The following is a 72,089-nucleotide window of genomic DNA, read 5'->3' as shown; positions in this document are numbered from 1 at the left end:
TCTCCTTCCATCTGTAGATCACACAGGACAGCCCTACCCATGTACAAAAAAATGAAATCAAAATCTACTACATAGCGAAAAATCACTATCACAAATTTAACGTGACTGAATGATCCTTCACCCATAAAACTAAAATATACAATGCAAACTTAGTCAATAAAGTTCCCCAAAGTAGAAGTATGCATACAAGAAACAAATTATAAGTGACACGTAGTTCTAATCAATCACGCTATCATAAGATTAATTTACAAGCTACCAAATGGGGCAGAAATGGTTGCTACAACTTTTTGCATATCAAGAAATGTGTTACTGCGGCGTCCTGGCTACACAGTATAAAAAGAAACGAAAAATGAAATCCTGGTTAAGGGTCAGTAAGAAAGTTTAAGCAATTTCTGTGGGCCTGACACAGGACCTACGCTATGGAATGATGTTGCTATAAAATAGCACTGCAAGGTCATTAGCCATATAGACATAGTCACGAAATACCATATGCAAACTCATAATCGTCCCTAGCAATAAACAGAGTTATAATCAGACAAAACCAGCAGCACAACAATAACACCATCACAGTGAGAACAATAGTCTTAGTTTTTGCAACATGTTATATTTATTGTTGGTGGGTCGCCCAACAGAGGCTAGGTTGGAGGGAATTATAAAGATCTGAGTATAACAGATTTTTATTTGCTCTAATTATTGGACACAACACACAAGCAGTCAAGAGAGAGCAAAGTTTCCAAAAATGTCTGGATTAAAGTCACACAAAATGACGCTAATGCTCTGGGGAGGTACCAAATTATGAAGACTGCCTGTAGAGAACGCAACAAGTCATCTTCATCTGGGTAGCTTGAATTTTCAACGTTAATGAGACAAATCACAAAATTCACTGGTGTCCTAAACGATAGCAACAAACCGCTATTTCTACTTCCTGTGTGTAATTCACGATATAATCATACAAATTGTCAACAGATGTCCGTGCGATCGTGTCCTGCACGGAAGATGGCATTTCGGTCAAAGGGCAATCCTGGCAACAATGATGTCAGGGCACTTATCAAACGGGGTAGTGTTTGCCGCGGAGTCCCACATCCACAATCGCTGTGTACACGGTCACAGACTGTGCACTATGGCACAGAGAGGATGCCTGACAGACACTCTGCGGTGGAGGGCCATAGGAAGCATGAAAGTAGGACAGTTGCAAATTGTTGTGGCTCGATGGCTTGATGTGAATCGTTTTGTTATTTCTCGGCTATTGCGACTGTTTACAGAGACCGAAACTGTATCCCTGCCCACTATGTTTGATATCAGAAAGAGAAGACCGTTACTTGACTGTAAGGGCACGAGGATACCGCCTTAAGTACTGCACGGTACTTGAGATCTGACCTGGACGAGTTGTATCGACGCAAAAGGTATGCAGAGTGGCCTTTATTGTCGGGTACCTGTTGTACGTATGTCTCTGACGCGTATTCCCGGAAGGGAACGTCTAGAGTGGAGTCGTCAACATGCCACCTGGACGGTTGAACAATGGGCCAATGTTCTTTTCACAAATGAGTCCCGATTTAGTCTGGAGAGTGATCCTCGACAGAGTCGCATCTGGAGAGAAAGTGGAACACGATTTTCGGACGCAAACATTGTGGAAAGAGACCGGTATCGAGGAGGACCCCTAATGGTGTGGGCAGGGATTATGTTGACTACTTGAACACCTCTTCATGAAATTGTACAGGTGAATAAGCAAGGCTTAACTGTTGTCATGGATCGTGACGAGATCTTGGGATATCATGCGCGGTTGTTCTGAGATGCTGTGGGCCCGGACTTCGCAATGATGGACGATAATTCTCGACCTCATAGAGCACGGGTATTTGATGTTTTCTTGGAAACGGAAGATATTGCACGCATAGTGGGGCCCACTCGCCCACCCAATTTGAATGCCACAGAGCACGTCTGGGATGCACTAGGGAGACGAGTTGCATCACGTTATCATGCATGGACCACTCTCCAATACCTGCGAGCAGCTCTTCAGGAAGAGTGGACACTGTTGGCTCAGCATGAAATAGATGACATCATGCACATGAAGCCTGTTTTGCTGCCAGAAGTGGTCACGTCCCATGCTGAGCACATTAACCGGTTGTCAGCATGTGTGTGCAAGTCCATTAAGGTGGAACAAAAACGAAGAACATGTTTGTCTACCTTTATGCATATTGTAGTTGATTACGTTCTATATTCTTTACATTGTTTCTAATTTACTATCACCTGTTGACACTGTTTTGTAGCAAAATAAACGCAACCTTGCAAAATTTCCATTTGTTGCTTTAATTTTGGACACCAGTGTATAATCAAATGGGCAACTGAATTTGCATGCCAGAACAAGTATGTAGCAAACTGCTCAGAGTATGGAACGCGTTACCACAGTTTGCGAAACTTACATTTCCCCAAAATCAGCAAAGCATGTGCCCATCTGCACCAGACGGCGGCTTGTAGACCAAAATGGCACGGTAGCTGGAACACGAATACCACGAAACTTAACATCTCCCTCCTCAGCTCTCTACTTTCAAAATCTCTACATGGCCGCTCGGTGTAGCCGCGCCATGTCACGGTACTCGCGGCTCCACCCTTCGGAGGTTCGAGTGCTCTCTCAGGCACGGTTGTGTGTGTTGTCCTCAGTGTAAGTTATTTTAAGTTAAATTAAGTAGTGTGTAAGCCTAGGAACCGATGACCTCAGCAGTTTGGTCCCATAAGAACTTACCACAAATTTCCAATTTCCAAACTCTACATGCTGGAGACAACTCAGTGCTGCTGCCAATGTGATGAACGAGAATTTAGCTCATTTGATGAAAAAACAGGGGAATACAACATGAACTTCCCATCTTTGGCGTACAAAATGCACATTAACAAACACTAAGTTGCTCCTGGCCCATAAAAGCGTCTCTTTGATTGGTCGGCTTCTTCGCGCTAAGCATGGTGGCAGGGCGACTCCATTCGATTGGATGACCAAATTTTATGACAAAGGCAATTGTCTTTCTTACCCATCCGAGCGGTGCCGCGTCGTCTCGACCTTTTATGTTCGTGCAGAAAATTATTCTCTGGGGATGGCAGTGGCGGCATGGCGCCCATTGTCTTGCACTAAGTGAGGAATCATGTTTGCCCATAAAAAACGAAGCAGGCTGCAGCCTGATTTCTGAGGAAGCTGTCCATCTCTGTGGGGAGGCTCGCCTGTCCTAATGGGGTCCATAGACTGCCTTCTGCCGTCAACACGACCCTGAGAACACACTGGGAGTGCACCTGCCCAACGTGAAAAGTGCATAGCCTTCCTCCTAAGCCCAAATGTCCACTGCTCTTAATAAAATAACCACCAAATAGACTTGACTTATTTATATCTTATTCTACTTTGTACTTGATCTGGATAATATGCCAACAGCGAAAACTAACCTAATTTAATGTTCATCCATCTTTGACATTCCAAACACCCTAATCCTGCCAGAGACTGAGACATATATCCTGAGCACTGGACAAAGGGTTGTATACTACTCCTTGCAAAAATGGTTCAAATGGCTCTGAGCACTATGGGACTTAACTTCTGAGGTCATCAGTCCCCTAGAACTTAGAACTACTTAAAACTAACTAACCTAAGAACATCCCACACATCCATGCCCGAGGCAGGATTCGAACCTGCGACCATAGCGGTCGTGCGGTTCCAGACTGTAGCGCCTAGAACCGTTCGGCCACCCCGGCTGGCTTACTCCTTGCAGTGAAACAGTCTGCGAGATATTTGGAGAAGGTAAGGGATACGTAATTGCTTCATACTATTCAAAATCAGTATTAGTGAAAGGTGAAAAGCCATTACTTCATCCTCATAGTTATCAAATTAGTCTTGGACATTTCCAGTAGTGTAAGTGGGGAGAGTTCCCAACTGGAAAGGATACTTACACAATTAAATACCCGCTACACTCTCGCAACGGTAGTTAATAAAAAAACACTGTGGCCCTATCGAAGAAATGGGATACTCCATGCGCCAGGCGAGCGCGATCTGCCCGCGACCATACGATATGCTCACAATCAAATGCGATAATATCGGTGTTTTGCCCGTCCTGCAGTCGTCTGTCACACTGGCCTGAGAACATTTTCCATAGTGACATCAGTGCTCTCTGCATAATGCAGCAGGTATGACTTTCTCAGTTACTCGTGAATGTGTTGACACATGCAGGATTTCGAAATGATCTTATTAGGCTGAAGAGCAGGTCATGTCGTGAATGCGAAAATGTATGTGTGTAATCTTATGGTACTTAACTGCTAAGGTCATCAGTCCCTAAGGTTACACAGTACTTAACCTAAATTATCGTAAGGACAAACACACACACCCATGTTCGAGGGAGGACTCGAATCTCCGCCGGGACCAGCCGCACAGTCCATGACTGCAGCGCCTCAGACCGCTCGCCTAATCCCGCGCGGCTGTCGTGAATGCAGTTCTTGGCTTAAATGCTTTGTAAGGCTGGAACATTCTAAATGTTTATTGAAAAGTAGTTCAAAGAACCTGCCGTTATGCCTAAAAATAATTTTTGGCGTGACTTTTAACATTTTACATTCACTATAGTTGAATGCAAATCTTCCCCACGTTGCCGAGTTGAAGTATACTGTATGTTACTGCCTAGCTGTAATCATGATAGTCATGTGAAAAAGTAATACAAATAACACAATGATGATGGGACGCGATTTGAAACTCGTAACAGAGGTTTCAGTGAGGTTATAAAACTATGGCATAACATTTACACGTCTTGCCATTGGTATTAACGGTAAAAAACCGAAGTTCTCTGCAGTTTTTTTGTTGCCTTATCTTCCGTATCGAAAGTTTGGTCACACCGCGGTCTGTAGTGAATGAATGTAACGAGCTGACAAGCAGTAATCAACTCTTGTGAATAGCGCAGCTGACAGTGCCGTGTTGGTTTCACACCGAACCGTTCTCGCAGTACCCTTCAATATACCCTTCAATACTTGTAGTTCATAGACTGGAAAAAAAGACCTAAGTTGTGAATCATGATACTAATTGTGCAACAGGGAGGGCATATTAATAACAAGGGCGACAGCATGCTTAACACTATACTTGATTAATCTCGTCTTGCAAATGTCATACTGCTGATTTGGCTCACTTAGTGTGCTTCGCTTATGTTCAAGCTAGCACATATGACTGGCCTGGCACTAGAGCTGTTCATGTTATTTATACTGAGATGACAAAATTCATGGGATACCTCCTAATATCGAGTCGGATCTCATTTTGTTCGGCGTAGTACAGCAACTCGACGTGGCATGGACTCAACAAGTCGCTGAAAGTCCCCTGCAGAAATATTGAGCCTGCTGCCCCTATAGCCATCCATAACTGGAGACAGTTGCCAGTGCAAAATTTTGTGCACGAACTGACCTCTCCATGATGTCCAATAAACGATCGATGGGTTTCATGTCGGGCGATTTGGGTGGCCGAATCATTGGCTCAAATTGTCCAGAAAGTTCTTCAAACCAATCTCGAACAATTGTGGCCCAGTGACATGGCACATTGTCATCCATAAAAATTGCATCGTCGTTTGGGAACATTAAGTCCATGAATGGCTGCAAATAGTCTCCAAGTAGCCAAACATAACCATTTCCAGTCAACGTTGGGTCATGGTTGGACCAGACGACCCAGTCCATTCCATATAAACACAGCCTATACCATTATGGAGCCACCAACAGCTTGAACAGTGCTTGTTGATCATTTGGACCACTTCCATCAGCTCTTACCAACTGAATTGGCTTCCCACTCGTACAGGGTCCAATCGATAGGGAACTAGCCTAATTTCGCCACACTGTCTAACGGATACGTTCGTCTCTCCCACATTGATTTCTGCGGTTATTTCAGTCAGAGTTATTTGTCTGTTAAGCGCTGACAACTTTATACAATCGCCGCTACTCTCGGTCGTTAAAGTGAAGGCCGTTGGCCACTGCGTTATCCATGGCGAGAGTATATTGGCTGAAACTTGGCATTCTAGTCACATTCTTGACACTGTGGATCTCGGAATATTGAATTCCCTAACGACTTTCGAAATGGAATGCCCCAGCGCCTAGCTCGAACTACCATTCCGCTTTCAAAGTCTGTTAGTTCCGATCGTACGGCCGTAATTACTTCGGAAACCTTCTCACATAAATCACTTGAGTACAAATGAGAGCTCCGCCAATGCACTGCCCTTTTATACCTTATGTACACGATACTACCGCCACCTGTATACGTGCATTTCGCTTCCCATGACTTACGCCACCTCAGTGTATGGGAATAAGATATGTGTCGATTCCAACATGATGTTTGCAAATTATAGGCACCTATGAAGGAAATTCACGTAAACCATTTAAGATTGTATGGACTGCATGGATTACGTTTAAAAGTAGCTGGATTATTTCAGAAACGATAAGGATACCATTTAGTCCCAGACTATCCATGTCAGCTTTTCATGAATTTTGGCAAAGCGTTCAGAATGCAATTAAGTAGAAACAGAGGATTCCGAAGATATATCTAATTTGTGAGTGGAGTGAGGATTCCTTCGCATGGAGGATGTAACATGTTACTTCGGTTTGCTAACCATCGACAGAAATAGAAGGAACTTCGGGTACACCCCAGGGAAGTGTGTAGGGACTCTTGCTATTCATGCACATTAATAACAGGCGGACAATTTTAATAGTGACGTCAAGACTTTCTATTACTGATTCACCCCTCTACATCGAACTACTGCCTGGAAAAAACTGTAATTCAGGTAGATCTTTATAAGATTTTACAGTGGTAGAAAGATTGGCAACTTGCTTTATATTATTTTGTGTACTTTATAAAACGAAAAAACCGACTGTGCTTTGAGTACAGTATCAATGTTAGTAAATTAGTTAGTTAGTTCATTGCTCCATGGAGCACTTGCACGATAAATCATAATGATGTGGAACGAGTAATTTTACGCATACCTCACAACTTAATTTTTGGACAAGGCTACATGCTGAACATTTACAATTTTTTTTTTTTTTTTTTTTTTTTTTTTTTTTTTTTTTTAAATCTGCTGATTTGAATGTGTAATTCCTGTCCACCATCTTTTACACATTACAGTAACAGAAATTCTTCTACAGAATAGAAGTTGTCAAGGAGAAACGTTGATAGTTTCCAAATTTTACTTTGCTGTCTGTCAGACGTTTTATATCACTTGGTAAGTTATAAAAAAAAATTGTAGCAGCATTTTGCACCCCTTTTCTTGCTAAAGACAATCTTAATGTGGAGTAATGAATAGTATTTATTCCTCCTGGTATTGTAATTAGATACATCAATGTCCCTTTTGAACTGCAGTGGATTATTTACAACAAACTTGATGAGAGACTAAACATAATGTGAAGCAGTAGTCAGAATGCCCAACTCCTTAAATAGATACCCACAAGGTGATTGTGGGTGTGCACCAAAAATTACTCTCACAGCAAGTTTTTGAGTAACGAGGATTATCTTTGTTAGAGATGAGTTACCACAGAACATTATTCAATATGACATTATTGAATGAAAATCTGCGAAATAGGTCAGCTTACTGATTTGTCTCTCCCCAATATTTGCAGTGATTTTAAGTGCAAATCTGGCTGAAGTAAGTTGTTGTAGCAGTTCCAAAATGTGTGTTTTCGTTTAAATTCTCATCAATAAGAAACCCAAGAATGATTCACGATTGGAATCAGACAAATCATACAAATACCTGATTTTAACGATTTGTGGGAATACAAAAAGCAGTGTTCGCATAGGCTACATCATAGGTAAGATAGGTGGCAGGTTTCGGTTCATTGGCAGGATACTGTGAGACCGCAGTCAGTCTAGAAAAGATTCTGCGTACAAACTACTCACGTGACTTGATCTAAAGTATTCCCCACGATTGTAGGGTCTGTGTCAAATAGGACAAATAGGCAATATTGAACATACAGGAAAAAGCACTCGTGGTGACAAGTTTCACTGAACCAAGGGAAGGTGACGAGGAAAAACTGACAAACATGAATTTTCAGGCGCTTGAAAATAGGCACCAACTATCCCACGAAAGCCTGCTTACAAGAACCACAATTAAATACCTAGGAATATACCGTACTTCAGTCCCCTTTTTTCGTTCCTGTAAAGTGTGCGAAAACAAGACTAGACTAATTACAGCGCTAGCAGAAGCATAGCATTCATTCTTTCCGTGTACACGAATTTAGCAAGACAAAACCATCACTCACTTACATAAATACAAAACGTTACACCATGAAATACCAGTCCGATATTTATTATACTTCGGGGGACAGTTCATCAAACAAGGGGATTAAATGACTAAACCATCTTTTCATTCGGAACTGATTTCTGTCGTCAACGTTAGTAATAGATGTGATCCCCACGGTCAGGAATACACTCTTGTGTTCGTTGTGCCGCGGACGCGAACAGCTCTGAATGTCAACGAGAGGAATTTCTTGCTTTGCTTGAAACAAATGCTATGTTAGTGCATGGAAATTGCTGGTTTTAATGAAAATATCCGTTCCGTCGCGTCCCAGACGTGCTTTATGGATGACGAAGCGAGAAACTGAACTCGTTAGTCAACGACCTGTACATTGCTCAGGGCGTTTGTGATGTGGGTGCGAGGTCTTGAGTTATTTTGCTGGATATGCCATGCCATTTCATACCCTGATCATAAACAGTATGGCAGCAAGGCTTAGCATTATTACTATACTACTGGTCATTAAAATTGCTACACCAAGAAGAAATGCAGATGATAAACGGGTATTCATTGGACAGATATATTATACTAGAACTGACATGTGATTACATTTTCACGCAATTTGGGTGCATAGATCCTGAGAAATCAGTACCCAGAACAACCACCTCTGGCCTTGATACGCCTGGGCATTGAGTCAAACAGAGCTTGGATGGCGTGTACAGGTACAGTTGCCTATGCAGCTTCAACACGATACCACAGTTCATCAAAGTGACTGGCGTATTGTGACGAGCCAGTTCCTCGGCCACCATTGACTAAACGCTTTCAATTGGTGAGAGATCTGGAGAATGTGCTGGCCAAGGTAGCAGTCGAACATTTTCTGGATTGGATGGGATTTTTCGGGGGAAGAGACCAAACAGCGAGGTCATCGGTCTCATCGGATTAGGGAAGGACGGGGAAGAAAATCGGCCGTGTCCTTTCAAAGGAACCACCCCGGAATTTGCCTGGAATGATTTAGGGAAATCACGGAAAACCCAAATCAGGATGGCCGAACGCGGGATTGAACCGTCGTCCTCCTGAATGCGAGTCCAGTGTCGAACATTTGCTGTATCCAAAAAGGCCCGTACAGGACCTGCAATATGTGGTCGTGCATTATCCTGCTGAAATGTAGGGTTTTGCAGGGATTGAATGAAGGGTAGAGCCACGGGTGGTAACAAATGTGAAATGTAACGTTTACTGTTCAAAGTGTCGTCAATGCGAACAAGAGGTGACCGAGACGTGTAAACAATGGCACCCCATACCATCACGCCGGGTGATACGCCAGTATGGCGATGACGAATACACGCTTCCAATGTGCGTTCACTGCGATGTCGCCAAACACGGATACGACCATCTTGATGCTGTAAAAAGAACCTGGATTCATCCGAAAAAATGACTTTTGCCATTCGTGCACCCAGGTTCGACGTTGAGTACACCATCGCAGGCGCTCCTGTCTGTGATGCAGCGTCAAGGGTAACCGCAGCCATGGTTACGAGCTGATAGTCCATGCTGCTGGAAACGTCGTCGAACTGTTCGTGCAGATGGTTGTCGTCTTGCAAACGTCCCCATCTGTTGGTTCAGGGATCGAGACGTGGCTGCAGGATCAGTTACAGCCATGCGGATGAGATGCCTGTCATCTCGACTGCTAGTGATACGAGGCCGTTGGGATCCAGCACGGCGTTCCATATTACCCTCCTGAACCCACCGATTCCATATTCTGCTAACAGCCATCGGATCTCGACCAACGCGAGCAGCAGTGTCGCGATACGATAAACCGCAATCGCGATAGGCTACAATCCGACATTTATTAAAGTCGGAAACGTGATGGTAAGCAATTCTCCTCCTTACACGAGGCATCACAACAACGATTCACCAGGCATCGCTGGTCAACTGGTTTGTACACGAGAAATCGATTGGAAACTTTCCTCATGTCAGCACGTTGTAGGTGTCGCCACCGGCGCCAACGTTGTGTGAATGTTCTGAAAAGCTAATCATTTGCATATCACAGAATCTTCTTCCTGTCGGTTAAATTTCGCATCTGTAGCACGTCATCTTCGTGGTGTAGCAATTTTAATGGTCAGTAGTGTATATAGAGGCGATTATTCAGCCTCCCTTCAGCAATTCCCTTATCAGTCCTCTTACCATATCCAGTGCCTACCAATTTCATGATTCTGAGGGTTGCAGGTGTATGGGCCTTGAGAATCGCTGCATCCTGTGAACTTTCACAAGACCATCTATGGGCACGTTGGCGCCGAAATGGTCACCACAAACAGCAGCGATTCTCATTACTGAATTCCACAGAATGCCACTTAGTGACCCATTTGACTGTGATATGGTGTTTTCTGTGATAATGTGTCAGTGGTAAAAAAGACTCCTGGCAAATCGATATCCCAATCCAGCTTTCAGTAATCTGTTCCTGACGATTTGTGGTGACCTGTAACCTCTGTCGGACTTTCAGCTGTTGTTATCCGTCTATTAATCAGAGCCATCCACAATGATCTCCCTTAGCGTAGACCTTCTGGAAGGAAATGTGCCTGCTCTTCCTGCCACAGTGTTATCTTGAATCCACTCTCGTTATCACGCTGCAGTCATTGCAGTACGGCCAACTGTCAGTGCGATCTGTCCGTTTGAAACTTCCATGTCCCTCACGCCATTGATTCAACGTTTCTCAAATACACTCTAAGAAAAAGAAGAATAAAAAACAACGATTCACCATGAAGGAATTGTTCGAATGGGATGGAAATTGCTAGATGTGATGTAAACCGCATGTACAGACAAACAAATGACTACAATCTCAGAAAAGTTAGATGATTTATTGAAGAGAAAGAGCATCACAAATTAAGAAGATTAGTAACTCGTTGGTCCACCTCTGGCCCTCGGGTTGGTATTGATTGACAGTGTTGTTGAATGTTCTTCCGAAAGATATCGTGCCAAACTCAATCCAACTGGCGTGTTAGATCGTCAAAATGCTGAGCTGGTTGGAGGGCTCTGCCCATAATGATCCAAACCTTATCAATGGGAGAGAGATCCGGCGACCTTACTGGCCGAGGTAGGGTTTAGCAAGCACGAAGACAAACAGTACAAACTCTAACCGTGTGCAGGTGGGCATTATCTAACTGAAATGTAAGCCCAGGATGGCTTGCCATAAAGGGCAACAAAACGGGGTGTGTAGTATCATCGACGTAACGTTGTGTTGTAAGGTTGCCGCGGATGACAACCAAAAGGGGTCCTCCTACGAAAAGAAATGGCACCCAGACCATCACTCCAGGCTCTCGGACAGTATGGTGGGCAACAGCAAGGTTGGTATCCCAACGCTGTCCGTAGCTTCTCCAGACATATCTTCGGTCTGGAATCTCATTGACTGGAGTAGTAGAGTAGAATTGAGCCCCAACGACCAGCGAAGACGTGTCTGATAATTCCTTCGTGGTGCACCACATTTTTTTTTTTTTTTTTTTTTTGTGTACTTTAAGATGGCGATAAGGAATACATGTACATCCTCTGCACACACTGTGTAGAGATCTCCAATTGGAAAGTTCCAGAAACGGTAGACATACCCAACAGCTACCTTGTATTCACACCATTATTTGTTGAAATGACTTGGTCTGTACTGAATATAAGCTAGCATAAGGATTGAATTTTAATTAGCATGGATATGCTGGAGTATCCGTTTGGTAGATTTCAGGTGAGGTGATTATATGCCGCAGTTATCATTTCAATTAGTATATACGTATACATCCATGCTCTGCATACCATTGTGAAGTGCATAGCAGAAGGTACTTCCCATTGTACCAGTTACTAGGCCTCTTCGTGTTCCATTTACAAATTGAGTGCGTGAAAATGAAAAGAATATATTAACGCAAATTTCCAGAGATAGGAGCTCAGGCTGTCACAATTTGGTTCGCCATAAATTGGCAACGAACAGATTTACAAGTAAATTAGACAGCTATGATTTATCATTTCATACAAGAACTGAAATTGCATCGCAAGCAAGACATAAAAATTATAAACACCTACCATTAAAACCTATAGATTTTTCGCAATATTCCTCAGGAAATTAGCAGTCACTTTACAAAGGTGGGCAACGGCCTTGCCGCAGTGGATACAAAGGTTCCCGTCAGTTCACCGGAGTTAAGGGCTGTGGGGCTTGGCCGGCACTTGGATGGGTGACCATCCGGACCGTCATGCTCTTGCCGTTTTGCGAGGTGAACTCACCCTCGTGATGCCAATTGAGGAGCTATTCGACTGAATAGTAGAGGCTCCGGTCACAGAAAAACATCATAACGATTGGGAGAGCGGTGTGCTGGCCCCACGCCCCTCCTCTCTGCATCCTCCGCTGAGGATGACACGGCGGTCGGATGGTCCCGGTGGGCCACTTGTGGCCTGAAGACGGAGTGCTTTTTATACAGGCGAATGTCTTTTGTAAACAAAAGAGAGAAGCTGATTGACGGAGACGGCATTCCATACTCAACAATATCTTCTAAAACTCCAACTTTCCACAGTCAAATTGGGGACAAGAAAACAAGATGTGGTTCACATCAGCTTCCGATTCAGAATCACACTCCCATGTATGGGAACTATAAATAATGAATGATTCCATGTAGATGGAGAGAAAAGGAGGCGTGGTCGGAGCGGAGTTGAATGATGATGAAAATTGTTGATCGACCTAAATGCGTCCTTGTTAAGTACGGCCTTGTAGGAATTCGAAGTTGTAACAGCGCATGATGAACAACTTTCGCTTGTTGGGACAATTGGTTCAAATTGCTCTGAGCACTATGGGACTCAACTGCTGTGGTCATCAGTCCCCTATAACTTAGAACTACTTAAACCTAACTAACCTAAGGACATCACACACATCCATGCCCAAGGCAGGATTCGAACCTGCGACCGTAGCAGTCGCACGGTTCCGGACTGCGCGCCTAGAACCGCGAGACCACCGCGGCCGGCTGTTGTTGGGACAGGTTCCGTATCTCTGTCCTCGGAGTATTTCGCGGCAGCATGACTGAATAAAATCTTATCGGTTTTCAAGCCGCGTCAATTCCAATAACCCAGCCCCGGCAGTCAGAAGTTGTATTCCTGACGACAATGGCAGAGCTAGCCATCGAAAACTCGAGAATTTTATTGAAACTGACACTGCTTGAAAACCGAGAATATTTTATTCACGTTCCATATCTCTTGACACTGACGTTTTCCGAGCTCTTTACCTCACTTACGTAGTATGTATTGACAATTTCAGAACAAGATAGTTCCTCTAGATGGAGCTAACTTCACTAATAAGCCAACTTCCTCATTATAGCCAATGCCAGTGTGGAAATGCACCCACAGCAAAAGGATGGTCTGCCCCCTTCGTATACTCCTGACATAGCCCAAAACCAAATTCAATATGTAAATGTTGTTTTATTCCATGTCTAATGCTGAATATTTTAAGGACCCTCTGAGAGTCAGAACGATTAATAAATAGTCTTGGGAACGGAGCTAAAGATACAAACTTCCAAAAGTGCCACCGTCTTCGCCGTAAGAATAGAAGTGCTTTTAGACTGTTTGAAGCCTTTCCGGATTTGGAGCTGAGGGTCTAAAAATGCGCTTCCAGTATACTCCTCTTGTGGAATTTTGGAGCCATCAGTATAAATACGCAGATACCCAGGCCACAGAGGACGACTAAAGTTGCAGTTGACATCAACACTAGTTGAGCTGGTCGTATGAAAATAGTACACTGTAATCTGGTAGCCTAGTGTGTCAAGATCATATTTAAATAAAGGTTAATGGGAAGGACATCGAATAAAATCCATAATAGAAGACCAGTGTCAAAGCCAAAGTTTACGTCTGTTGTAGGAGGCACCGGAACTAATGATTAGGACCACGCCTAGTGCATTGGAACAAAGATACTTGGCTTCTAGCTGAAGATACATTTTTTGACGGCAGCTGCATTACTCACTTGGGAAGAAGTCAGAATGTATCGATTAGTATTTAATAGCGACGCAATTTCGCTGTTAATTCGTCTTTGTGAGGGTTACACTAAACTACCACTGATGCATCATAAGAAAGATACTGTACTTCCGGTAGAAGATACATAATTTGACCGCCGCCATATTACTCACTTTGGGAGAGAGTTCAGCATGTATCATTAATATCTTTAGCGATATTATTAAAACGTTTATTAGTTAATATTAGGGTGTGAGGGTTACAGTGAACTTTCACGCGCGCATAGGTAGGAAGACACAGTACTCCCAGGAGAAGATACATACTTTGACCGCATCCTCATTACCCACTTGTTGAGAGGTCAGCATGTATACATTAGTATTAAATAGCGACGAAAATTCCGTGTTAAGTCGCCAATGTGTGGGTGTGAGGATTACAGTAAATTACTACTGGCCTATCGGAAGAGTGATACTTGACTCCTAGGATACGATAAATTTTTTGACTGCAGCAGCATTACCCACTTGGGGAAAAGTCAGCGTATATACTTCAGTATTTAATAGCGACGCAAAATTTTGTGTTAATTCGTCAATGCGAGGTTTCCTGTAAACTATCACTGGTGCATCGGAAGGAAGATATTTGACTCCCAGAGAAGATACATATTTTGACCACAGCCGCAATACTCATTTTTGGAGAAATCAGCATGTGTCCATTATTATTTATTAGTACGAAATTTCAGCGTCAATTCGTCAATCTGAGGGTATCAGGGTTACAGTAAACTACCACTGGCGCATCCGAAGAAAGATATATGACTCCCAGGAGAAGATACACACGTTGTTCTCAGCCACATTACTCATATGGGGAGCAGTAATCATGTATCCAGTAGTATATAATAGCAACACAATTTATGTGTGAATTCGTCTATGTGAGGGTTACAGTGAACTACCAGTGGTGCATCTGAAGAAAGAGGAGGAAAGGAGGAGTTCTTTTCATGAATCGCTACTGAGAAAATTTAGAGAAGCACCATTTGAGGCTGACTGCAGTGCAATTCTACTGCGGCCAGCATATATTTCGCAGAAAGACCACAAAGATAAGATAAAAGAGATTAGGGCTCGTACAGAGGCATATAGGCAGTCATTTTTCCCTCGTTCTGTTTGGGAGTGGAACAGGGTGAGAAGATGGAAGTTGTGGTGCGAGGAACCCTCCGCCACGCACCGTATGGTTGATTGCGCACTATGTATGTAGAAACTTGACTCGTAAGAGAAGATACAGACTTTGACAGCAGCAGCATTACAAACTTGGGAACAAGTGAGCATGTATCATTAGTATCTAATAGCGACGAAATTTCTGTATTAATTGGTCAAGGTGAGGGTGTGAGTGTTACAGTAATCTACCACTGGTGCATTGGTAGAAAGATACCTCACTCCATGGAGAGGATACATAATCTGACCGCAGTCGCATTACTCACTTGGGGAGAAGTCGGCACGCATCCATTTTTATCTAATAGCTACGCAATTTCTGTGTTAATTCTGCAACGCGAGGGTTGCAGGAAACTACCACTGGTGCATCGGAAGAAAGATACATGCCTAACGGGAGAAACCACATACTTTGACTACAGCTGCATTACACACTTGGGGAGAAGTCGGCATGTATGCATTAGTATTTAATAGCGACGGAATTTCTGTGTTAATTCGTCATTGTGAGGGTTACACTATACTACCACTGGTGAATCGGGAGAAAGATACTTGGCTCCCAGGATAAGATACATACTTTCACTATAGCAGCATTACTTACTTTTGGAGAAGTCAGCATGTATCCACTAGTATTTAATAGCGACGCAATTTCTGCATTAATTCGTCAGTGTGGGTGTATGATGGTTACAGTAAACGATCAATGGTGCATGGGAAGAATGACAGTTGACTGCCAGGAGAAGATACATGCTTTGAACGCAGCCCCATTACTCACTTGTGGAGAAATCTGTCTGTATCGATTAGTATTTAATAGCGATGCAATTTCAATGTTATTTCGCCAATGTGAGGGTGTTAGGGTTTGTCCCGTGCCCCCTGACTCCAACCGCGTGCCGATGTAGTCGACGCCGTAGAGCTGCTACTGCCACAGCTCTCGCGGCAGAGCAGAGACAAGATGCGATATAACGTCAGACCCCGCAGACTAACGGGAGAAAAAAACCTGAAAATCTTACGACATGGCGTTCCTCGCGTAGTCGTTGTATCACAATTACAAGTCCGCAGGGTTTCCACTTATGGAAACTCGTATGACTAATGACTTTTATGATTAATATTGTACTGTTAATTGCCCGGATTTGCAGTAGTTATTAATTCTTCTCTCGTTCGCATAACACACACCACTAATTGCGAGGAAATATTTTAGTTAACAGTTTTTCCTTGAGCTGTTGTCTCGTTCATATGGAATTGTTGGCCGGCCGAGTGGCCGTGCGGTTCTAGGCGCTTCAGTCCGGAGCCGCATGACTGCTGCAATCGCAGGTTCAAATCCTGCCTCGGGCATGGATGTGTGTGATGTGCTTAACTTAGTTAGGTGTAAGTAGTTCTAAGTTCTAGAGGATTGATGACCTCAGATGTTAAGTCCCATAGTGCTCAGAGCCATTTGAACCATTTTTTTTTTGGAATTGTTGTGCAGGTATGCAGCGAGATCCAGAGATAGTCTTTGATTCAGTATTTGTAAGATTGCGTCGTAATACGAAAATATTTTAAAGTTCACTTCGCAACTAATGACGTGAATATTTGCACTTCAATGAAATAGTCTTTCATGAGTAGTCTTTGAGTTAGTCATTTATCTAACTATTTAATGATGTAGTCCACACCGGGTCTTTAACTGGTAACGAACAGTTTATTGTTATTTTGTCACTAAATACTTAAAACTCCCGCACCACACGCACACGGAATAGTTCAGTTAAGTCAGTTCGATTGAGTTATAGATTCTTGGCAATTACCACATCTCAACACTTAACCTTAATTGTTTTATATTCATGATGTCGTGTACTTGGGTCTTATTCAAGACTAATTGCGTGTATTCTTTCATAGAATGTTCACTTCTCCTTAAGTCAAGCCCAATGTTCACTAATTCCGATATTAGATTTCAATTAATTCGTAGTGCACGGTTAAATGAGTCTATCTGTTCCTGTCTCAGTTCATAAAATCAGTTTCTTCAGCCGTGAATCCCGTCACGCAACAAACACTTCTAAACTCGAAAACAATCTCAATAAATCAGATCAGAACTGCTCTCGTACATCTGCACTGGATGAGTTCTAGCAAGCGACTTCTTCTGTGGAAGAGCATTGCAGGCGCATTGAATTCCTTCGTTGCGCTTACAACTCTCTTCCACATAAAAGTTATCTCTGATGACATTACTTTGGACTTCACTTTTGAGATATTAATTTCATATTTGTCACATGGATATTTGTCCAATGCTGAAATACGAAGTTTCTTCTTCCTCTCGCGCATACAAATATGCTCAGTGGTGTACAATGTAGTTGTTGACAAAACTCGTTCATGCTAGCTCATCGGCAAAGATGTTGTAACTGCCAAGATAACTTTCCCTACTTCATGTTCTTTATTTATTGACTTTAAGGTGGTCTTTGGGGCGTTACAGGTTATAGCAACCGACACTGGTGCATCCATAAATGCACACTTGCCTCCCAGGACGAGATACATACTTTGACTCCAGCCGTGTTACTCACTTGGGGAGAAATCAGCATGTATCCACTAGCTTTTTATAGCGACGAATTTAGTTGGTAATTCGTCAATGTGAGACGGGCAGGGTTAAACTACCACTGGTGCATCGAAGAAAGATACTAGGCTCCGAGGAGAAGATACATACTTTGAACACACCCGCATTTCTCCCTTGGGGAGAAGTAAGCATGTATCAATTAGTATTTAATGGCGACTCTTTTTCTGTGTTAATTCATCAAAGTGTCCGTGTGAGGGTTATAATTCAGTAACGCTGGGGCATCGCAAGAAGATAGTTTACTCCCAGGAGGAGATACATACATTACTCACTTGGCGTGAAGACGGTGTGAATCCATTAGTATTTAATAGTGACGCAATTTCAGTGTTATTTCGCCAATGTGAGGGTGTGATGATTACAGCAAACCACCACTGGTGCATCGAAAAATTCACACTTCTCTCCCACGACGAGATATATAATTTGACCACAGCCGTGTTACCCACTTGGGGAGAAGTCAGCATGTATCCAATAATATTAATAGCGACTCTATTTCACTGTTAACTCCCAGGAGGACGTAGAGTCTTAGCCCACAGCCGCGTTAATAACTTGCGGTTAAGTCAGCATGTATGCAACAGCAACGCACGTTCTGTGTTAAAGCGTCAGTGTGAGAGTGTGAGGGTTACTGTAACCTACTACTGGTGCATGGGAAGGAATTGAGTCCAAGGAGAAGATACATACTTTGACCACAGCCGCAATACCTACTTCGGAAGAAAGATACATGACTACCAAGAGAAGATACATACTTTGACTGCAGCTGCTTTACACACTTGGGAAGAAGTCAGCATGTATACATTAGTACTTAATAGCGACGCAATTTCAGTGTTAATTCGTCAATGTGAGGGTTACAGTAAGCAATACTGGTGCATCACAAGAAAGACACTTGACCTCCAGGAGTAGATACATACTTTGACTGCAGCAACATTACTCACTTTGGTCAAGTCAGTATGTATCCATTAGTATTTAATAGCGATGTGAATCTGTGTTAACTCGTCAATGTTAAGGTGTGAGGGTTACAGTGAACCATCTCTGGTAAATTGGAAGACGCCCAGGAAAAGATCCATATGTTGACTGTAGCCGCATAGCTCACTTGGATAAAAGTCGTCATGGAGCATTTATTACCTCATAACGCCGCAATTTTGTGTTAAACCGTCAATGAGAGTAGTACATAAACTAGCAGTTATGTAACTGACAAAAGAAACATGGCGCAGACGAGAAGATCTACACGTTGACAATAACAGCTCTACACTCTTGGTTATGAGACGGATCGCTAGGTATTTAATAGCTACGCAATTTCTGAGATAAATCGTCAATGTGACGGTCCGAGGGATACGTTAAACTAGCAGTGGTGCATCCGAAAAATGATACTTAACTCGCAAGAGAAGATACATTCGTTGACCGTACACAAGTTGCTGGCATGGGGAGAAGTTGGAAGGTATACTTTAGTATTTAATAGCGATACAATTTCTGTGTTAATTCGTCAATGTGAGGGTGTGAGGGTAACAGTAAACTACCACTGGTACATAGGAAGAAAGATACTCCACTCCTAGGAGAAGGTACATACTTTGACTGCAGCCGCATTATTCACTTATGGAGAAGTCAGTATATATCCATTAGTACACAATAGCGACGCAATTTCTTTGTTAATTTGTCAATGTTGGTGATACATTAACTAGCAGTGGTGTAACTGACAAAAGACAAATGACTCAGAAGAGAAGCTCCACACTTTGACCATTACAGCTCTACGCTCTTGGTTATGAGACAACATGGATCCCACGGTATTTAACAGCTACACAATTTCTGAGGTAAATCTTCAATTTGATGGAGCGAGGGATACGTTAAACTAGCAGTGGTGCCTCCGAATATAGATACTTGACCCACAAGAGAAGATACATTTATTGACCGTAGACAAGTTACTCGCTTGGGGAGAAGTCGTGAGGAATCCTTTAGTATTCGATAGCGACGCAATTTCTATGTTAAATCGACAATGTTAGGGTATGAGGGATATAATAAACTGGCAGTTGTGCATCGGAAGAAAGGTACTTGACTTCAAGGAGAACATACATACTTTGACTGCAGCAGCATTACTCACATTTGGAGAGGTCAGCATGTATCCATTACTATTATTAGCGACGCAATATCTGTGTTAATTCGTCAATATGAGGGAGTGAGAGTTACACTAAACTACCACTGGTGCTTGGAAGAAAGACACTTGACTCCCACGAGAAGATCCATGCATTGACCGTAACCGCATTACTCGCTTGGATTTAAGTCGTCATGGAGCATTTATCATTTAATAGCGCTGCAATTTTGTGTTAAATCCTCAAAGTCAGGAATACACAAACTAGCAGTGGTGCAACTGACAAAACACACATGACACCCACGAGAAGATCCATATGTGGACCATAGCGGCTCTACACTCTTTGTTATAAGACCACATGGATCCCTCCATATCTAATAGCGACGCAATTTCTGAGTTAGATCGTCAATGAGATGGTGCGTGGAATACGGTTAACTACCAGTGGTGCATCCGAAAAAATATACTTGACTCTGAAGGGAACAACCATTCGTTGACCGTTGTCACGTTACCCACTTGGGGAGAAGTCGTGAGGTATCCTATAGTATTTAATAGCGACGATATTTCTGTGTTAAATCGTCAATGTTAGGGTGCGAGGGATACAGTAAAATGGCAGTGGTGCATCGGAAAAAAGATACTTGACACCAAGAAGAAAATACATAAATTGACCACAGCCATGGAACTTCGTTCGGGGGAACAACTTGGTTTGGGGGGAAGTCAGCATCGATCCATTAGTGTATATCAGCAACGCAATTACTGTGTTAATTCGTGGATGTGAGGGTGTGAGGGTTACAGTAAACTACCACTGATTCATCAGAAGAAAGATGCTTCACTCCCAGGAGAAGATACACACTTTGACAGCAGTCACATTATTCACATGGGTGAAGTTAGCATGTAACCATTAGTATATAATCGCGACGCAGTTTCTGTGTTTATTTGTTTATCTGACGCTGCGAGGGATACAGTAAACTCGCAGTGGTCCATCAGAAAAGAGATACCTGACTCTCAGGAGAACATGCATATGTTGACCGTAGCCACGTTACTCACTTGGGGAGATTTGTGCATGGATAATTTAGTATTTAATAGCGACGCAATATCTGTTTTAAACGTAAATTTGAGAGTGCATGGGATACACTACACTGACAGTCGTGCATCTAAAAAATGATGCTTGTGCCCCAGGAGGAGATCCATATGTTCACTGTACACGCGCTGGTCATTTGGGGAGAAGAAGGCATGGATCCTATAGTGTTAAAAAGGGACGCAGTTTCCGTCTAAAATCGTCAATGTGATGGTGTGTGGATTACTGTAAACTGGCAATAGTGCATCTAAAAAAAAGATACTTGACCCCCAGGAGAAGATCCATCTGTTGACTTCAGACGTGTTGCCAATTTGAGAAGAAGTAGGCATGCATCCTTCAGTATGTAATAGTGTAGCAGTTTCAGTGTTAAATTGTCAATGCGTCTGTGCGTGGGATACAGTAAACTGGAAATGGTGTATCTAAAAAAGGTGCTTGACACCCAAGAGAATATTCATATGTTCACCATAGGCATGTTACTCGCTGGTGGAGAAATTGGCATGGATCTTTAATATTTAATATCGAGGCAATTTCTGTGTTAATTCGTCATTGTGAGGGTGTGAGAGTTACAGTAAACCAGGGCTTCACAACATATGTGGTCGTGGAGCAAGCTGTGAGCAGCAAGGCGCGAGCACGGAGCAGCGCGAGCACGCTACCCCCACTACCGGACCAGAGCGGAGAGTGGGGAAAGTCACGTGGGGCACACAACAGCTGCCGCCAGTCAATGTAAATCCACGGCCACCTGCAGGGATATCACTCACGAATTACGAGTATTACTGCGACAAATGAAACAAATAAAGGAGAATGCACACATGCCACATAATTTTATTAGCTTCGCATTAATTTCTGAACTGTTACACAATAAAAGGTGTCACTGAAGTGTGGGATTCTCGGTTATCTTGTACTTTTTGCCCTTTACAATTGTGTCTATGTTCGGAGTAATTGTTCTTGTGCATTTTAGGCGCAGCGTGCAGTTTAAATTTCGATCAGACAATGCGTTTCTCAGGTGCGTCTTGTTACATTTCATTGCAGAGAACAGTTGCTCACAAACATCCGTGCCAAAATGTTTTTCTTGTTCTGAAAGTTGTCTCTGTATTCTCTGTCACACTGCAGATCAATAATTTCTTGCTGCAGCTCAGGACGAATCTCTTAAATATTCGCTGAATATGGAGAGAACAGATCAAAATCACTGTCTAGTGCTGTCAGATCTTGAAAGCGCTGATCAACTAAACTATGTGAATAACGTTCACAGTCTTTGTGACATCTTGCGTGGATGAGAATTTAGGAAAATGAGCTAGGTTTCCTGTTTCCAGCTGACTCACCCAAAGTGTCAATTTCATTTTAAAAGCTCGTATTCGATTAATGAAATGAGTAATTAGCAGATCTTTACCTTGTAGTAAAATGTTCAAAGCATTCAGATGGCTAGTTAAATCTGCTACGAACGCGAGATCACATTCAAACGTGCGCGCGCATTTCCCCTCCCTCCCTCCCTCCCTGCTACGCGACCTAGCACCTGCTCGCGAGCACGTGCCTGAGCAGACGCGAGTACTCGGGCTCAAAACCGGCCAGTTGTTAAACCCTGCAGTAAACCATGTCTACTGCATAGGAAGAAAGATACTTGACTCCCAAGAGAAGATCCATTCGTTGATCGCATACTTGTTACTCGCTTGGAGAGAAGTCGGTAGGTATCCTTTAGTATTTAATAGCGACGACATTTCTGTGTTAAATCGTCAATGTTACAGTGCGAGGGATATAGTAAAATGGCAGTGGTGCATCGCAAAAAAGATACTTAACACACAGAAGAACATACAGAAATTGACCACGGCCGTGTAACTTGCTTGGGGAGAAGTCGGCATGAATCCATTAGTGCTTCATAGCGACGCAATATGTGTGTTAATTCGTCCATGTGGTGGTGTGAGGGTTACATACATAAATTGATCACAAGCGCGCAACTTTCTGGGCAGAAGTCCACATGGATCCATTACTGATTAATAGCGACGCAATATCTGTGTTAATTCATCAATGTGAGGGAGAGAGGGTTACAGTAAACTACCACTGGTGCTTGGAAGAAAGACATTTGACTCCCAGGAGAAGATACGTATACTATAGCAGCTCTGCACCGTTGGTTATAAGACGACATGGATCCATCGGTATTTAATAGCGACGCAATTAATGAGCACTGCGGGATTTCCAGAAATCACAACCAGTAATGCAAACACCATTCAAAATGTTGGGTTTCCACCAATGAGAAGACATAATGGAAACACCTATAAAGATTTCTAACATCCCTCCCCTTCATCCTAAACAGCGTACCAAAATTACACAACAGTCAAGTCTGCAGGTATATAGCAAACAGGGGTTACTCACTCGGCGTCGGCAGATGTGGCTGAGCGGTTCTAGGCCCTTCATGTGGTAATAAAGCAATGTTTTGTGCTTCCTTTTGCTATCCTGTACTGCCTTCATAATTTGTCACCATAGTTTTATCTATTACTTACATTCCACAACCGTTGGCACAAAAAATGTGCTAGAGGTTTTGTAGTTCACCCTTTAGATGTTCCTCATCGCTGCTCCTGACAGCCGTTTTGGTTAAAGTGTGCATGGCATTTTCTTCTGTGATGGGTGATATCGGGGGGAGGCAGCCAGATGCCTGTGAGTACAGGTTGGCTTATTATGTTTTCTATAACCCAGTTATCCATCAGGCTTTCAGCGAACTTCCACATGGTGGGATACCTGCAGCAGCAGCAAGCTATTCTGCATCAGGCTGTATGCCCTCCTTGTTAATCCTGTAACACACAAATGAAATTTCCTTCTTTCCAAATTTAGCTTCACTGATTTTCGTTTCATACCTCCTCTACACATAGCTCTCAATACTTAATTCACAATCTTGCAGTGCGTAAACCATTCTGCACTCACTACGAGGATATCATATATATAGACAGTTACTTCATTGGTTAATATCTCACATAGCACCTTAACAATAGGTCTGATAAACACACACAGACAAGTGCAGAGCAAATGTCATAACACAGTATTTGAAACACTTACCTTCATGTAAGAGTCCTGTACATGGCCTAGATTCCTTGGCCAAACTCATATTCCAATAGCTTCAAGTCATATGAAAAGATGTGAGAAATGTACATCAGTGGAACTTTTGCAAAATTTCATCTATTGTAACCACCGTAGTCTTGCTTGGTGGGGGTTAAAGGGGCCAGACTGCGACGGTCATCGGTCCCTTTCTCCAAATACAAAAAATACACACAGAGAATAAAAAACGTGCAACAGAATAGTAGACAGACGACACAGAACAAGAGAAACGTAGACAAGGACCAAACAAAACGAAATAAAATCACACAGAGTGTGACGGTGGTTGGCCGACCATAGGAACAAAAAAAAGGAGAAGCCAACCACTGACAAACACATTAAAAACTCAGTTTAAAATCGTAGGCCAAAGGCCCGAATCAACATTAAAAACAGACACTGAGATTAAATGATAAAAAACCCCTGCTCGAATAAAACGTAAAATTATGCTAGACAAAGCATTGTCGTCAGTTAAAAGGGCAGGGAGCGAATCAGGCAGCCCAAACGTCTGCCTGAGCATGGTTAAAAGTAGACAGTCCAACAAAATGTGGACCACCGTCAAAGCCGACCCGCATCGACATAGAGGTGGGTCCTCATGCTGTAGTAGAAAGCTGTGTTCCAAGCGGGTGTGGCCAATGCGGAGCCGGCAAAGGACTACTGAGTCCCTGCGGGTGGCTCGCAGAGATGACAGCCACACAGTCGTTGCCTCCTTGACGACACGGAGTTTGTTAGGGGTGGTCATACTACGCCATTCAGCGTCCCATAACGCAAAACTTTTCGGCGGAGGACTGATCGCAAATCAGTCTCCGGGAGGCCAACGTCCAGAGATGGTTTACTGGTGGCCTCTTTCGCCAGGCTGTCAACATGTTCATTGCCGGGTATCCCAACATGGCCGGGGGTCCACACAAAGACCACAGAGCGGCCGCAACGGACAAGACTATGCAGGGACTCCTGGATAGCCATCACCAGACGAGAACGAGGGAAACACTGGTCGAGAGCTCGTAAACCGCTCAGGGAATTGCTACAGATAACGAAGGACTCACCTGAGCAGCAGCGGATATACTCTAGGGCTCGAAAGATGGCGACGAGCTCAGCAGTGAAAACGCTGCAGCCAGCCGGCAAGGGACGTTGTTCGGAATGGTCCCCTAGAGTTAGCGCATAACCGGCACGACCAGCAACCATCGAGCCGTCAGTGTAAACAATGCCAGATCCCTGATACGTTGCGAGGATGGAAAGAAAGCGGCGGCGGAAAGCCTCCGGAGGGACTACGTCCATCGGGCCGTGTGCCAATTCCAGCTGAAGGCGAGGGCGAGGCACACACCATGGGGGTGTACGCAGAGGTCCCCAGAAAGGAGGCGGAAGATGTAAAGCGCCAAGCCCGTAGAGAAGCTTTCAGACGCGGACCGCGATCGTACATCCAGCCCTAGGTCGGCGTTCCGGAAGATGGACGTGCGACTGTGGGAATAGTAGCCGATAGTTAGGATGCCCGGGCAAGCTGAAAACATGGGCAGCATAAGAAGCCAGCAAACGTTGGCGGCGTAACCGCAGTGGAGGGACACCCGCTTCCACAAGTATGCTGTCCACTGGGCTGGTCCAGAAAGCACAAGTGGCAAGGCGTATCCCGCTGTGGAGGATTGGATCCAGCACCCGCAACACAGATGGGGATACTGAGCCATAAGCCAGGCTCCCATAATCCAGTCGGGACTGGATTAACGCCTGGTACAGCCGTAACAGGGTAGATCGGTCGGCGCCCCAGCGGATGTGGCTCAAGCATCGCAGAGCATTTAGATGCCGCCAACACATCTGTTTAAGCTGCCGAATATGAAGCAGCTAAGTCAACCGAGCATCAAAAACCACCCCCAAAAACCTATGTGACTCCACCACTGCAAGCAGTTAGCCGTCAAGATAAAGCCGCGGCCCCGGGTGGACAGTGCGTCACCTGCAGAGATGCATAACGCAGGTCTTGGCTGCCGAAAACTGGAACCCATGAGCTACAGCCCAAGACTGCGCCTTACGGGTAGCGCCCTGTAGCTGACGTTCAGCAGCTGCAATGCCAATAGAGCTGTAATAAAGGCAGAAGTTGTCAGCATACAAGGACGCTGAGACAGACGTTCCCACCGCCGCAGCCAGCCAGTTAATGGCTATTAAAAACAAGCAGACGCTTAAACAGATCCCTGTGGCACACCGTTCTCCTGAAATCGGGAGGAACTATGGGAGGTCACGACTAGGACGTGGAAGGTACGATACGACAGAAAATTTCGGATAAAGATCGGCAGAGGGCCCCGAAGACCCCATCCATGAAGCGTAGAAAGGATGTGACGACGCCATGTCGTATCGTACGCCTTCCGCATGTCGAAAAAGACAGCGACCAGGTGCTGACGGCGGGCAAAGGCAGTACGGATGGTCGACTCCAGGCTCACCAGATTGTCGGCGGCGGAGCGGCCTTTACAGAACCCACCCTGAGACGGCGCCAGACGGCCCCGAGACTCCAGTATCCTATTCAAGCGCCGGCTCAACATCCGTTCAAGCAATTTGCAAAGAACGTTGTTGAGGCTAATGGGACGGTAGCTGTCCACCTCCAAAGGGTTCTTTCCAGGTTTCAGAATGGGGATAACAATACTTTCCCGCCATTGTGACGGAAACTCACCCTCGACCCAGAGATGGTTGTAAAGGTCGAGGAGTCGTCGCTGGCAGTCCACTGAAAGGCGTTTCAGCATCTGACAGTGGATGCGATAGGGCCCAGGAGCGGATCAGGGCAGGTGGCTAGGGCACTGCGAAATTCCCACTCACTGAATGGAACACTGTACGATTCTGGATGGTGGGTGCGAAACGAAAGGCTCCGACGTTCCATCCGCTCTTTAATGGAGCGGAAGGCTACTGGGTAATTGGCAGAACCGGAACTCAGAGCAAAATACTCTGCCAAGCGGTTGGCAATTACGTCGGAGTCAGTACAAACTGCTCCATTCAGTTAGAGCACAGGGACGCTGACAGGGGTCCGATAGCCATAGAGGCGTCGAATCTTGGCCCAGACCTGCGATGGAGTGACATGGAGGCCAATGGTGGACACATACCGCTCCCAGCACTCCTGCTTGTGTTGACGGATAAGGCGGCGGGCTCCTGCACGCAGATGTTTGAAGGCGATAAGGTGTTCGATGGAGGGATGTCGCTTGTGACACTGGAGCGCCCGCCGGCGATCTCTAATCGCTTCAGCGATCTCAGGCGACCACCAAGGCACAGTCCGCCGCCGAGGGGACACAGAAGAACAGGGACTGGCCGATTCGGCGGCAGTAACGATGCCGGTGGTGACCGATTGAACCACCGCATTAATGTCATCATTAGAGAGAGGCTCAATAGCGGCAGTGGAGGAAAACAAGTCCCAGTCAGCCTTATTCATAGCCCACCTGCTAGGGCGCCCAGAAGACTGACGCTGTGGCAGTGACAGAAAGATCGGAAAGTGGTCACTACCACACAGGTCGTCATGCACTCTCCATTGGACAGACAGTAAGAGTCTAGGGCTGCAGATCGAAAGGTCGATGGCGGAGTACGTGCCATGCGCCACACTGAAGTGTGTGAAGGAATCATCATTCAAAAGCGAAAGATCGAGCTGTGCCAACAAATGCTCAATGGTGGCGCCTTGACCTGTTGCCACTGAACCACCCCACAGAGGGTTATGGGCGTTGAAGTCGCCCAGTAACAAGAAAGGTGGCAGCAATTGGGCTATCAGCGAAGCCAGGACATGCTGCGCAACATCACCATCCGGTGGAAGGTAAGGACTGCAGACGGTAATAGCCTGTGGCGTCCACACCCGAACAGCGACAGCCTCTAAATGTCTGTGTAGAGGGACAGACTCGCTGTGAAGAGAATTAAGGACATAGATGCAGACGCCACCAGACACCCTTTCATAAGCTGCCCGGTTCTTATAATAACCCCGATAGGCACGGAGGACGGGCGTTCGCATTGCTGGAAACCAAGTTTTCTGAAGAGCAATGCAGAAGAAAGAGTGAAGACTGATAAGTTGTCGGAGCTCAGCTAGATGGTGGAAGAAACCGCTGCAGTTCCACTGGAGGATGATATTGTCCATGACTGAGAAAGGCGTGAAGGGACTGGGGAGGCAGATTACGCCTCCTGGGCCTCTGCTGCTACTGAGTCACTACCTGTGCAACAGCTATCCATCGCGTCTGAGGGACTGGCGAGATTCAGGTCCTCAGCGGACGCCAGAATCTCCACCTCATCTTCAGACGCAGAGTTGGAAGGTTGCGGTGGGACAGGTACCACCGCAATGTCAGGATGCTTGGGAGCCTTTTTCTTGGACTGCTTTGTGCGCTGTGCCTTCGGTGGTTCAGGCTGGGAGGGCCTCACTGTGTTAGTCTCAGGGACTGATGACTACCATGACGCCCTACGACCAACGACCGGTGGTTGTTTGAGAAACTTCCGGGTGTCTGCTTTGGCACTGGGCAAAGCCTGGGATGGGAGGGCCCCAAGGGACCCCTTCCTGGCGAGAGGAGCCGAAGAAGGCTCACGCTTTTCCGGCTGGGAAGGGGGAACACATGTCCCCGATGGTTGGGGTGTTGTTGTTCCTGAAGTAGATGGAGCAGGAGCAACAGGGAGTGAAGTGCTCCCCAGAACCAAGGGGGCCGGTGAATTCTGACAGAGCTGAGATCGAACTGCATGTGACGACAGGTTTGAATTGGTGTTGCAGCAGCGGCATAGGTAGATGTCATTGGCACAGGATGTAGCCGCTCATATTTCTGCCTTGCCTCGGTGTAGGTCAGGCGGTCCAGGGTCTTATATTCCATTATCTTCCTCTCTTTCTGGAAGATCCTACAGTCCGCTGAGCAGGGGGAATGGTGTTCTCTGCAGTTAACACAGATGGGAGGCGGGGCACATCGAGTATTGGGATGGGAAGGACGTCCACAATCTCGACAGGTGTTGCCGGAAGTACAGCGAGATAACATGTGCTCGAACTTCCAGCATTTAAAACACCACATCGGAGGAGGGATATATGGCTTCACATCACAACGGTAAACCATCACCTTAACCTTTTCGGGTAAGACATCACCCTCGAAGGCCAAGATGAAGGCACCAATAGCTACCTGATTATCCCTCGGACCCTGATGGACGCGCCGCACGAAGTGAACACCTCGTCAATCGAGGTTGGCATGTAATTCATCGTCGGTCTGCAGAAGAAGATCCCTGTGGAATATAATACCCTGGACCATGTTGAGACTCTTATGCGGCGTGATGCTAACTGAAACATCCCCCAACTTGTCACAATTGAGCAATCTCTGTGGCTGGGCAGAGGATGCTGTTTTGATGAGTACTGAACCAGAGCACATTTTGAACAAGCCCTCCACCTCCCCGAACTTGTCCTCTAAATGCTCCACAAAAAACTGGGGCTTGAACGACATAAACGAGTACCCATCAACTCGCGTACACACGAGGTACCGGGGTGAATAGTCTCCACTGCCTTCTTTAGCCATACGTTCCTCCCATGGAGTGGCCAGGGAGGGAAATGATCATGGTTCGTATTTCTTGCTGTTGAGGTTAGACCTCGATCGCTTAGAGACTGCTGGTGGAGGCCCACCAGCGAGAGATGATGTACCACGCTTCATTGTGGGTCATCCGCCCTGATGCCACCCACTCTGACCAGGGGCCCTCCCCACGGGCGCCACCCAGCCTCAGCAATAGCCACTTGCCAGGATGGCCATTTCCGGGAGTCCTGATGCCCCAGGGAGATGGGCATCTACTCCTTGGCATACGTGGGGAGTTAACGGCGCAGGCATCAGTAGAGCAATCCCTGTGTTGTCGGGGGGCTACAACCAACAGGGTACATGGCGGCCCCAGCACAACGGACTGGCTACCGTGCTGGATGTAGGGTGAATTGTGGTCCATGGTCGCCGTCAGTGCAGAAAGTGGCACTGCACAGCGCAAGATGGAAGTGCACGCAGGAACGTATCCATGCCCAAGAGGTAGAGAGCAGGCATGGGGAGGTAACTAGTCTGTCACTGTCTCTTATTTCATACTTCATTTAACTTCCTTGCTTCAAGAACCAACCTGGCACCACCATTATTCATCGTTAAACTACAAGTGGTTTATTGTAGCTGCTTTTTGACCTTTCAATTTCCCGCCGTGAGACCATATCTTGAATGTTTTTTCCCACCACTTATTTCGTGAAAGTGTAATAATATAGGGCTGCTTTTAACACAGTTCATGATCCTTCAACTTTATTTTGGACTCAAAATCTTCCAGCAAACATGACCTGTTTGAAAATGTCTCACAGTTGCTAAGGAGAAACATTTTAGTTCCTCCCTTTGACTATTTGTAAATCGTTTAATAAAATTTTTGTGGCCTTGTCAATACATTGTTAATAAATATAAGACTACTGATGTTTCGGTCCCCATTGCCAGCGACATTCTTCTGGGTGGTTTGTTTAGTGCTGAGTGAGAAACCCTGTGTGCTAAATATCTGTAGTCTTGGCTCTTGTATAATTGTGAGAGGCTGTTTAGTATGAAGGCGAGGGATGTTAAAAATTTTAATTGCTGTTTCTATTATTTCGTTTCATTGGTGGAAACCTGACATTTTGATTGGTGTTTGCCTTACTAGTTGTGATTTCTGGATATCGGCTTATGGGAAACCAGGCAGTAACTATGACATGGCATTGCTTCCTTGAATGTTACTGACGGCAGAGGCGTGCCAGTATGATTTAAAGTAACAAAACATGACCTACATCCACTGCGGTGTCCCATCTGCCGCTGTGTGTGCCCTCACGGTAGCTGTCGTCCTGTACTGCTCTTATTGCTGGCAGCCAAATCTTACATGTCGGTGCCTGTCTTCACTGGCCAGTCACTATGCTATATCTATTGTCTCTCTAATGTGTCAACTGAAAGTAAGAGGATGTTTCACCAGCATGCTTGCTTTACGCCATCTTACCTACATACACTAATCAACATTTGCAACTGATTTCGTGAACTCAAGTCTGTAGTTTGACAAGTGCTGTGGCCTTCTCCACCAGACATCACGGCGCCTACAGTATCAGCAACCAAACTGACAGCCCACAGCCGCGGGTTGCCCGTTGCAGGCACACCGGATTTGACGAGGTCCCCATTGACTCGTTTCATAATATGCTGCACGTCAACAATACCTTCGTCAGCCCACTCAGATTTTAACTCGTCTGTGGGGATATCCACCAAGTCCCTACATGTCACAACACCCTTACTATAATTCAAAGTGGAGTGGAGCTCGGTCTCGATAGCGTACTCTCCGAGACAGGTTGCTTTCCGAAGAGAAGCGACTTGACGGGAACTAGAAGTCTCAACTAACAGAGTCCCATTGCACAGTTGCTTCACAGATATCAGTGTTCCTGCAATTCCATCAAGACCCTTGTGGATCTAAAAGGGAGAAACCCTCTCAAACCTACCCTCCTTCCGTTTAATAATCAAAAACACATTCTGATTATCAGCATGTGCTCTGTTACGACAGTCTGATAAATCTCTAGCAACACCAGGTACTCGAGGACTCGTAGCATAAAGTCGCTTTTTCGATGGGGTGTGTTTTCCAACCAATGGCCCACCCAATCCACTGGTACGGGGAAATGTAGAGGTCGAAGGGTCCATTTCGGTCCCACGAGCGGCTAGGGAACTAAAGGTCCGCTCAGACAGAGCCCCGCGTGCGTAAGTAAGCCTTATACAACTGGGGTGCGGCAGGTGCCGCAGAGGTTGCCCGCTTGAGACTGTTCCACCCCAACAGCCATGCATCTTATAGGCGCGGAGAGCACGGTAAGATTGAGGGTTTTTTATAGAGGTTGGCCTTCCTCGAAATCCAGGCGGTCAAGCCAAGATTACCATTCCCCACAGCACACAACATTCCACCGCCGCGCCATTCGGTGGTCGCTGAAGCATGTCCGGGGGTTACGGCGACGCGAGACTGGCGGCGCTGACCAGCCCCCAGCTCAAGACCCCGGGGTCGACAAGCCCGTACTCAGCAAATGAATGCTGAGCCCCTGGGGGCCATTTGCTCTGTACTTGTCTGTGTGTGTTTATCAGAGCTGTTGACAAGGTGCTAGGTGCGATATTAACCGATGAAATAATGGTCTAAGTAGATTACCTCCTAGTGAGTGCAGAATGCTTCATACACTGTAAGATCCTCAATGAAGTATTAACAGCTATGTATGGAGGAGGTATGAAACTAACATCAGTAAATCTGAAGAAGGAAAGAAGAAAATTACATTTGTGGGTTACAGGATTAAAAAGCAAGGCATACAGCCTCATGCAGATTAGCTTGCTGCTACTGCACGTATCCCACCACCCAAGCTGGAGTACAGCTTTCATTTAGTAAGAACTCAAGCAGAAGGCAAATGCAACCACTATGTTGGACACACAAGATTATAACAAATGAATGGGGGATCTTCTGAGAGAATCCATTTACAAAAGCTTCACAGAGATCCATATACAAGACAAACAAATTGACACAAACACTACTAAAGTAAATTACAACGAACTTTGACATGGCCAAAAGACTCATCCCACAAGTTGCACAGGCACCAAAAAAATTTGATGCGCAGAAGGTCCACAAAAAGGCCTTTCTTTTACAACCGATTGTGAGTACCATTAATTCACCAACGTGCGGTCTAGGGAAGGAACTGGCCCCAAAGCTCTGACATTTGGTAGGCTAAACAAAATAGTACATTAAGGTCTATACCCATTCGGTGAAACTATTACAAACAAACTGTATCTCGGGCACAGCAATGATCGTTAGCTACAACGTCAAGTCTTTATTCATGATTGTACCTCTACATGACACCATGAACAGGGACGCATGTCACCTGATATCTGCGATCTAGTGCTCCACTCTTTTTAATGACAACCTTTTTCAGACGGAAAGGGAAATATTATGAACAGAGAGGTGGAGTAGCAATGGGCTACCATCTTTCCCCTATTGCAGTAGACATCTTTATGGAAGAATCTGGAGAACCAGCATTCCACTACACACCATTACACCAGGATTAATGGCTCGGATATAAAGTACTTTTATTATCTGGCCACATAGAGAGGAAGAGCTACGAAATTTCCAACAGCGCCTCAACCACAAGCACGAAGTATCCAATTTACTACGGACATGGGAAAGAATCGGGTGCTGCCTGTCCTCGATGTGGAAGTTTACAGAAAGCCTGATGGATACTGGGCCATAGATAAAATAATAAGACAACCTGTACTCACAGGCACCTGCATGCCTCCTCCCAGTATCGATCTATACAGAAGAAACCAAAACTGCTCTCAGGATCAGCGATGAGGAACATCTAAAGGGTGAACTACAAAACCTCCAGTCCATTTTTTGTGCCAACGGTTATGGAATGAATGTACTAGATAAAACTATAGTGACAAAGTAAGAAGGCTATAGAGGATAGCAAAAGGAAGCACAAAACATTGCTCAATTACCATATGTTCAAGGTGTCACTGAACCAGTGGGCAAAATGCTCCATTGAGCAGGCATCAAACCAAATTTGCGAGGCAGCAACAGGATTAAATATGTTCCTCACACAACGAAAAACGCAGTTGACAAACTACATGCTGCTGGAGTTCACGAAATCAGGTCCAAGTGTGGATTGGTATATGTATGTGAGATGGGCGACCTATGAGCACACAGGTGTCTGAACAAGAATCACATATCCGAGTATGAGACCACACCAGGATCAGTGCGTCAAACAGTCGATTTTGGTAAAGCAAGCATGTTGTGGACACAGCTCTTTGCTTTTGGTAAAGCAAGCATGTTGTGGAAACAGCTCTTACTAGTAGGAGGAGGAAGAGGGAGGCAATAGAAATAGACAGGCCACTGGCCAGTACCAACAGAGAAGATGGGCACCAACTTCACCCCTCTTGGTTGCCAACAATAACAACACTACAGGACAACAGATAACTTGAAGCCACACAGAGAGGCACACAGGAGACTGCAGTGGCTGTAGGGTAGGTCACGTCACGTTACGTTATGTCACACTGGCACGCTTCAGCCAGTACTAAAATTCAGGGAAAAGACACCACCTCATAGTTGTCGCCTGGTTTCCCATTAGCCGATTTCCACAAATCACAACCAGTATTGCAAACATCAAACAAAATGTCGGGTTTTCACCAATGAAAAGAAATAATAGAAACACCAATAACGATTTCCAACATCCCTCAACTTCATGCTAAACAGCCTATCAGAATTACACAACAGCCAAGCCTGCTGATATATTGAAAACAGAGGTTTCTCACTCAGCAGTAAACAAACCACCCGGAAGATAGTCGCTTGCAATGAGGACCAAACCATCTGTGGTCTTATATTTAATGACAATGTAGTCACAAGCCCACAAAAATTTTAATGAAACATTTACAAATAATTAAAGGGAGGAGCGGAAAGGTATTCTCCTGAGCAACTGTAAGGCATTTTCAGTCTGGCCAGGTTTGGTCATGGATTTAGAGTGCAAAATAAATTTAAAGGATCATGAACTGTTTTCCAAGCAGCCTCATATCGCTCCAGTTACAAAAAAAAACAAGTGGTGAGAAAAAACATTCAATAGATGGTCTCAAGGGGGATAATTGAATGGTCAACCAGCAGGTATAATAAACCACATGTAGTTCAATGAAGAATAGCGGTGGTATCAGGTTGGTGCTGAAAGCAAGTAAGTCAGGGCTTAACAACTGGCCGGTTTTGAGCGCGAGTACTCGCGTCGGGTCCTGCATGTGCTCGCGAGCAGGTGCAAGGTCGCGGAGCAGGGAAGGTGGGGAGGGAGGGGAAATGCGCGCGCACAGTTGAATAGGGCCGCAGCATGCCTATTGAATTCGCACCTACTGTGTAACGTTTAAAGTACTACAATCAGCTCTAACAGTCACTTCGCTGGTTAAGAATCATGTCAAGTCACCGTTGTGTAACCCCAACCATGCATTCGCAGTTCAACCGCCATTGGCAGGAATTGTATCTGTTTACAGAGAAAGATGGAGTTGCAAAATGTGTAGTATGTCACAAAACACTGAATTCTTTTAGGAAATATAATTTGCAGCAACATTATATGTCGTACCACGCGAAAGACTGCGGAAGTAGAAAATGAGATGGACCAGATCGTGCACAGGAAGTTACAAAACTTAAAAGGAAGCTATCCGAAGAAGATCTGGATGACGAAGAAAAATCAACAGGCAGCTCTCAGACTGAGTTCCAAAATTGCTTTGCTTTTAGCAAAATCCTTGCGCCCCTTCACTGATGGCGATTTAATATAAGAATGATTGGTAGCTGCAGCGGAACATTTGGGTGCATCTCAAGTTGAACAGTTTCTGATTGTGCCAATGTCTAACATGACCATTATGCGTCGCATACAGGACATGGCAGACGACGTCCAGAGCCAGCTTGCAAATATCTGTAAAGATTTTATGGCGTATTCTCTAGCTCTGGACGAAAGTGTTGATATCACTGGAACAGATAGCTTGCCATATTTATTAGATGTGTTAATAGAGATCTTCAGGTGAGGGAGGAGCTCCTCGATGTAGTAGCCATGAAGAACACTGCAACTGGAGGTGATATTTTAAGTAGTGTTGAAGAAAGTGTTGAAAATATAGGATTGTCGTGGAATTCTTTAGTTTCAGTGTCTACAGATGGTGCACCAGCGATGACATGGAAAAAAATCAGGTTTCGTTGCGCGGTTGAAGGAGAAAATGCAAATATTAACCGTGCCGAATGAAATAAGGGGCGTTCACTGTGTGATCCACCAGGAAAACTTATGTGCAAAGAGTATCACTCTAAAAAATGTGATGAGTGTTGTTGTTCGTACAACCAATTATATAAGGATGCATGGGCTACAACACAGACAATTTAAAAGCTTTCTTGAGGATGTAGAAAACCGGTATGGTATCCTGCCTTATTACAGCGAGGTCCGCTGGCTTAGCCGTGGCGAATTATTAAATCGATTTTTTTGCCTATTAGATGAGATAAATATGTTCATGGAAATAAATAACATGTGTGTTCCTGAACTGAAAGAGCATTCATGGAAATGTGATCTCGCGTTCTTAGCAGATGTAACTAGCCATCTGAATGCTTTGAACATTTCACTACAAGGTAAAGATCTGCAAATTACAAATTTCATAGATCACATATGAGCTTTTAAAATGAAATTGACACTTTTTGGTGAGTCGGCTGGAAATAGGAAATCTAGCTCATTTTCCTAAATTACCATCCATGCAGGATGTTCACAAAAACTCTGAACGTTATTCACATAGTTTAGTTGCCCTTAAGGAAGAATTTGATCAATGCTTTCAAGATCTGACAGCACTAGACAGTGATTTTGATCTGTTCTCCTCTCCATATTCAGCGAATATTGAAGAGATTCGTCCTGAGCTGCAACTAGAAATTATTGACCTGCAGTGTGACAGAGAATACAGAGACAAATTTCAGGACAATAAAAATATTTTGGAATTCTACAGACACTTCCCTCAGCATAGATTTCCTCGTTTGCACAAACTGGCGGCTACAATAATATAAATGTTCGGTTCCATGTATGTTTGTGAACAACTGTTCCCTGCAATGAAATGTAACAAGACGCGCCTGAGAAACGCATTTTCTGTTCGAAATTTAAACTGCACGCTGCGCCTACAATGCACAAGAACAATTACTCCGAACATAAACGCAATTGTAAAGGGCAAAAAGTACAACATAATCGAGAATCCCACACTTCAGTGACACCTCTTATCGTGTAACAGTTCACAAATTAATACGAATTTAGAGGCATACACTAAGCTAATAAAATTATCTGGCACGTGTACATTCTCCTTTATTTGTTTCATTTGTTGCAGTATAATTCGTGAGTGATATCCCTGCAGGTGGCCGCAGATTTACATTGACTGGCGGCAGCTGTTGCGTGCCTCACATGACTTTCCCCACTCTTCGCTCTGGTCCAGTAGTGGGGGTAGCGTGCTCACGCTGCTCCGTGCTCGCGCCTTGCTGCTCCCAGCTTACTCCGCGAGCATGTTTGTTATGAAGCCCTGAAGTAAGTTAAATGAAACTGAAGTAAGAGAGAGTGACTGACTAGCTAACGTAGATGAAATTTTGCAATAGTGCCACTGATGTACATTTCTCACATCTTTTGATATGACTAGTGGCTATTGGAATATCAGTTTGGCCAAGGAATCTAGGCCATCCACAGAATTCTTACATCAAGGTAAGTGTTTAATATACTGTGTGATGCCATTTGCTCTGTACTTGTCTGTGTGTGTTTATCAGAGCTGTTGACAAGGTTCTAGGTGCGATATTAGCCGATGAAATAACGGTCTATGTAGATTACCTCGTAGTGAGTGCAGAATGCTTCAAACACTGTAAGATCCACAATGAAGTATTGAGAGCTATGTACAGAGGAGGTATGAAATTAACATCAGTAAATCTGAAGGTGGAAAGAAGAAAATTTCATTTCTGGGTTACAGGGCTAGGAAGGAAGGCATACAGCTTTATGCAGAATAGCTTGCTGCTACTGCATGTATCCCACCACCCAAGCTGGAGTACAGCTTTCATTTAGTAAGAACACGAGCAAACAAGGCAAATGCGACCATTATGTTGGACACACAACATTATAAAAAATGAATGGGGGATCTTCTGAGTGAATCCATTTACAAAAGCTTCACAGACATCGACATACAAGATTAACAAATTGACACAAACACTACAAAATTACAACAAATTTTGACACGGCCAGAAGGCTCATCCCACAAGTTCCACACGCACCAATAAATTTTGAGGCACACAAGGTCCACAAAGAGGCCTTTCCTTTACAATCGATTGTGAGTACCATTAATTCACCAACGTCTGGCCTAGGCAAGGAACTGGCCCTAAAGCTCTGAGATTTGGTGAGCTAAACAAAATAGTACATTAAGGACTATACCCATTCGGTGAAACTTTTAAAACAAAACTGTATCTCGGCCACAGAAATTATTTTTAGCTTCAACGTCTAGACTTTATTCATGATTATACCTATACACGACACCGTGAACAGGGACGCATTGCACCCGATATCTGCAATCTACCGCTCCACTGTGTTTAACGACCACCTTTTTCAGGCGGAAAGGGAAATTTTATGAACAGAGAGGTGGAGTAGCAATGGGATAACCTCTTTTGCATATAGGACTACACATCTTTATGGAATAATTTGAAGAAACAGCATTCCAGTCCACACCATTACACCCAGATTAATGGCTCGGATATATACAAAGTAATTTTATTATCTGGCCACATGGAGAGGAAGAGCTACGAAATTTCCAACAGCACCTCAACCATCAGCACTAAGTATCCAATGTACTATGGAGATGGAAAAGAATCGGGTACTACCTGTCCTCGATGTGGAAGTTTACAGAAAGCCTGATGGATAACTGGGCCATAGATAAAATAATAAGCCAACCTGTACTCACAGGCACCTGTATGCCTCCTCCCAGTATCGCCCTATACAGAAGAAACCAAAACTGCTCTCAGGATCAGCGATGAGGAACGTCTAAAGGGTGTACTACAAAACCTCCAGTCCATTTTTCATGCCAACGGTTATGGAATGAATGTACTACATAAAACTATAGTGACAAAGTAAGAAGGCTATAGAGGATAGCAAAAGGAAGCACAAAACATTGCTCGATTACCATATCTTCGAGGTGTCACTGAACCAGTGGGCAAAATTCCCCATTGAGCAGGCATCAAACCAAATTTGCAAGGCACAACAGGATTAAAGATGTTCCTAACACAACAAAAGACACAGTTGACTAACTACATGCTGCTGGAGTTCACGAAATCAGGTGCAAATGCGGATTGGTGTATGTATGTGAGATGGGCGACCTATCAGTACACAGGTGCCTGAACAAGAATCACATATCCGAGTATAAGAGCACACCACGATCAGTGCGGCAAACAGTCGATTTTGGTAAAGCAACAATGTTGTGGAAACAGCTCGTACATTCAGGAGGAGGAAGAGGGAGGCAATAGAAATAGACAGGCCACTGGCCAGTACCAACAGAGAAGACGGGCACCGACTTCACACGTCTTGGTTGCCAACAATAACAGCACTACAGGACAACAGATAACTTGAAGGCACACACACAGGCACACAATAGACTGCAGTGGCTGTAGGTTAGGTCATGTTACGTTATGTCATACTGGCACGCTTCAGCCAGTACTAAAATTCAGGGAAAGGACACCACCTCATAGTTGTCGCCTGGTTTCCCATTAGCCGATTTCCTCAAATCACAACCAGTAATGCAAACATCAATCAAAATGTCTGGTTTTCACCAATGAAAAGAAATAATAGAAACACCAATAACGATTTCCAACATCCCCCAACTTCATGCTAAACAGCCTATCAGAATTACACAACAGCCAAGCCTGCTGGTGTATTGAAAACAGAGGTTTCTCACTCAGCAGTAAACAAACCACCCGGAAGATAGTCGCTTGCAATGAGGACCGAACCATCTGTGGTCTTATATTTATTGACAATGTAGTCACAAGCCCACAAAAATTTTAATGAAAGTTATAAAAATAGTTAAAGGGAGGAACGAAAGGGTATTCTCCTGAGCAACTGTACGGCATTTTCAGCCAGGCCAGGTTTGGTAAAGAATTTTGAGTGCAAAATAAATTTGAAGGATCATGAACTGTTTTCCAAGCAGCCTCATATCACTCCAGTTACAAAAAAAAACAAGTGGTGAGAAAAAACATTCAATAGATGATCTCAAGGGGGAAAATTGAATGGTCAACCAGCAGGTATAATAAACCACATGTAGTTCAATGAAGAATAACGAGGGTGTCAGGTTGGTGCTGAAAGCAAGTAAGTGAAATTAAATTGAAGTAAGAGAGAGTGACAGACTAGCTAACGTAGATGAAATTTTGCAATAGTTCCACTGATGTACGTTTCTCACATCTTTTGATATGACTAGTGGCTCTTGGAATATCACTTTGGCCAAGGAATCTAGGCCATCCACAGAATTCTTACATCAAGGTAAGTGTTTAGTATACTGTGTGATGCCATTTGCTCTGTACTTGTCTCTGTGTGTTTATCAGAGCTGTTGACAAGGTTCTAGGTGCGATATTAACCGATAAAATAACGGTCTATGTAGATTACCTCGTAGTGAGTGCAAAATGCTTCAAACACTGTAAGTTCCACAATGAAGTATTGAGAGCTATGTATAGTGGAGGTATGAAATTAACATCAGTAAATCTGAAGATGGAAAGAAGAAAATTTCATTTCTGGGTTACAGGATTAAGAAGGAAGGCGTACAGCCTCATGCAGAATAGCTTGCTGCTACTGCATGTATCCCACCACCCAAGCTGTACTACAGCTTTCATTTAGTATGAACACGAGCAGACAAGGCAAATGCCTTGGTGACCTAAACAAAATAGTACATTAAGGACTATACCCATTCGGTGGAACTTTTAAAACAAAACTGTATCTCGGCCACAGAAATTATTGTTAGCTTCAAAGTCAAGTCTTTATTCGTGATTGTACCTATACACGACACCATGAACAGGGACGCATGGCACCCGATATCTGCGACCTAGTGCTGCACTGTGTTTAACGACCACCTTTTTCAGACAGAAAGGGAAATTTTATGAACAGAGAGGTGGAGTAGCAATGGGATAACCTCTTTTGCCTATTGCAGTAGACATCTTTATGGAATAATCTGAAGAAACAGCATTCCAGTCCACACCATTACACCCAGATTAATGGCTCGGATATATACAAAGTAATTTTATTATCTGGCCACATGGAGAGGAAGAGCTACGAAATTTCCAACAGCACCTCAACCATCAGCACTAAGTATCCAATTTACTATAGAGTTGGCAAAGAATTGCGTGCTGCGTTTCCTCAATGTGGAAGTTAACAGAAAGCCTGATGGATAACTAAGCCATAGATAAAATAATAAGCCAACCTGTACTCACAGGCACCTACATGCCTCCTCCCATTATCACCTTACACAGAAGAAACCAAAACTGCTCTCAAGATCAGTGATGAGGAACATCTAAAGGGTGAACTGCACAACCTCCAGTCCATTTTTTGTGCCATCACAATCTATTACATAAAACTCTTGTGACAAAGTATGAAGACTATATAGGATAGGAAAAGGAAGCACAAAACATTGCTCGATTACCATATGTTCAAGGTGTCACTGAACCAGTGGGCAAAATGCTCCATTGTGCAGGCATCAAACCAAATTTGCGAGGCAGCAACAGGATTAAATATGTTCCTCACACAACGAAAAACGCAGTTGACAAACTACATGCTGCTGGAGTTCACGAAATCAGGTCCAAGTGTGGATTGGTATATGTATGTGAGATGGGCGACCTATGAGCACACAGGTGTCTGAACAAGAATCACATATCCGAGTATAAGACCACACCAGGATCAGTGCGTCAAACAGTCGATTTTGGTAAAGCAAGCATGTTGTGGACACAGCTCTTTGCTTTTGGTAAAGCAAGCATGTTGTGGAAACAGCTCTTACTTTTAGGAGGAGGAAGAGGGAGGCAATAGAAATAGACAGGCCACTGGCCAGTACCAACAGAGAAGATGGGCACCAACTTCACACCTCTTGGTTGCCAACAATAACAACACTACAGGACAACAGATAACTTGAAGCCACACAGAGAGGCACACAGGAGACTGCAGTGGCTGTAGGGTAGGTCACGTTACGTTATGTCACACTGGCACGCTTCAGCCAGTACTAAAATTCAGGGAAAAGACACCACCTCATAGTTGTCGCCTGGTTTCCCATTAGCCGATTTCCACAAATCACAACCAGTAATGCAAACATCAAACAAAATGTCGGGTTTTCACCAATGAAAAGAAATAATAGAAACACCAATAACGATTTCCAACATCCCTCAACTTCATGCTAAACAGCCTATCAGAATTACACAACAGCCAAGCCTGCTGATATATTGAAAACAGAGGTTTCTCACTCAGCAGTAAACAAACCACCCGGAAGATAGTCGCTTGCAATGAGGACCAAACCATCTGTAGTCTTATATTTAATGACAATGTAATCACAAGCCCACAAAAATTTTAATGAAACATTTACAAATAATTAAAGGGAGGAGCGGAAAGGTATTCTCCTGAGCAACTGTAAGGCATTTTCAGTCTGGCCAGGTTTGGTCATGGATTTAGAGTGCAAAATAAATTTAATGGATCATGAACTGTTTTCCAAGCAGCCTCATATCACTCCAGTTACAAAAAAAACAAGTGGTGAGAAAAAACATTCAATAGATGGTCTCAAGGGGGATAATTGAATGGTCAACCAGCAGGTATAATAAACCACATGTAGTTCAATGAAGAATAGCGGTGGTATCAGGTTGGTGCTGAAAGCAAGTAAGTCAGGGCTTAGCAACTGGCCGGTTTTGAGCGCGAGTACTCGCGTCTGCTCCTGCATGTGCTCGCGAGCAGGTGCAAGGTCGCGGAGCAGGGAAGGTGGGGAGGGAGGGGAAATGCGCGCGCACAGTTGAATAGGGCCGCAGCATGCCTATTGAATTCGTACCTACTGTGTAACGTTTAAAGTACTACAATCAGCTCTAACAGTCACTTCGCTGGTTAAGAATCATGTCAAGTCACCGTTGTGTAACCCCAACCATGCATTCGCAGTTCAACCGCCATTGGCAGGAATTGTATCTGTTTACAGAGAAAGATGGAGTTGCAAAATGTGTAGTATGTCACAAAACACTGAATTCTTTTAGGAAATATAATTTGCAGCAACATTATATGTCGTACCACGCGAAAGACTGCGGAAGTAGAAAATGAGATGGACCAGATCGTGCACAGGAAGTTACAAAACTTAAAAGGAAGCTATCCGAAGAAGATCTGGATGACGAAGAAAAATCAACAGGCAGCTCTCAGACTGAGTTCCAAAATTGCTTTGCTTTTAGCAAAATCCTTGCGCCCCTTCACTGATGGCGATTTAATATAAGAATGATTGGTAGCTGCAGCGGAACATTTGGGTGCATCTCAAGTTGAACAGTTTCTGATTGTGCCAATGTCTAACATGACCATTATGCGTTGCATACAGGACATGGCAGACGACGTCCAGAGCCAGCTTGCAAATATCTGTAAAGATTTTATGGCGTATTCTCTAGCTCTGGACGGAAGTGTTGATATCACTGGAACAGATAGCTTGCCATATTTATTAGATGTGTTAATAGAGATCTTCAGGTGAGGGAGGAGCTCCTCGATGTAGTAGCCATGAAGAACACTGCAACTGGAGGTGATATTTTAAGTAGTGTTGAAGAAAGTGTTGAAAATATAGGATTGTCGTGGAATTCTTTAGTTTCAGTGTCTACAGATTGTGCACCAGCGATGACATGGAAAAAAATCAGGTTTCGTTGCGCGGTTGAAGGAGAAAATGCAAATATTAACCGTGCCAAATGAAATAAGGGGCGTTCACTGTGTGATCCACCAGGAAAACTTATGTGCAAAGAGTATCACTCTAAAAAATGTGATGAGTGTTGTTGTTCGTACAACCAATTATATAAGGATGCATGGGCTACAACACAGACAATTTAAAAGCTTTCTTGAGGATGTAGAAAACCGGTATGGTATCCTGCCTTATTACAGCGAGGTCCGCTGGCTTAGCCGTGGCGAATTATTAAATCGATTTTTTTGCCTATTAGATGAGATAAATATGTTCATGGAAATAAATAACATGTGTGTTCCTGAACTGAAAGAGCATTCATGGAAATGTGATCTCGCGTTCTTAGCAGATTTAACTAGCCATCTGAATGCTTTGAACATTTCACTGCCGGCCGAAGTGGCCGCGCGGTTCTGGCGCTGCAGTCTGGAACCGCGAGACCGCTACGGTCGCAGGTTCGAATCCTGCCTCGGGCATGGATGTGTGTGATGTCCTTAGGTTAGTTAGGTTTAACTAGTTCTAAGTTCTAGGGGACTAATGACCTCAGCAGTTGAGTCCCATAGTGCTCAGAGCCATTTGAACCATTTTTGAACATTTCACTACAAGGTAAAGATCTGCAAATTACAAATTTCATAGATCACATATGAGCTTTTAAAATGAAATTGACACTTTTTGGTGAGTCAGCTGGAAATAGGAAATCTAGCTCATTTTCCTAAATTACCATCCATGCAGGATGTTCACAAAAACTCTGAACGTTATTCACATAGTTTAGTTGCCCTTAAGGAAGAATTTGATCAATGCTTTCAAGATCTGACAGCACTAGACAGTGATTTTGATCTGTTCTCCTCTCCATATTCAGCGAATATTGAAGAGATTCGTCCTGAGCTGCAACTAGAAATTATTGACCTGCAGTGTGACAGAGAATACAGAGACAAATTTCAGGACAATAAAAATATTTTGGAACTCTACAGACACTTCCCTCAGCATAGATTTCCTCGTTTGCACAAACTGGCGGCTACAATAATATAAATGTTCGGTTCCATGTATGTTTGTGAACAACTGTTCCCTGCAATGAAATGTAACAAGACGCGCCTGAGAAACGCATTTTCTGTTCGAAATTTAAACTGCACGCTGCGCCTACAATGCACAAGAACAATTACTCCGAACATAAACGCAATTGTAAAGGGCAAAAAGTACAACATAATCGAGAATCCCACACTTCAGTGACACCTCTTATCGTGTAACAGTTCACAAATTAATACGAATTTAGAGGCATACACTAAGCTAATAAAATTATCTGGCACGTGTACATTCTCCTTTATTTGTTTCATTTGTTGCAGTATAATTCGTGAGTGATATCCCTGCAGGTGGCCGCAGATTTACATTGACTGGCGGCAGCTGTTGCATGCCTCACATGACTTTTCCCACTCTTCGCTCTGGTCCAGTAGTGGGGGTAGCGTGCTCACGCTGCTCCGTGCTCACGCCTTGCTGCTCCCAGCTTACTCCGCGAGCATGTTTGTTATGAAGCCCTGAAGTAAGTTAAATGAAACTGAAGTAAGAGAGAGTGACTGACTAGCTAACGTAGATGAAATTTTGCAATAGTGCCACTGATGTACATTTCTCACATCTTTTGATATGACTAGTGGCTATTGGAATATCAGTTTGGCCAAGGAATCTAGGCCATCCACAGAATTCTTACATCAAGGTAAGTGTTTAATATACTGTGTGATGCCATTTGCTCTGTACTTGTCTGTGTGTGTTTATCAGAGCTGTTGACAAGGTTCTAGGTGCAATATTAGCCGATGAAATAACGGTCTATGTAGATTACCTCGTAGTGAGTGCAGAATGCTTCAAACACTGTAAGATCCACAATGAAGTATTGAGAGCTATGTACAGAGGAGGTATGAAATTAACATCAGTAAATCTGAAGGTGGAAAGAAGAAAATTTCATTTCTGGGTTACAGGGCTAGGAAGGAAGGCATACAGCTTTATGCAGAATAGCTTGCTGCTACTGCATGTATCCCACCACCCAAGCTGGAGTACAGCTTTCATTTAGTAAGAACACGAGCAAACAAGGCAAATGCGACCATTATGTTGGACACACAACATTATAAAAAATGAATGGGGGATCTTCTGAGTGAATCCATTTACAAAAGCTTCACAGACATCGACATACAAGATTAACAAATTGACACAAACACTACAAAATTACAACAAATTTTGACACGGCCAGAAGGCTCATCCCACAAGTTCCACACGCACCAATAAATTTTGAGGCACACAAGGTCCACAAAGAGGCCTTTCCTTTACAATCGATTGTGAGTACCATTAATTCACCAACGTCTGGCCTAGGCAAGGAACTGGCCCTAAAGCTCTGAGATTTGGTGAGCTAAACAAAATAGTACATTAAGGACTATACCCATTCGGTGAAACTTTTAAAACAAAACTGTATCTCGGCCACAGAAATTATTTTTAGCTTCAACGTCTAGACTTTATTCATGATTATACCTATACACGACACCGTGAACAGGGACGCATTGCACCCGATATCTGCAATCTACCGCTCCACTGTGTTTAACGACCACCTTTTTCAGGCGGAAAGGGAAATTTTATGAACAGAGAGGTGGAGTAGCAATGGGATAACCTCTTTTGCATATAGGACTACACATCTTTATGGAATAATTTGAAGAAACAGCATTCCAGTCCACACCATTACACCCAGATTAATGGCTCGGATATATACAAAGTAATTTTATTATCTGGCCACATGGAGAGGAAGAGCTACGAAATTTCCAACAGCACCTCAACCATCAGCACTAAGTATCCAATGTACTATGGAGATGGAAAAGAATCGGGTACTACCTGTCCTCGATGTGGAAGTTTACAGAAAGCCTGATGGATAACTGGGCCATAGATAAAATAATAAGCCAACCTGTACTCACAGGCACCTGTATGCCTCCTCCCAGTATCGCCCTATACAGAAGAAACCAAAACTGCTCTCAGGATCAGCGATGAGGAACGTCTAAAGGGTGTACTACAAAACCTCCAGTCCATTTTTCATGCCAACGGTTATGGAATGAATGTACTACATAAAACTATAGTGACAAAGTAAGAAGGCTATAGAGGATAGCAAAAGGAAGCACAAAACATTGCTCGATTACCATATCTTCGAGGTGTCACTGAACCAGTGGGCAAAATTCCCCATTGAGCAGGCATCAAACCAAATTTGCAAGGCACAACAGGATTAAAGATGTTCCTAACACAACAAAAGACACAGTTGACTAACTACATGCTGCTGGAGTTCACGAAATCAGGTGCAAATGCGGATTGGTGTATGTATGTGAGATGGGCGACCTATCAGTACACAGGTGCCTGAACAAGAATCACATATCCGAGTATAAGAGCACACCACGATCAGTGCGGCAAACAGTCGATTTTGGTAAAGCAACAATGTTGTGGAAACAGCTCGTACATTCAGGAGGAGGAAGAGGGAGGCAATAGAAATAGACAGGCCACTGGCCAGTACCAACAGAGAAGACGGGCACCGACTTCACACGTCTTGGTTGCCAACAATAACAGCACTACAGGACAACAGATAACTTGAAGGCACACACACAGGCACACAATAGACTGCAGTGGCTGTAGGTTAGGTCATGTTACGTTATGTCATACTGGCACGCTTCAGCCAGTACTAAAATTCAGGGAAAGGACACCACCTCATAGTTGTCGCCTGGTTTCCCATTAGCCGATTTCCTCAAATCACAACCAGTAATGCAAACATCAATCAAAATGTCTGGTTTTCACCAATGAAAAGAAATAATAGAAACACCAATAACGATTTCCAACACCCCTCAACTTCATGCTAAACAGCCTATCAGAATTACACAACAGCCAAGCCTGCTGGTGTATTGAAAACAGAGGTTTCTCACTCAGCAGTAAACAAACCACCCGGAAGATAGTCGCTTGCAATGAGGACCGAACCATCTGTGGTCTTATATTTATTGACAATGTAGTCACAAGCCCACAAAAATTTTAATGAAAGTTATAAAAATAGTTAAAGGGAGGAACGAAAAGGTATTCTCCTGAGCAACTGTACGGCATTTTCAGCCAGGCCAGGTTTGGTAAAGAATTTTGAGTGCAAAATAAATTTGAAGGATCATGAACTGTTTTCCAAGCAGCCTCATATCACTCCAGTTACAAAAAAAAACAAGTGGTGAGAAAAAACATTCAATAGATGGTCTCAAGGGGGAAAATTGAATGGTCAACCAGCAGGTATAATAAACCACATGTAGTTCAATGAAGAATAACGAGGGTGTCAGGTTGGTGCTGAAAGCAAGTAAGTGAAATTAAATTGAAGTAAGAGAGAGTGACAGACTAGCTAACGTAGATGAAATTTTGCAATAGTTCCACTGATGTACGTTTCTCACATCTTTTGGTATGACTAGTGGCTCTTGGAATATCACTTTGGCCAAGGAATCTAGGCCATCCACAGAATTCTTACATCAAGGTAAGTGTTTAGTATACTGTGTGATGCCATTTGCTCTGTACTTGTCTCTGTGTGTTTATCAGAGCTGTTGACAAGGTTCTAGGTGCGATATTAACCGATAAAATAACGGTCTATGTAGATTACCTCGTAGTGAGTGCAAAATGCTTCAAACACTGTAAGATCCACAATGAAGTATTGAGAGCTATGTATAGTGGAGGTATGAAATTAACATCAGTAAATCTGAAGATGGAAAGAAGAAAATTTCATTTCTGGGTTACAGGATTAAGAAGGAAGGCGTACAGCCTCATGCAGAATAGCTTGCTGCTACTGCATGTATCCCACCACCCAAGCTGGACTACAGCTTTCATTTAGTAAGAACACGAGCAGACAAGGCAAATGCCTTGGTGACCTAAACAAAATAGTACATTAAGGACTATACCCATTCGGTGGAACTTTTAAAACAAAACTGTATCTCGGCCACAGAAATTATTGTTAGCTTCAAAGTCAAGTCTTTATTCGTGATTGTACCTATACACGACACCATGAACAGGGACGCATGGCACCCGATATCTGCGACCTAGTGCTGCACTGTGTTTAACGACCACCTTTTTCAGACAGAAAGGGAAATTTTATGAACAGAGAGGTGGAGTAGTAATGGGATAACCTCTTTTGCCTATTGCAGTAGACATCTTTATGGAATAATCTGAAGAAACAGCATTCCAGTCCACACCATTACACCCAGATTAATGGCTCGGATATATACAAAGTAATTTTATTATCTGGCCACATGGAGAGGAAGAGCTACGAAATTTCCAACAGCACCTCAACCATCAGCACTAAGTATCCAATTTACTATAGAGTTGGCAAAGAATTGCGTGCTGCGTTTCCTCAATGTGGAAGTTTACAGAAAGCCTGATGGATAACTAAGCCATAGATAAAATAATAAGCCAACCTGTACTCACAGGCACCTACATGCCTCCTCCCATTATCACCTTACACAGAAGAAACCAAAACTGCTCTCAAGATCAGTGATGAGGAACATCTAAAGGGTGAACTGCACAACCTCCAGTCCATTTTTTGTGCCATCACAATCTATTACATAAAACTCTTGTGACAAAGTATGAAGACTATATAGGATAGGAAAAGGAAGCACAAAACATTGCTCGATTACCATATGTTCAAGGTGTCACTGAACCAGTGGGCAAAATGCTCCATTGAGCAGGCATCAAACCAAATTTGCGAGGCAGCAACAGGACTAAAGATGTTCCTCACACAACAAAAGACACAGCTGACAAACTACATGCTGTTGGAATTCACAAATTCTGGTGTGAATGTAAATTAGTGTATGTACGTGTGTTGGGGCGACCTATCAGCACAATGATATGTGAACACGAATGACATTTCCAAGTATGAGAACACACCAGTATCAGTGTGGCAAACAGTCGAATTTGGTAAAGAAAGCATGTTGTGAAAACAGCTCTTACATTCAGGAGGAAGAATAGAGAGGCAATAGACTTAGCCAGGCAACTGGCCAGTACGAACTGAGAAGATGGCCACCAACTTCAGACGTCTTGGTTGCCAGCAATAACACCACTACAGGACAACAGATAACTTGAAGCCACACACCGATGTGCACAGGAGACTGCAGTGGCTGTAGGTTAGGTCACGTTACGTTACACCATACTGGCACACTTCAGCCAGCATTAAAATTCAGGGAAACGACACCACGTCATAGTTGTCGCCCGATTTTCCATTAGCCGATTTCCAGAAATCACAACCAGTAATGCAAACATCAAACAAAATGTCGGGTTTCCACCAACAAAAAGAAATAATAGAAACACCAATAATGACTTCTAACATCCCTCCCCTTCATCCTAAACAGACTATCAGAATTACACAACAGCCAAGCCTGCTGGTATATTGAAAACAGAGGTTTCTCACTCAGCAGTAAACAAACCACCTGGAAAAAAGTCGCTTGCAATGAGGACCGAATCATCTGTGGTCTTACATTTATTGATAATGTGGTCACAAGCAGACAATAATTTTAATGAATTTTTCACAAATAGTCAATGGATGGTCTCAAGGGGTGTAATTGTATGCTCAAGCAGCAGGTAAACCGTATTTACTCGAATCTAAGCTGCACCTGAAAATTGAAGACTCGAAATCAAGGAAAAAGAATTTTCCCAAATCTAAGCCACACCTGAAATTTGAGACTCGAAATTCCAGGGGAGAGAAAAATTTTATGCCGCACTTCCAAATCAAAGCAAAGTTGGTCCACTGGAAAATGAGACACAATTTAGGTCGAATGAATGACGATACAGCTACAGAAGTTTGGTTCGAGTCGTAAGCTTAGCAGTTACGCTTTACCATGTAGCCATTGCTATGCGTCAGTTACTCTGTCCATATTTATACGGGTATCATTCCTTTTTCACATGCTTCGTCTGGTTTGAATTGATTGCTTATTTTTCTTTGATTTGATAAGTGCCGTTCTCTTTGTTATATGTGTTTACGTCACTCTAAGCTGAAAATGCATTACTGTACTGTGTCATGCATTGTTTGTCGGATTCTGATAGTGCGTGGTTATGGCCTGTCGCCGCTCGCGGCATGGCTTGATGGCTTGCTTTTGTGCGCGCTAATGCCGCTTACAACTAAAAAAAAAAAGGGGAGAGAGAGAGAGAGAGAGAGAGAGAGAGAGAGAGAGAGAGAGGAATCGTCTCATTAGTGAAACAATGGCAAGAGACTGCTATTTGTTGTTACTTACAGTGCTGCTTTGTTTGATAATGATCAACAAGAACCAAATAATAGACTGCATATGATAGAAGATGTTCTGAATAAGAGTTAAGCGAAAAGTTTTCTCCGTTTGAAAATCTTTGAAAGCGCCTGTTTAATACATTACATTCTGCACAGAAATTAGAGTCATCTTAGAATTAAAAATCTAGTCAATTGCTGTGCTTCATTTCTGACTGTATCACTATTAGGCATAAGAATAATACGAACATAAACATGACATGATATTTATATTCTTCCATGTTTGCTGTTGTCTCACTCTAGTTTTGTAGTTTATTAGGCACACAAGATTAAATGAGATATCAGCAAACACGAAACAATACATGGCAAAATGTTTGTATTCTTATTATTCTTATGGTGAAGAGAATACGACATGTGATTCACAATTCATAAAAGTTCCTATTAGCAACCATCTTCTCTCACAGGTAGGAAAAAATTCAGAACGTAGATTTGGCCATATTGACAAACATCCTGAACAGTCTTGCCAGTCAGATTTTCGTAGTACATTGAAATGCTGCTACATTCGAAGATGAACAATACGGAATTTGTATTTACTTCGTTGGATAATGTATGAAAATGCAGTGGTCGAAACTGGGGCGAAGAAAAAAGCTTATCTTCCACCTTTCTTTTTTTTTTCTTTTAATTTCGTTACTGACGCAGAGGTTTTGGCGCCAGTATTTATCTATGTGCCTGCAAAGCAAGCCTGTGTAGTGCTACATATATTCAACGGCAGCACTTTGTTGTGGCGGCACCTACCATCACATTCCAGAACTTCCGCTTACTTTGCACTCGATTCTAAGCCACAGACGGTTTTTTGGATTACAAAAACCGGAAAAAAAGTGAGGCTTACATTCGAGTAAATATAGTAATCAACCACCTGTAGTTCAATGAAGAATAACGGTGGTGACAGGTTGGTGCTCGAAGTAAGTAAGTTAAATGAAATTGTGGTAAGAGAGAGTGACACTGATGTACATTTCTCACATCTTTGGATATGACTTCTGGCTATTGGAATATCAGTTTGGCCAACGAATCTAGGCCATGTACAGGATTCTCACATGAAGGTAAGTGTTTAGTATACTGTGTGATGCCATTTGCTCTGTACTTGTCTGTGTGTGTTTATCAGAGCTGCTGAAAAGGTGCTAGGTGCGATATTAACCGATGAAATAATGGTCTATGTAGATGACTTCCTCTTAGTGAGTGTAGAATGGTTCAAACACTGTCAGTTTCTCAATTAAGTATTGCAAGCTGTGTATACAGGAGGTATGAATCTAAAATCAGTAAATCTGAAGATGGAAAGAAGGAAATTTCAGTAGTTGGTAACAGGATTAACAAGGAAGGCATACAGCCTGATGCAGAATAGCTTGCTGCTACTGCACGTATTCCACCACCCAAGCTGTAGTACAGTTTTCATTTAGTTATAATAAGAGCATACAAAGGAAATGCTACCATTGAGTTGGACAAAGAAGCTTATAACAAACGAATGGGGGATCTTCTGAGTGAATCCGTTTACAGAAACTTCACAGAGATCTGACGGCCAAAACAATCAAATCGACACAAACACCACTAAAGTAAACTAGAACGAATTTTGACATGGCCAGAAGACTCATCCCATAAGTTCCAAATGCACCAAGAATATATGGTGTACAGTAGGTACACGAAGAGGTCTATCCTTTACAACTGATTGTGAGTGCCATTAATTCACCAACGTAAGGACTAGGGAAGGAACTGGCCCAAAAGCTTCCACATTTGGTGAGCTAACAAAATCGTACATTAAGAACTATACCCATTCTGTGGAGCTTTTAATACAAAACTATATCTTGGCCACAGACATGATGGTTATGTTCGACTAGAAGTCTTTCTTCATGAATGTACCTGTGCAAGACACCAAGAACACGGACACATAGCAACCGATATCTGCGACCTAGTGCTCCACTGTTTAACGACCACCTATTTCAGACGGAAAAGGGAATTTTATGAACAGAAGGAGGAGTAGCAATGGGCTACCCTGTTTCGCCTATTGCAGCATACGTCTCCATGGAAGAATTTAAGAAACAGTATTCCAGTCCGCACCATTAGACACAGATTAATGGCTTGCGTATTTACAAAGTACCTTTATTAGCTCGCCACATGGCGAGGAAGAACTACAAAATTTCCGACAGCACCTCAACCAACAACACGAAGTATCCAATTTACTACGGAGTTGGCAAAGAACTGAGTGCTGCCTGTCCTCGATGTGGAAGTTTACAGAAAGCCTGATGGATAAATCGGCCATAGATAAAATAATAAGCCAACCTGTACTCACAGGCACCTGCATGCCTCCTCCCAATATCACCCTACACAGGAGAAACCAAAACTGCTCTCACGATCAGGAATGAGGAACATCTAAAGGGTGAACTACAAAACCTCCAGTCCATTTTTTGTGCCAACAGTTATGGAATGAATGTACTACATAAAACTATAGTGACAATGTATGAAGGCTATAGAGGATAGCAAAAGAAAGCACAAAACATTGCTCGATTACCATATGTTCAAGGTGTCACTGAACCACTGGGAAAAATTCTCAATCAAGCGGATATCAAACCAATTTTGCGAAGCAGCAACAGTATTAAAGATGTTCCTCACACAACGAAAGACGCAGTTGATAAACTACATGCTGCTGTAGTTCACGAAATCAGGAGCGAATAAGGATTAGTGTACGTAGGTGACATGGGGTGACCCATCAGTACACAGATATCTGAACACGAATGACGTATCTGCTTATGACAGCACACCAGGATCAGTGTGACAAACAGTCGTCTTTGGTAAAGCAAGCATGTTGTGGAAACAGCTCTTACTTTCAGGAGGATGAAGAGAGAGGCAATAGAAATAGCCAGGCAACTGGACAGTACGCACAGATAAGATGGGCACCGACTCCGGACGTCTTGGTTGCCAGTAATAAGAGCACTACGGGACAACAGATAACTTGAACCCCACACAGAGCTGCACAGGAGACCGCGGTGGCTGTAGGTTAGGTCAGGTTCATTACCTCATACTTGCACACTTCAGCCAGCACTAAAATTCAGAGAAACTACACCACATCATAGTTGTTGCCTTGTTTTCCATAAGCCGATTTCCAGAAATCACAGCCAGTAATGCAAACATCAAACAAAATGTCGGGTTTCCACCAATGAAAAGAAATAATAGTAACACCAATAACGATTTCTGATATCCCTCCCCTTCATCTAAATAGCCTATCAGAAATACACAACAGCCAAGCCTGCTGGTATATTGAAAACAGAGGTTTCTCACTCAGCAGTCTACAAATGACGCGGAAGAATGTCGCTTGCAATGAGGACCGAAATATCGGTCGTCTTATATTTATTGACAATGTGCTCACAAGCCCACAAAAAATTTTATTGAATGTTTTACAAACAGTCAAAGTGAGGAACTAAAAGGTATTCTAGTGAGCAACTGTAAGGTATTTTCAAACAGTACAGGTTTGGTAAAAGATTATTAGTTCAAAATAAATTTGAAGGATCATCAACAGTAAGTAAGAGACATTGACAGACTAGCTAACATAGATGAAATTATGCAAAAGTTCCACTGATGTACATTTCTCACATCTTTTGATATGACTTGTGGCTACTGGAATACCAGTTTGGTCAAGGAATCTAGGCCATGTACAGGATTTTTACACGAATGTAAGTGTTTAGAATACTGTGTGATGCCATTTGCTCTGTACTTGTCTGTGTGTGTTTATCAGAGCTGTTGACAAGATGCTAGGTGAGATATTAACCAATGAAGTAACGATCTATGTAGATGATATCCTCATAGTGAGTGCAGAATGGTTCAAGACCTGTAAGATTCTAATTAAAGTATTGAGAACTATGTATAGATGAGGTATCAAACTAAAATCAGTAAATCTGAATTTGGAAAGAAGGTAATTTCATTCGTGGGTTACAGGATTAACAAGGAAGGCATAGACTCTGATGCAGAAATGCTTGCTGCTACTGGAGGTAACCCACGACCCAAGGTAGAGTACAGCTTTCACTCAGCAATGACATGAGCAGACAACGGAAATGCAACCATTGTGTCGGACACATAAGATTATAACAAACGAATGGGGGATCTTCTGAGTGAATCCATGTACACAAACTTAACAGAGATCCAATGCTCAAGACAATCAAATTGAAGCAAAAACTCTTAAATTAAAATAGAGCGAATTTCTACACTGCCAGAAGACTCATCCCACAACTTCCACAGGCAACAAGAATACATTGTGTACAGAAGGTCCACACAGACTCTGTGTACCATTAATTCACCACAGTATGGTCTAGCAAAGGAAATGGCTCAAGAGCCCCAACATTTGGTGGAACACACAAATTCGAACATTAAGAACTCCATCCATTTTGTGGAACTTTTAAGAAAACTATATCTTGGCCACAGACATGATGGTTATGTTCGAAGTGAAGTCTCTGTTCATCAATGTACCTTTACAAGACACCATGAACAGTGACGCCATGGTACCTCGTATCTGCGATCTACTGCTCCACTGTTTAACAACAATTTATTTCAAGCATAAAGGGGAATTTTAGAAACAGCCAAGTGGAGTGGCAATGGGCTCCTCTCTTTTGCCTATTGCAGTAGACATCTTTATGGAAGAATTCGAAGAAACAGCACTCCAGTCCACACCATTACACCCAGACTGATGGCTCGGATATATACAAAGTACTTTTATTATCTGGCCACATGGAATAGAAGAGCTACGAAATTTCCACCAGAGATTCAACCAGCAGCACGAAGAATCACATTTGCTATGGAGATGGAAAATAATCGGATGCTGCCTTAAGTCAACATGGAAGTTTACAAAAAGCCTGATGGTCAACTAGGACATAGAAAACATAATAAGCCAAGCTGTCCTGCCAGGCACCTGCATGCCTCCTCCCAATATCACCCTACACAGAAGACATCCACCCTGCACACTTTAAACAAAGGGCTCTCAGGGTCAGCAATGAGGAACATCTGAAGTTTGAACTACAACACCACAAGTCCATTTTTTGTGCTAATGGTTATGGAACGAATGTAATACATAAAACTGTGGCGACATAGCATGAAGGCTATAGAGAATAGCAAAAGGAGTCACAAAGCATTGCTTGATAACCATATGTTCAGTGTGTCACTTAACCAGTGGGAAACATTCTCCATCGAGCAGCCATGTAACCAATTTTCCAAGGCAGTAACCGAATGAAAGATGTTTCTCACACAATGAAAGCCACAGTTGACAAACTACACACAGATGGATTTCAAGAAATCAGGTGCGAATGTGGATTAGTGTACGTAAGTGAGATGGGGCGACCCATCAGGACACAGACATCTGAACACGAATGACATATCCAAGTACAACAGCACACCAGGATCAGCTTGGCAAACAGTCCATTTTGGTAAAGCAAGCATGTTCTGGAAACAGCTCTTACTATCAGGAGCATGAATAGGGAGGCAATAGAGATAGCCAGGCAATTTGCCATTACGAACCGAGACGTCATGCACAGACTTCCGACGTAATCGGAATAACAGAACTATGGGACAACAGATAACTTGAATCTACACATAGAGGCGGACAGGAGACCGCAGTGACTGTAGGTTAAGCTAGGTTACATTAAGTCGTCCAGGCACACTTTGGCCAGCACTAAAATTCTGGAAAACAACACCACGTCATAGTTGTCGTCTGGTTTTCAATTAGCCTATTTTTCAGAAATCACAACAAGTAATGTAAACATCTAACAAAATGTCAGCTTTCCATCAATGAAAAGATATAACAGAAACACCTATAATGATTTCTAACCTCCCTCCCCTTCATCCTACACAGCCTACCACAATAACACAAGTCAAGACTGCTGGTATATAGGGAACAGGGGTTTCTCACTCAGCAGTAAACAAACAACACATAACATTGCTGCTTGCTATGAGGAGCAAAACATCTGTGGTCTTATATTTATTGACAATGTGGTCACAAGCCCACAAATATTTTAATGAATGTTTTACAAATAGTCAAGGGGATGAAGTAAAATGTATTCTCCTGAGCAACTCTAAGGCATTTTCAGACAGGCCAGGTTTGGTAAAAGATTTTGAGGGCAAAATAATGTTGAAGGATCATGGTTTTTTTTCCCCAAGCAACTTCATATCACTCCAGTTACAAAACAACAAGTGGTGAGAAAAAACATTCAAAAGATGGTCTCATGGGGGATAATTGAAAGGTCATCCAGCAGGTATAATAAACCACATGTAGTTCAATGAAGAATAACGGTGGTGCCATTTGGTTCTGGAAGCAAGGAAGTTAAATGAAATTGTAGCAAGAGAGAGTGACAGACTAGCTAACTTAGATGAAATTTTGCAAAAGTTCCACTGATGTACATCTCTCATATCTTTTGATATGACTTCTGGCTATTGGAATATCAGTTTGGCCAAGCACTCTAGGCCATGTTCAGGATTCTTACATGAAGGTAAGTGTTTAGTATACAGTGTGATGCCATTTGCTCTGTACTTGTCTGTGTGTCTTTATCAGAGCTGTGATATTAACCAATGAAATAATGGTCTATGCAGATGATATCCTCGTATGAGTACAGAATGGTTCAAATACTGCAAGGTTCTGAATAAAGTATTGAGAGTTATGCATAGAGGAGGTAAGAAACTAAACTCAGTAAATCTGAAATTGGAAAGAAGGAAATTTAATTTGTGGATTACAGGATTAACAAGGAAGGTATACAGCCTGATTCAGAATAACTTGCTGTTACTGCACGTATCCCAGCACCCAAGCTGGAGTACAGCTTTCATTTAGTAATTACACGAGTAGACAAGGCAAATGTGACCATTATGTTGGACACAGAAGTTTATAACAAACGAATGGGGGATCTTCTGAGTGAACATATTTATAGAACTTCACGGAGACCCGACGGCCAAAACAATCAAATTTACACAAACACTACTAAAGTAGTACCATATTTTGAGACGGCCAGAAGACTCATCCCACCAGTTCCACGGGCACCAATAATGTATGGTGTACACAATGTCCAGAAAGAGGTCTTTCCTTTACAACCAATTATGAGTACCATTAATTCACCAACGTACGGTCTAGGGAAGGAACTGGCCCCAGAGCTCCAACACATGGCACCCGATATATGCTACCTACTGCTCCCCTACATTTAACGACCACCTATTTCAGGTGGAAAGGGAAATTTTATGAACAGAGAGGTGGAGTAGCAATGGGCTACCCTGTTTCACCCATTGCAGTAGACATCTTTATGGAAGAATTTGAAGAAACAGCACTCCAGTCCACACCATTACACCCTGATTAATGGCTCGGATATATACAAAGTACTTTTATTATCTGGCCACATGGAGAGGAAGAGCTACGAAATTTCCAACAGCACCTCAACCATCAGCACTAAGTATCCAATTTACTATGGAGTTGGCAAAGAATTGGGTGCTGCCTTTCCTCGATGTGGAAGTTTACAGAAAGCCTGATGGATAACTGGGCCATAGATAAAATAATCAGCCAACCTGTACTCACAGGCACCTGCATGCCTCCTCCCAGTATCACCCTATACAGAAGAAACCGAAACTGCTCTCAGGATCAGCGATGAGGAACATCAAAGGGTGAACTACAAAACCTCCACTCCATTTTTTGTGCCAACGGTTATGGAATGAATGTGCTAGATAAAACTATAGTGACAAAGTAAGAAGGCTATAGAGGATAGCAAAAGGAAGCACAAAACATTGCTCGATTACCGTATGTTCAAGGTGTCACTGAAGCAGTGGGCAAAATTCTCCAACAAGCAGGCATCAAACCAATTTTGCATGACAGCAACAGAATGAAAGATGTTCCTCAAACAGCAAAAGACACAGTTGACAAACTACATGCTGCTGGAGTTCACAAAATTAGGTGCGAATGTGGATTAGTGTATGTAGGTGAGATGGGGCGACACATCAGCACAGATATTTCAACACGAAAGACATTCCGTATATGACAGAACAGCCAGCACGAGTGCGGTAAAAAGTTAATTTTGGTAAAGAAAGCATGCTGGCGAAACAGCCTCTTACTTTCAGGAGGTACATTAGAGAGGCAATAGAAATAGCCAAGTGAGTGACGAATATGAACAGAGAAGACTAGCAGCAACTTCCGATGTCTTGGCTGCCAGCAATTAAAGCACTACGGGGCGACAGCTAACGTGAAGCCACACAGAGGCGAACAGGTCACCACAGTGGATGTAGGTTACGTTAGGTTCGGTTATGTCATACTGGCACATCTCAACCGGCACTAAGATTCAGAGAAACAACACCACATCATAGTTGCCTCCTGGTTTTCCAGAAATCACAACCAGAAATGCAAACATCCAAGAAAATGCCGGGTTTCTAACAATGATAAGGATTACTAACATCCCTCCCTTTCATCCTAAAGAGCCTATCAGAATTCCACAACAGCCACTTCTGCAGGTAAATAGGAAACACAGGTTTCTCACTCAGGAGTAAATTAAACACCCGGAAGAAAGTCCTTTGCACTGGGGACTGAAACATTGGTATTCATATTCATAGACAATGCGTTCACAACCCACAAAAACTTTACTGGATGTTTTGCAAGTAGTCAAAGGTAGGAACAAAAAGATATTCTCCTGAGACATTTTCAGACAGGCCCGGTTAGGTAAAAGATTTTGAGAGCAAAATAAAGTTGAAGGATCATGAACTGTTTTCCAAGGAGCCTTACATTATTTCATTAAAAAAAAAAAAAAAAAAAAAGTGGTGAGAAAAAACACTCAAAAGATGCACTCATGGGGGATAACTGAACGGTCAACCAGCAGGTATAATAACCCACTTGTAGTTTAATGAAGAAGTACGGTGAAACTTCTTGGCAGATTAAAACTGTGTGCCCGACCGAGACTCGAACTCGGGACATTTGCCTTTCGTGGGCAAGTGCTCTACCATCTGAGCTACCGAAGCACGACTCACGCCCAGTCCTCACAGCTTTACTTCTGCCAGTATCTCGTCTCCTGCCTTCCAAACTTTACAGAAGCTCTCCTGCGAACCTTGTAGAACTAGCACTCCTGAAAGAAAGGATACTGCAGAGACATGGCTTAGCCACAGCCTGAGGGATTTTCCAGAATGAGATTTTCACTCTGCAGCGGAGTGTGTGCTGATATGAAACTTCCTGGCAGATTAAAACTGTGTTCCCGACCAAGACTCGACATTTGCCTTGTTTGGAAGGTAGGAGACTAGATACTGGCAGAAGTAAAGCTGTGAGGACCGGGCATGAGTCGTGCTTCGGTAGCTCAGATGGTAGAGCACTTGCCCGCGAAAGGCAAAGGTCCCGAGTTCGGGTCTCGGTTGGGCACACAGTTTTAATCTGCCAGGAAGTTTCATATCAGCGCACACTCCGCTGCAGAGTGAATATCTCATTCTGGAAGAAGTACGGTGGTGTCAGGTTGGTTCTGGAAGCACGGAAGTTAAAAAAAATTGTAGTAAGAGAGAGTGACAGACTAGCTAACATAGGTGTAATTTTGCAAAACTTCCACTGATGTACATTTCTCACATCTTATGATATGACTTGAGGCTATTGGAATATCAGTTTGGCCAAGGAATATAGCCAAGTACAGGATTCTTACATAAAGGTAAGTGTTACGAATAATGTGTGATGCCATTCGCTCTGTACTTGACTGTGTGTGTTTATCAGAGATGATGACAACGTGCTAGGTGAGATATTAACCAATGAAATAACGGTCTATGTAGATGACTTCCTCTTAGCGTGTGCAGAATGCTAAAAGATTTTGTGTGTAAAATAAAGTTGAAGGATCATGAACTGTTTTCCAAGCAGCCTCATATCACTCCAGTTACAAACAAAAACAAGTGGTGAGAAAAAACATTCAATAGATGGAGTCATGGGGGATAAGTGATACATCAACCAGTAGGTATAATAATCCACTTGTAGTTTAATGAAGAATAACGGTGGTGTCGGATTGGTTCGGGAAGCAAGGAAGTTCAATGAAATTGTAGTAAGAGAGAGTGACAGACTAGCTAACATAAACGAAATTTTGCAAAATTTCCACTGATGTACATTTCTGACATCTTTTAATATCCCTTCTGGCTATTGGAATATCAGTTTCGCCTAGAAATCAAGGACAGAGCTGTTGACAAGGTGCTAAGTGTGATATTAATCAATGAAATAACGGTCTATGTAGATAACTTAATGGTACTGAGGGCCGAATGGTTCCAACATAGTAAGATTCTCAGTGAAATATTGAGAGCTATGTATAGAAGAGGTAAGAAACTAAAATCAGTAAATCTGAAGATGGAAAGAAGAAAATTTCATTTTTGGGTTACAGGATTAACAAGGAAGGCATACAGCCTGATGCAGAATAGCTAGCTAGCTGCTCCCACAGCACAAGCTGGAGTACAGCTTTCACTTACTAATAACATGAGCAAACAAGGCAAATGCAACCATTGTGTTGAACACAGAATATTATGACAAACAAATGGGGGATCTTCTGAGTGAATCCATATAAAAAAACTTCGCAGAGATCCGACGGCCAAGAGAATCAAATCGACACAACACTACTAAAGTAAAGTAGAACGAATTTTGACACGGCCAGAAGACTCATCCCACAAGTTCCACAGGCACCAAAAAAATATGGTGCACAGAACGTCCACAAAGAGCGCTTTCCTTTACAACCAATTGTGAGTACCATTAATTCACCAACTTACGGTCTAGGGAAGGAACTGGCCCCAGAGCTCCGACACATGGCGCCCGATATATGCGATCTACTGCTCCACTGTGTTTAACGACCACCTATTTCAGGCAGAAAGGGAAATTTTATGAACAGATAGGTGGAGTAGCAGTGGGCTTCCCTCTTTCGTCTATTGCAGTAGACATCTTTGTGGAAGAATTTGAAGAAACAGCATTCCAGTCCGCACCATTACACCCAGATTAATGGCTCGGATATATACAACGTACTTTTATTATCTAGCCACATTGAAAATAATCGACTGCTGCCTTTCCTCAACATGGAAATTTACAGAAAGCCAAGAGAATCAAATCGACACAACACTACTAACGTAAAGTAGAACGAATTTTGACACGGCCAGAAGACTCATCCCACAAGTTCCACAGGCACCAAAAAAATATGGCGCACAGAACGTCCACAAAGAGCGCTTTCCTTTACAACCAATTGTGAGTACCATTAATTCACCAACTTACGGTCTAGGGAAGGAACTGGCCCCAGAGCTCCGACACATGGCGCCCGATATATGCGATCTACTGCTCCACTGTGTTTAACGACCACCTATTTCAGGCAGAAAGGGAAATTTTATGAACAGATAGGTGGAGTAGCAGTGGGCTTCCCTCTTTCGTCTATTGCAGTAGACATCTTTGTGGAAGAATTTGAAGAAACAGCATTCCAGTCCGCACCATTACACCCAGATTAATGGCTCGGATATATACAACGTACTTTTATTATCTGGCCACATCGAAAATAATCGACTGCTGCCTTTCCTCAACATGGAAATTTACAGAAAGCCTGATGGTAATCTGGGCAATAGAAAACATAATAAGCCAACCTGTACTGACAGGAACCTGCATGCCTCCTCCCCAATATCACCCAACACAGAAGAAATCCACCCTGCACACTTTAACAAAGAGGGCTCTCAGGATCAGCGATGAGGAACATCTAAAGGGTGAACTACAAAACCTCAAGCCCATTTTTTGCGCCAACGGTTATGGAACGAATGTAACAGATAAAACTATGGCGACTAAGAATGAAGGCAATAGAGGATAGCAAAAGGATGAACAAAGCAACACTCTATTACCATATGTTCAAGGTGTCACTGAACCAGTGGGCAAAAATCTCCATCGAACAGGCATCAAACCAATTTTGTGAAGCAGCAACAGTATAAAAGATGTTCTTTGCACATTGAAAGACACAACTGACAAAGTACATGCTGCTCGAGTTCACAAAATTGGGTGCGGATGTGGATTTGTGTGTGTAAGTGAGATGGGGCGTCCCTTCAGCACACGTATTATCTCAACACAAAAGCCATAGTTGAGTATGACAGCACACCAGGATGAGTGTGGCAAACAGTCGATTTTGGTAAAGCATGCATGATGGTGAAATGGGCTCTTACTTTCAGAAGGAACATTACAAAGGCAATAGAAATAGCCAAGTGACAGGCCAATAAGAACAGAGACTAAGGGCACCGACCTCCAACGTCTTGGCTGCCAACATCGTGGGACCCAGCAATACAGCACTACGGGATGACAGCTAACATGGAGTCACACAATGAGGCGCACGGGACGCCACAGTGGCTGTAGGTTAGCTTACGTTAGGTTATGTCGTACTGACAGACCTCAACCGGCACTAAAATTCAGGGAAACAACACCACGCCACAGTTGCCGGCTGGTTTTCCATTAGCAGATTTCCATAAATTACAACCGGTAATACAAACACCAATCAACATATCAGGGTTCCTCCGAAAAAAATAATAATAATAATAAAGAATTCTAACATCCCTCCCCTTCATCATAAGCAGCCTATCAAAATTAGAGAACAGCCAAGCCTGCTGGTATATTGAAAACAGTGCCAAGTCAGCAGGTATATAAGAAACACAGGTTTCTCACTCAGCAGTAAACAAAAGCACCTGGAAGAAATTTGCTTCCAATAGGGACTGATGCAGAAAAGCTTGCTGCTATTGCAGGTTTCCCACAACTGAAGCTGGCAATCAGCTTTCATTTACTAATAACACAAGCAGACAAGGAAATGCGACCATTGTGTTGGACACGGAAGATTATAACACACAAGTGGGGGATTTTCTGCATGAATCCATTTACAGAAACTTAACGGAGATCTGATGGCTAAGACAATCAGATCGATGCAAATACTTCTAAAGGAAACTAGAACGAATTTTGATATGACCAGAAGACTAATCTCACAAGTTCCACAGGCACCAAGAATATATGGTGCACAGAAGGTCCACAAAGAGGCCTTTCCTTTATAACCGATTGTCAGTACCATTAATTCACCAATGTATGGTCTAGCCAAGGAATTTGCTCCAAAGCTCGGACATTTGGTGGGGCACACAAATTCATACATTAAGGACTCCACCCATTTTGTGGAACTTTTAAAAGAAAACTGTAGCTCGGCCACAGACATGATGGTTAGCTTCGACGTGAAGTCTTATTCACGAATAGACCGATACAAGACACCATGATCACGGACACATGGCACCCGATATCTGCGATCTAGTCCTCCACTGTGTAACGAGCACCTATTTCAGGTGGAAAGGGGAATTTTACGAACAGACGGAGGAGTAGCAATGGGCTCCCCTCTTTTGCCTATTGCAGCAGACATCTTTATCAAAGAATTTGAAGAAGCTGCTCTCCAGTCCGCACCATTACACCCAGACTGATGGCTCGGATATATACAAAGTAATTTTATTATCTGGCCACATGGAGAGGAAGAGCTACGAAATTTCCAACAGCACCTCAACCACCAGCACGAAGTATCCAATTTACTATGGAGATGGAAAAGAATCGGGTGCTGCCTTTCCTCAACGTGGGAGTTTACAGAAAGCCTGATAGTAAACTGGGTCATAAAAAACATAATAAGCCAACCATTACTGACAGGCACCTGCTTGCCTCCTCCCAGTATCACCCTACACAGAAGATATCCACCCTGCACAATTTAACCAAGAGGATTCTCAGGATCAGCGAAGAGGTACATCTAAAGGGTGACAGCAACAGCTCGGAGGCGGGCAGTCAGGGAGACGTGCCGACTACAAACTTCATCCTGTACGAGCAGTACAGCACCCCCACGAGCCCCCACGAGACTGAATGCCGACCTCGGGGGGGGGGGGGGGGGGGGGGGGAAGGTCAAACTGGACCGAGAAGAAATGTGGAAGCTCAAAGTGGTTGTTAGGACGCAGTTTGCCCAAGGCAGAGAACAAGTGGACACTGTGATTCTAAGAGTAGCCGTAAATGCTCTCTGTCGGATCTAAGGCCATGAATGTTCCACTGCAAGAGAAACAGGGTGAGGAAAACTGAAGGAGCGTCACCTCGGCAGCTACTGAGTGCCTGCCTTCGAAGATTCGCTGCTACAGGGCACAGAGGAGGAGGATCCTGCTCCAAGCGGTCTACTGAAGTTTCGGCATTATTCTGCTTTGGGCCTATGACTCCGGGGCGGAATGTAGGAAGATTTCGCAGGAGTATTCCTTCTGTCCTTTCCAGCCTGCCGGTTGCGTAGCTGGTGCCTTCGCCCCGTGAGGCACGAGTTTGGTGGCATGTTGCACGGCGGAAGGAGGAGACTGGGACACTACCACGATGCTGGGCGATTTCACAATTGCAGTGCTAAATTTGAGGTCGCACATCTGCACACCCACGCTCTTCCTGGGGCGAGGTGTAGCGGGAACAGTACTGTTAAGTGTCAGATGGTAGAATGCAGGGTTTCTGACTAGCCAACAACTTGCGTATAACTCTGTATGGCACTTTTTCCTTCACCTGGATCTCCTGGACAGCACACTCATCGAGGGAGGAGACGGCACAATCGTCATTGCAGTCGATTTGACAGGGCCCTACCACAGGTTACGTATCCGGCCGGATGTCGCCAGGACTCTCGAGTGAGGTAACGGTGACACTGGTAGCGGCACATGGTGTTTAGAATATACAGCCTGACTGTGATAACTTTATCACCTGCTTTAACCTTGGACGGAAGCACCACTCTATCAAAGGCGAGAAATAGAGTGCGGGTGTGCACTAAGGTGTAATATACCTTTTCCATCACCCGTCGGTCGACAATGATACCCTGATAAGAGGTAAGATTGCATTTTGGCCTCGGTCAGACCGTTGAGCAGCCCAGTGTAAATAACACTGCAGGAAGAATTCAGAGTGTTACGGGCCTTGACACGAATGGGGTAGTCGTGGAGAAGCGAAGCAGCAAGCAGTTTTGTGCTTGAGAATCAGGAGCAGTCTCCAAAATCAAAGTGCCATTCCTTAAACGAGAGCAGGATTTCGCTGGGCCGGAAATTGCATCAACACTTTTCTGAATAATAAACGGATTTACCATGGCAAAGCACTGACAGTCTTCAGAAATTGAGATGACGAGGAACCTCAGTGCAGCTGTGAGGGTCTTCAAATTGTTAGGCTCATTCTGTCGACATTTCGTAGCTGTCGACTGTGGAGACAATCAGCTCTGAAAATCCCCCACGATTGCCGGTGTCTTTGATCGCGCGCTCCTTCCGACAGGGGCCCCCTTTAGAACAGGGAGCACTCATCTCGGGTAACAGTTCCACCTCAGCTCACACCTCCCGAACACCTGACAGAGGGGCCAATCGGCAATTTGGGAACGTAGCAACTCAGGCAATCACCCCTCCCTGGGCCAAACTCATACCAGAGGTACATGCGAACACTACCTGTCGACCCGGGACCGGGAATTACACGTTACCCACTCACCCGTTACACATCTAGATGTGTGGGCCAGCTTTCGGGAGCGCTTGGGGAGGAAGAAGGAGAGGAACCTCAAATGCTGAAGTGGAGGAAGGACAGAAGGTGAACAAAGAAAAGAAAAAAAGGAACAGAAACAGTTGAGAGTATTCCGATACTGAATACAAAAATGCAGAATACGTTTCCCGACAGCCCAGATGAGGGAGAGGGAAGAGAACAGCAAGGGGATAGACAGGCAGCACGGTACTGACTGTAGGAGAATAAAGGACGACTCAGACAAAATTTCTAGTCAGTGTGATGAATGACAGCTTCCTCTAAATGTAGAAAAATATAAGCTATTGTGGATAAGCAGGAAAAACAATCCTGCAACAGTCGATTACGGCATTAGTAGTGTGCTGTAGAGTGAGTGTGTTAGATTGGTAGGAGGGAAGGTGAATGGTAGACTTCAGTTTATTGTGAGAATTTTACGGAAGTGTGGTTCACATGTACATAATGAGACCATGTACAGAACACCAGTGCAACTCGTTCTTGAGTGCTTTTCTGGTGCCTGGGTTTCCCAGTAGGTCAGATTAAAGGTCGACATCTAAGCATTCATTACAGAGACACGCTGCCACAAGCTCTCTGCATTAGTCCCAGCAGATGCCAGCTGACTGTCCTCGGATGGTGTCCCGGCCTTCAGTACGTCCTAACCGTGCATTCCCAAGAGCGGCTGTCCAGACTACTGAGGTCACCTCAAGTCCACCCAAAATGTGTACAACAAATTTGGGTTCTCTTTGAGAGCAGCAATAACAGAGATATTTGTTATCGGTAGGCTCGATATTTGTGTATTAGACCGCATGTGCCAAGAACACACTTTTAATATTTCTTCCAGTCACCCTCGATGTTGCTACATTCTGTGAGCCTCAGACTGAGCTTCTTCACTCTTTCATAGAATCTTTTGGCCGAGACCCGGACCCTCCTCTCTCTCACTATCTCTCTTACCACCCTCACCCCCTCCACATAGCTCTCCGCCTCAAAGCTCACTCGGGTCTATAAAAATTTATCATGGCAGTACTAATCACCATTTACTATGATTAGCCAAGCACAACTTTTTACCATATCACACACTCCAATAATCAACAACTTTTTACCACATCATACACTCCAACAACCATTTACTATGATTAGCCAAGCACAACTTTTTGCCACGTCACACACTCCAGCACTCAACAAATTTTTACCTCATCATACAGTCCAGCGACCATTTACTATGATTAGTCAGCACAACTTTTTACCGCACACACTCCAGCAATCAACACCATACTCAATGCTCAAGGAGAAGTTTTGACATTTTGTGTGTCTACACTTACAGATTAGTGGTACTCATTCCTAACAGTTCTTTAACTTTCAGGACATTGTTCCTGAAGATAACTGAATCTCATGTTGGAACAAATATTTTCTGTTTTAATCAGTAAATGCGTTTGACTATCAACATTTCATTTAGTGACAAACATCATTTCTGCCACCCTATATAAAGTAAGGGACAGCAGTCAATTACATATAGGTGGGTCGATGCAGGAAGCACTTAATACTTAACAGAAAACAACATTAACATTAGGTTTTGAGCACTAGCTTTTTTTCCAGTAGTACACATACACATTCAAACACATCACGGAGACACGCCAAATGTATACTCTCGTGGCGATGGCATCAGTCTTCCATCCTAAAACTCATCATATCACATGTCACAGAATTTTTACATAAAATTGTACCAAATTATCAACCTATGTAGGAAACAGCACATATTTTACATGTGGTAGAATTTAGAATGGATGCAGTCATTCTAGATGTGAGAAAAATAATGCCCTAACTGGAGTTCCTCAAATTGTGGTAACTCGTGCAGACAACAGAATAAATAGCACTACTATCCACTGTCAAAAAATTGCCTAGCTTCCATTTTTATTAAACTTCTTACTTTGCTTTCCATATGCTCCTAGTAGAATGCACAATGGAACCAAACCTGATAGAATGAAATTCCTTCACAAACATCAACACACTAAAAAATGAGTAAATTTACTTACTCTAAAAAGCAACAGCCCACTAATACAGCGAATTTTGTACAAAACAGTATTTGTACAGATGGCTGAATGGTTCCACCAGTAAATCGCTCCCTTGTGAATACAAATACATTTAAACTTAACATCTTTAGCCATCTAGGATAACTCTGAATTAGCAAACAGATTATAGCAATCAATAAACGTGCTCATACTTCACTGGACCCAGCTCGTCTATTCAGGCCAGAAAGATGGTCTTCTATAGACAAGATGTAGAATTCAAATATTTTTATTTCAGAATGAACAGTGGATGGACTGGTCTTTACACTAAATAAGCAATCTCTCAGTATCAACAATAGTGACTTACAGAAATTAAGCAAATGCAAATCGTTATCACTTATTTGCAATTAGAGCCTCGCTTTTCCCAATTGAGACTAATGGTTTGCTGCTGTACGCTCTAACTTTGCATAAGCATCTCAACAGTTGTCATATTAACTGGAAGCTGTTATAAATGTGAAGGCAGAAAGTGAAACATTCAAGTCTCTGTCTATAATATAAAATATCTGTAAATATTAACATCTTCAGCAGGAAGCACTTTATGTTATTAACATCTTCGTTACTTACCCGTAGGTGTGATTCTGCTGACAATGACGAGCTAGGAGGGCTGTTTGCAGGTACCAAAGTAGTTCTTGGCTCAGGGACAGGTACCACTGTAGCGAGTGGAACTGAAGTAACTTGCAGAGGTGGTCGTGGAGGCGCTGGAGGCTGCGTCGTCAGTGCTGGGAGTGGAGGAGCCGCGTAGGTGGTCAACAGGCAGGCATCTCTATGCCACAGATTTCCCACAGTTCATAGAGGTGCATTGCTATCACAGCTTCTTCAACAGAGAGAGCATCATCCTTTGTTATCAGCGAGTTGCCTGCGCACACAGTAAGTTGGCTCACTAACTAAAATTTACTAAAACAAATGTCGTAATCTACAGAAACACATCACAACTTTATAAGGACTGGCAAGTCTTAAATGGTAGAAATTACTTTTTAGTGAGTAACAAGCCATCACTTAAAAGACTGGCACAAATATGTCCAGGAAGTTTGGACAAAAATAATGGCATATGTTGGATGGGCAGTAAAATCATGTATTCAACATAAAGGAAGTTTGCTCCTACAAAGTTTGGTCTACGCAGCAAATGCTGTACCTGAGCAAACAGATCTCAAACATTAAAATTAGTATAGGGAAGCTACTAGTACATTGCTAATATTGAGTGAAATAGTCTAAACCACACAGAAAAAATGCAAACCGTCTGCACTTCAGAATTTTCTTCTCGATTTAACAACTCAGCAATGGCAATACTTTCCCACGTGACTTTTCTAAGAATACAAAATATCTGTCACAAATTAATTTTCTGATTTATTAGTAAGTCTATTTTTAAGAGGCTGCTGACTCACCATATCTTTCTCAGAACATGATCAGGTAACTGTGATATTTTAAAGAAATCATGTGCAACAGAACCGGCAACCAATCCTGCAGAATTAAGTTCTAGTGAACGGAAACAATCAGTGTGGATTTCTTGTCGCTCTTCATTGATTGTCCACACTTTTGATGGGTACTTCTCTTCAGTCCCAAATAACAGTTGTTGTTCTTCACATGATATTTTTAACCAGAAAAGTTTTATCTGAACATAAAAACTCTTCACAGTTAAACTGCAAACAACAGTTTTCATTATCTGGTTTGTGGCAAACGGGCCTCAAGAAAAAGATGCCATATAATATGAACACTTTTATCTGGCTAGTATTACAGATGTAGGTGTTGGTCCTACACAACACAGAAGGCAACAAGATCCACATATTCACTATAAATTAAAACATTCATCAATTCTTGTCTGCCTGAATGTACATACTCAGAAAATCTCCATCCAAGCACATAGATAATTCTCAATGTAGTTTTTCATGCTATATGCTGCAGCTACAGGACTGAACATCTCATCTCATTATATATACACTCCTGGAAATTGAAATACGAACACCGTGAATTCATTGTCCCAGGAAGGGGAAACTTTATTGACACATTCCTGGGGTCAGATACATCACATGATCACACTGACAGAACCACAGGCACATAGACACAGGCAACAGAGCATGCACAATGTCGGCACTAGTACAGTGTATATCCACCTTTCGCAGCAATGCAGGCTGCTATTCTCCCATGGAGACGATCGTAGAGATGCTGGATGTAGTCCTGTGGAACGACTTGCCATGCCATTTCCACCTGGCGCCTCAGTTGGACCAGCGTTCGTGCTGGACGTGCAGACCGCGTGAGACGACGCTTCATCCAGTCCCAAACATGCTCAATGGGGGACAGATCCGGAGATCTTGCTGGCCAGGGTAGTTGACTTACACATTCTGGAGCACGTTGGGTGGCACGGGATACATGCGGACGTGCATTGTCCTGTTGGAACAGCAAGTTCCCTTGCCGGTCTAGGAATGGTAGAACGATGGGTTCGATGACGGTTTGGATGTACCGTGCACTATTCAGTGTCCCCTCGACGATCACCAGTGGTGTACGGCCAGTGTAGGAGATCGCTCCCCACACCATGATGCCGGGTGTTGGCCCTGTGTGCCTCGGTCGTATGCAGTCCTGATTCTGGCGCTCACCTGCACGGTGCCAAACACTCATACGACCATCATTGGCACCAAGGCAGAAGCGACTCTCATCGCTGAAGACGACACGTCTCCATTCGTCCCTCCATTCACGCCTGTCGCGACACCACTGGAGGCGGGCTGCACGATGTTGGGGCGTGAGCGGAAGACGGCCTAATGGTGTGCGGGACCGTAGCCCAGCTTCATGGAGACGGTTGCGAATGGTCCTCGCCGATACCCCAGGAGCAACAGTGTCCCTAATTTGCTGGGAAGTGGCGGTGCGGTCCCCTACGGCACTGCGTAGGATCCTACGGTCTTGGCGTGCATCCGTGCGTCGCTGCGGTCCGGTCCCAGGTCGATGGGCACGTGCACCTTCCGCCGACCACTGGCGACGACATCGATGTACTGTGGAGACCTCACGCCCCACGTGTTGAGCAATTCGGCGGTACGTCCACCCGGCCTCCCGCATGCCCACTATACACCCTCGCTCAAAGTCCGTCAACTGCACATACGGTTCACGTCCACGCTGTCGCGGCATGCTACCAGTGTTAAAGACTGCGATGGAGCTCCGTATGCCACGGCAAACTGGCTGACACTGACGGCGGCGGTGCACAAATGCTGCGCAGCTAGCGCCATTCGACGGCCAACACCGCGGTTCCTGGTGTGTCCGCTGTGCCGTGCGTGTAATCATTGCTTGTACAGCCCTCTCGCAGTGTCCGGAGCAAGTATGGTGGGTCTGACACACCGGTGTCAATGTGTTCTTTTTTCCATTTCCAGGAGTATATATATATATATATATATATATATATATATATATATATATATATATATATATATATATACCAAAAGAAATCAGTTGAGTAATCACTGGAACACTTTTATGCATTGTAGGACAACAACTTTCATGTTTTCTACCTGTTTCACTTATGCAACATACTGTGTAAATGTAAATGTAAAGTTCCATACCGTGGTAAGTGAACAGAAGGCATTCCACACATTCGAATTTAACTGTCAGCTTCTGTCTTTGCAGTTCGCAGAAGATTTCGTCAGTGATAAAGTGAAGCACTTTGTAATATTATTGGGATTTCCATAGTATGAAAGGTGTGAGTACCCTTGGAAAGGCACTCACCTATCTGTATATTAAATGATCAACTTATGAGATGAGACCTATTCTTTGAAAG

This window comes from Schistocerca americana, chromosome 3, assembly GCF_021461395.2.
Source record: "Schistocerca americana isolate TAMUIC-IGC-003095 chromosome 3, iqSchAmer2.1, whole genome shotgun sequence".
NCBI classification, from domain to species: Eukaryota; Metazoa; Arthropoda; class Insecta; order Orthoptera; family Acrididae; genus Schistocerca; species Schistocerca americana.
Note: the sequence above shows the minus strand (reverse complement) of the source record.